The sequence below is a fragment of the Rhea pennata genome, chromosome 2 (assembly GCF_028389875.1).
Source record: "Rhea pennata isolate bPtePen1 chromosome 2, bPtePen1.pri, whole genome shotgun sequence".
In the NCBI taxonomy this organism is placed as follows: domain Eukaryota; kingdom Metazoa; phylum Chordata; class Aves; order Rheiformes; family Rheidae; genus Rhea; species Rhea pennata.
The window spans coordinates 96,148,434-96,200,192 of record NC_084664.1 but is presented as its reverse complement, the minus strand read 5'-3'; the positions used below and the strand labels follow the sequence as shown (position 1 = coordinate 96,200,192).

Here is a 51,759-nt window from a genome sequence, read left to right as displayed (position 1 = left end):
ACTGTGCATTACACTTCTTCAGCAAGGCAGGGATGCATCCTGGATTGCTTTTTAAGGGAGCACTGACATCACTTAAACACAGTATCTGTGAAACCTCAGAACATTTGCCTGATTTTCCAGTCCTATTCACTACATCTCTCCTTTTTGCCCTGGTATGAAGAAAAGCAAACTGACCCAGCAAAGCCTTTAGGCTGGCAGCTGTGAGCTCCTAAGCAAGCTCTTGGTACCTGCCCAGGCTCCACGCTGCCATGAGCAGAGACCTGGCAAGAAAGTTTCTGGGACAGTAGAGGCACAGGAAGTTTGACCTACTTGTGGGTCAGTTCTTGCTTCTCTCTGGCATGGGGAATGGTTTGGTCAATGGTAGGGCAGGCCGAAGGTTTCCCAAGTCCCAGCGAAGGGATTCGGGAAAGCAGCAGGACCAGTGGGGGGCTGAGTGCAGATATGGCTCTTGGCAGTTTCCAAGTGCGGCTTCCAGAACTGCTCTGACAGCTCTGCATTACTGAACCCTTGGGATCTGTAACTTTGATATTACTGATGCCAGCATCAGGCTTTTCTGTTTTGTGGGGGAGCCTGCAAGTTTCTAAGGTGTTTTGGTGTTAGCTTGTGACTCAAGCTGGGTACGCAGCACCACTGAATTTCAGGAGACTGAGGGGAGATCTTTGGACAGGCTTCATCACACTCAAAATTTGGGAGCCTATGATACGTTTTCAGCCGAGCTGCTTGTCTAAGCCGTCCTTAAAGACCAAAGGAGACCTGATCAGTGGAGCCTAGAGAGCGCCACTTAAGGATGACCTTGTCCTGAGGTTGATTTAATCATAGGAATTGGACTTTATGGAGTCTATTTCTCTCCTTTGAGTTTAAAGGGAGTCCCAATGACTCTCTCATGTGCAAGTGTCCACAGCTAGGTGATGAATTGCATCCAGGGTATCTTACACCGGAAGCAATGATGGGATAATCCAAACAGGGACGTTTCTGAGCACCACCAGCCTTAGGGAGAAGAAAGGAGGAAGAAAAAGAGGCTCTGTCATTTGTGTATCTCAGTGCCTTCAGCAGCTTTGCTTCTAGGCTGGAGCTGGTTCTTTGTAACACCTGTGTCTGCAGGGCATGTGGATTACAGTGATGCATTTCCAGAGGCAGTTCCACCTGCTGCTGCAGGATGAAAATCCCACCTCAGCCTCCTCCAGCACACCGTTTACGTGGGAGCATGAGTTGTCATGTGAAGTGCTGCTCTGCTCCTTTTGGTCACCATACCAGTTCCTGTGAAAGTGGTATAAATTGTCAGCTTGGTTGTGCTCGTTCTTAAGCTGAATCTGCTAGTAGAGAGCAGAAAGCAGTGTCTTGAGCAGTGAGGTTTTACAATAGCTGAAAGTCAAGTACTGCACATATGCTCATTCTCATTCATCAAAAATCAATTTCTCTTTGAAATATAGCATGAAAAAAAACCAAGTAAGTTAAATTCTCCCCTTCTGGAATGCAGATTAATTACAGGTACCAGTCTCCAGCTTAAATTGCCTCCTAAGATAAAAGCCTTTTGGCTAGGCTCCTGCTAGGAGCAAAACAAAGCAGATATGTCACAGGATGAAAAGACACTGAAAGTCCATTTCTGTTCTTCATATTTATAGCCTCTAACCCTGTGGCTTTTTCCTTTGAGTTTAACTGGGGGTAAAGCCAGGCTTGATTGACTGTGGGGAGAAGTGCCCTGGAGCCTTCCACCTGCACAGAGTTGCAGGCTGTATCTTGATTCCTTTTTGCAAGATAACCTAAAACTCAGGCTAGATTTCTGTTTTTTCCTTCCCCTCTGCACTCCTCTTTCTTTTTTTTTTTTTTTCTCCTGCTTGTCCTTCACTATAACCTTCCTTTAACCAAACCTGATCCACCCTAATATAAACAGCAGATGCTTCTGGGACATTGTTATTGCACCTTCCTGATTGGAAATGGTTTAGGTAGCCCTGGCTGCAGCACTGAGCAGGATAAAGCTAGATAAGTAGAAAGCTAAGAAAGGCCTCTCGGATTTGGTTTCCTGCAGCTTTGCATTAAGGGAAGAGCTCTGATCATTTTTCCTGTAATTAAGAAGCCGAGTGGGAGGGAAGGAGAAGGATCCTCTTGATCTGGTGGGACAATCCCCCACCCAGCAGCAGGGGTTTATTTCCTTCCCATGGCTGACAGGAGCTGATGCCACGTGTGCGCGAGCGTGCAGGAGCACGTGTGGAGCCAGGGAACCGTGATTTTGTTTGGGCTTATGGTATCTGCGACCTCCTGGGAGACCATCGTGCGCGGGGGCAGCTGCTGCTTGTGACGCACAGCGAGGCAGTATGTTGCTGATGAGATGAGCTTTATATATCTCCTGTAGACACGATACTTTGTTGTTCTTTCCTGTTCTGTTTTTGCTGTAGTCAGCCTGATATATCAAGTTGCTGTTTGTACAGAAAAAGATACCGTGTCTCTTCATGTTCTGCAGAAAAAAGAAAGCTTTGATAGGGAGATGGTGCCTATGTTGAGTTTATTATACTGCAACAACATTTCTTGTGTGTAAGTTTTCCAGGTGTTGGGCTTCAGTAATGACTCACTGAATTCGCGGAGGTGGAGACACTGGTAGAAACGATACAGACTTCTAAAAGAAGCATTAACTCAATGGATTTTGTTTTGGAGGGCTCAAGGTCGGAAATTAAAACCAGAGGGACATAAGGAAAAGCAAGCAAGCTGCAGGCCCCTTCTGGGTTGAGTCTAGCCCGAGAGTCTCCGTTGTGCTTCAGGTCTGTCTTTTCAGTCTTGTGATAGGAGATCCCTCTTGCAAATCAGACCCCGAGAGAGGCAGGAAAGCTGTGTTCTGCTCAGCGCTGTCGTTCCTCAGGAACGTTTCAGCTTTTCTTACTCTGAAACCCATGGCAACCATGGGAGGGGATCACGTCACTGCAGACACATGGGTTTGGTGGGAAGCCTGGGGAGGCACCAGCAAACAGTCAGTAGCGTGTGTCCAGCTGCGCTTGTGTTTCACTTTTGCCTGAAATTGGTTTCATCGCCTCTTTGCTTTGGGATGCACCTGACTGGTCCTAGCTGCCAAACTGGAAGCTGGTGGGACAAAAAGCACCTTGCTCTGAGCACAGCAGCTCTCTGGAGGTGCAAAGTGGTGCTGGGGGTGTAGTCTGCTCGAATAGCAGTTCACCTGCTGTCCGGCTCCAGGTATTTCATACCTTCCATAGCAAAGTAGAGCAAGATGTTCGGGACAACGTGCTTGTGTTTCCTAAGCAAGTCCGAAGGCCATTGGCATGTCCAGAATAACCGGAGATTGCTGTTGTGTAAGCCACAGTCAAAATGGAGCTCTCACTTGGTCAAAATAGATTTACCCCAGGGCAGCTCACTGGAAGGAAATTAAAAGCAATACCAGCTATTACGTAAGGAGCCCTGCACGAGCAGCTCGTGCCAGCTCCCTGTCGCTCCTGCTCCCTCTGAAGTCTGCACGTTTGCAATAAGGCTGGGCTGGGTATTCCTCCTACAGCCAGATACTACCAGTCTCCCTCCCTCCCCTCTCTCGTTCATTATATGCATATATATATATATATATATATATACACACACACACACACACATGTGCACATGCTATCCAGATACTATCAGATACTGTACTCTACACCCTCTTTGAGTCGGAAGTATTTTTGGGAGGACTTTGCATGTAGATCTAGAGGCAGAAAGGCCACAAAGCTACATCCAGGACTTTTTGGTCAGAGAAAGCTACTTTCTTGGGTGGAATTTGCGTTCAACTAGCAGAAAGAGAATACTTCAGAATATATATATATATTTTTTAATCGTATTTCCTGGATAGTCCAACTCCTTTTCTGGGTAGAAAGAGGGCCCAGCAGATTTAACAATAGTGCATATAGTTTGTTTTTGAAAGTATTAATATTACAGGCCTTAGCCTGTTGAGAAAAGAGTTGAGAACAGAGCAAATGAATGGACATGTTTGAGAATTGTGAGTAACGCTGTGCTGTCCTGTTCTGAGACCAGCAAAAACATTGCCTTTGGCCTGGAAACCTTCCTGTCTAAGGGTGGGCTAACACTGAGAATATTGTGAGAGAAGAAAGGAGGAAGAGAGGATGAAGAACTGCATCTGGAGTGAATCTTAAAAGTTTTTAAAGTCTTTGGATTGAGATTGAGACTTGTCAAGATGGAGCAGGCACCCTAGAAGCAGAGCTCAAATGGGAAAAGCTGAAAGAACAGAATTTGGAGCAGAACAGCTACAGATGCTTGGCCGACAGGCAGAGGATGATGTTGCCAGCGTAAGAACAGTTTGACGAGCTCTGGCAGTAAGTGTGGGAGGGACAGGTCTGAAACATAGCCCAAATCACATATAGGACAGTGCCTGGAGCTGTAGGATTTAGAGGTTACACGCAGGGGATGTGAGGATGTTGGGGTGTTATCTAGCAAGAAGCAATGGTGTGGGAACTTGGCTTGCTTCGCTTGTGATGCCTCTGCTGGAGTGGGCAGCCGGGTCATCAGCCAAAGCTACAGCAATCTGCAGTGACGAAAAATGTGTAAGTTTTGCAAGCCTTGGTTGCAGAGAAACGGTAGAGGCAGCGTTAGGGGGCTGTGCAGTATAGGGCAGAGCTTCCTATGGGCCCTTCTGAAATGCGAGTAACACTTAAGCGTCCGGGGTACTGACGGGACTGATAATTTCTCTGAAACCTGCCTGAATGTTTTGAGTGTCTTGTTCCTTTTCTCCCCCGTCATCATCCTGGATGGGAGGTTTCTGAAGTATTTTACTAATTAATATGGCTAAATATTTACTTCACTGTCTAGAGTAAGGAGCCAAGGGTGTTCAGCATTTTCCATTAGCATGACTTGGACACTTTTCTGTGTGTTTCACACTGGCCAAATGGCGGCAGCAGCACATAGGCCACTCACTGGGGATGCTGCGGCTCCCAGAGGGGAGAAAAAGGGAGCTGGTTTCCATTTTGAATTGTTTTGGCTGTCCAGGCCCTCCTTTATTATTAGCCAAGCTTTTTTCATTTAACAGCAGAACCAAAAGGAGCCTCTAAAGAAGCTGGTTTTAAGCGACACCTGCACGGTTGGCTGTATCAGAGATTGCTGCAGTCAGATCCCACAGATGTGGAAGGCTCTAGAGCAATGGTGCATGGAAATGAACCCTTCCTCTTGCGAGGGCAGAATGAGCCCCACCAGGTGCTTTGCCCTTGGGGCTTTTGCTGGCATTCGTGCTCTCCAGTAAGAACTCTTTTCCTGGCAGCCATGAGCTGGCGTAAGCCCAACGCCAGGCTCACACGGGTGCAGACCTCTTTGGCTTATCCTCGCACATCCCAGGTGCTTGCCAGGAGGCAGGGCAGTGCCTCACCAACAATTAAACTGGAAAGCAACTTTTGAGGGGAAAAAAAGAAACAACCTCTTGTGATCTTTAAAGCCATACAGTTGCTTCAGCCGGAATTTGGACCCAGCAGTGCCCAAGCTGGCACACATTACAACTGGGGGTGCCTGTCCTTACCACTGGGTTGGGAAGGAGTGATGGCTACACGGAGCAAAGTTGCTCTTCCAGTTCCTGTGTGGATCATGGCTTAGCCAGTAAAGGCTGGAGCAGGCCAGAATAGGTGGATAGTCCCACCTGTCCCCTGCCACCCCTCCTTGTTGTGGGATAAAGCAGAGAGGACCTGCCCCCTTTAGCCGTGTCCGTGAGCTGGTGTGCAGAGGGGGACAGGAGGCAGCACATAGAGCAGGTAGAAAGAGCCGACCTCAGGAATGAGACAGGAGCACGGGGGTGCAGACCCCAGAGGATACATTTTGGACCTGATGCCTTGTGTGAGCAGCCTGTAACTGAGCTGCATGGATGCTTCACCCCTTTCTTCTGGATGGCAGAAACTGCCCCTTCTCTTGTATACTCAAGTTCCCATTTCATGCTATGAGCACTGATCAGGGGAAAGACAGCATGTAAACTCCCCATTTTAGTACTGCTTCGGTAGTCTTAGCAAATGGCAACATCCCTTTTATGATGCTTAGAGCACTGTGAAAAATAAGATCAAATGCTGACTTTTTATTAAAAAAGCTATTTAATTTAATGATTTTATCATTTTCTCTCTACAAGATAACAAATGGTAATACAGCTTTGTGACAAAGGTTCTCCCAAAAGCACAAGCTATCAATAGAACAGCTAAGCTTCAAAACACATTTTCACTTTCTAAGAATATACACTGAAAAAAACAAACAAGGGAAACTAGAAGAATCGCAAACAACACAAGTACAAAACAGTTTCAAGTGGATTATTTTTGGCAACTGGATATTGGTTACAACAGGATAACTACCCTTTCTCTTTGTCAAACTAAGTAAAGTTTGCAATGTTACACCAGAAATGAGCCCTAGAGGCGATTCTGGGACTGCTGGGCTGTGCCAGCTCCTGCTGGTCTTCCCGGAAATGTTCTGGAGACTCCAGAAGTAACATTACGATGGCTAAGAACAGCCTTTGCTCCGAGACAATTACATTAAGACAACAAGACTGCACACGCTGCTAAAATGTTTTTGTTATCTGAGACAACAAATCGCACTGCAGTAAGGCACATCTTTAGACACAGACTGGGAAAGGAAAAGTTTAGGCAGGAATGCCTAAATCCCTAAATGTTTTCTACTTGCTACCCATCTCATGACTGTACTTGCTAGTAATCTGGACTCTCATGCAAACACTCAAAATATATCAACGTGGGACTGCCTTGACTTACCTAAGGATAGTAGTATTTCTCCTTTAAAATCACCAGAATTGCCTGGAATTCATTATCTGAACTGGACTGCTCCTACCACCCAGTCTGAAGAGTGCCTTCCAGTCTGGACCACAGACAACTGGAGTTCTGTGACTTATTTGGGGGGGAATTCACAAAAGGCAATGAAGAAATATGCTTATAGATTATTATTATTAGGGATCCAAGCTGAAAATTATTGGTTAGAACTACTACTAATGGAATTACCTATAAAAACAGGATGTAATTCCTGGCAACTGTGTAGTACAGAAGTGTAGTCGGACCAGCAGCTATAGAACAGGATTTGGAAAAAAGCCCAGTATTTGAATGAAAGTCAGAATTGCAATAGATGCAAGGAATTCCCAAGAATATATCCTAGAAAAGTAAGTGCTCTGTCTTCATTAAATTACGTATACACCTGGATAGCTGCTATCCAGGTGTTTAAATGTCACTTATTTTAAATTAGGCTGTTCTTCTTTCTGTATGAATTACACCTATACATTTATTCTTATGGAAGGAACTGTCCTTTTGAGACACTGCTCATCTACAACCTCAGAGATGAGATGGATGGATTTTGGGAGGCTCTCAGGATAACTCAACAATTAGGCTTTCAAGTCTGACTGGACATATAAGGCAAACGTGTGAAATTACATTGCTGGGAATCCCCCCAGTTTTGAAATACAGGTTGCACAGTTACTAGAAATGTCTTGTGGCATTCAAATTTTTCTATTGAATGTATACAATCTTTCATTCCTTCTTGGAAGGCTGTCTCTTATGTCACCTAAAAATGCTTTTTTCTCAAATGCTATACACCTTGATGCACCGTTTGTTACAGTTCTGCACATGTGCTTCTCCAAATGGTTGAATCCTCTATGCAAAATAGTATCAAGAAGGGAGAGCTAAAGTTTACGGAATTAATCTAGAGGAAGTAGTTTTGAAGAAGGGAATGGGGTTCTATGAGAACCATTACATTGGCTTCATGGATTGCTACAAGTAGGTTTCACAACCAGGTCCATGTGCCGTATTTAAGCTGGAATGAAACAAGAAGAGTGCAACATCCAGTTAACAAATATACTGAGAAATAGGCAGTATATACAAAGATATGCACTGCTTACCCGACGTTTACTTTTAAGGTGCTTAATGATGCCTTAGGGAATGTAGCAACATATACATATATGCAGTGTATACATTATCTAGATGTATATTAGAACCATAATATGGAACCAGCTATATTCCCAGATCCCTGATTTCATTAGATTCTCTAAGCCATTTATTTAAAATACTTTATATAAAGTATTTACAAAAAATAATGTAACCATTTACATAAAAATATTTCCAGTTTGCTGGCTTTTCTGTTTCACTGTTCATGGATAGGATTCCATTTTGTTTCATAATGATGCCATTTGGACTAATGAGAGTTTAAACAACTGTGCATGACGAGACAGCTCTGCTACTCGGTCCACCATCTCTTGCAGGGCTACCGTGTTAGGGTAATGCAAGGCAGCCATCTTGGTAGCCATAACAATACTCTTTAGCAGTTCACACAACTGGTTGCTGGAGTTCATCACTTTGTTGCGTATGTCCTGAGTTGTCACTTGCCTTGTGAGTGTGTCCCCAATGAACACAAGTTTGTGAGCACTCAAAATGACAAATTTGCTGTGTGCAACAAAGATTCGCGGAGGCTGAGAAGCATTGACACAACTGAAAAAGGCATCAATGGCGTTTAGGAGGGAGTTGAAATGAGTCTCACATTGGTCAGAATAGAATAAAAGCAGCTGTCTGTCATAAGAGGCAGCAGTGCTGTTTGCAGTTTGGAGAGCTTGAGGTGGCTTCCATTTCGAGATGTCGTTTTCTACAGGCTTTGTGATCTCTTGCTCCAGACGCTGGAATTGATTGATCTGAAACATAAAAAAAAAGGCTTTTCTCAAAGAACATCCTTGTAACACACTGTTCCAATTTACAGTTTGACCTGCCTTTGGTAGATCACAAAAACATTTCTCTGTGATCTCTTAATGACCTTTCAACTAGGTACAATGATACTTTTTTTCAATTTTTTTCTGAACAGTTGTCTAGCACGATCTGTTAGCTTTAGCACATCTGAAAGGTAGACAGTTAAGTTAAATTGTTTAGGCCCCATCTGAGTTAGCAAGAGAGCAAGTTACCTCCAATAACTTATATTTAAAACCACTATTTACCCTTCCCTGTATTAGTTATGTATCTATCATGCTTTGACTCTAAAGGGAGTAAAGGCAAGCAGAACAGACTAGACACACCTAGCTTATGGACAAACATCCGGCATGTGCCAACATGTAAATGACCCTGCAAGGACATATTACAAGTATGAATATTACATGTCTATATAATTATTACCTATTACAATTATACTGTATGCCCCACAACAACAGTGGTTATCCTAGATTCCAAAATATTAAAGAGCTTTTATGTTGGGGAGTGAGGGGTAATCAAATACTTCAATTACCATAAATTTAAATACACAGAGCTCAGGACAACTCCCCCTTCTAAAACACTTCATCTATGTTTAACATCTGGAATTTGTAGGCTATTGCTCATCTGAAGTATTCTGAAATGATAAACAAGAGATATATGTCCAAGTGACAATGCCACATTTGCAATCTTTAAAAAGCTGTGACCTCTGTAGGCTCTTGAGATGGCAAACCTTTAACTTTCAACTCCTTATTCCTTTTAAAGTGAACAAGAACACATCCGAAATTAAAGGCAGAACAGTTACATTTAAGTGATGATAAAACTAAAGTCTGATATGCTCAGAAGGCAGGAAATGCAAAACATTAGGGGTCTCTTATCACCAGTGTCCCCGCCACACTGCACAAGTGGAATGTTCTCAGCTCTTTAGCTTGTCTCGTGTAATCTTCAGCCATACAAAATGGCAACAACGTATTGATGAATTAATGTCATGGTGACAACCCTCCATCTTACACTACCTGCCTTTTTAGCATTCAAAGCAATGTGAAGGGCACAGGATTTAAGTTAATGGTACTGACATTCACTGAGTGGATGTGCAGGCAGCATGCGTGATTACTGTGGTCCTGTGATTAAGGCAGTACATTGCAGGTCAGAAAAGCCAAGTTCTCAAGCTGGCTTTCAGACTGACTAACTGTGAGATGTTATAAAAGCCTGTTTTTTTCCATCTGTGGTAAAGCTTTGGGGACAGAGACTGCTTTTTATTACCCGTATGCACTGGGCCCACAGCAATGGTGCACTGTAATAAAAAATGACTAGTCTCTTAAACTGAGATGGTTGGAAATTGTTTTCAAGGGAAAAGCTTCTTCCTGCCACAAGAGATGGCACTCCAAACAGTGAGAGCTGTGGCTCTGCTTCCACTCATTTTCTAAGTGGTAGCAAATACACAAATAATTGATTTTCAGGACAGCTCATTTGTGATGAATACTAAAGCTTTCTTTAGCCTAAGCAATGACTGACACAGATGCACAGGGCTAGGATGGTGCTATAACCTTGATGCTTGCCATTTCCAATTGGGAACATGACAGTGCATGACCCTGTCCTTTGCAGTACTAAATCCATCAATAGTGGAGTGTGGCTGGCACAAATCCCGCTTGGAAAGAAACTAGCCTGAGGCCACTGTTTAGCCAAAACCAAATACCTGCCATCTTCACTTTCCAGTTGTGTGTTCTGGCACTCCTGCACACCTCATAGCCATGTTGCTAGTAGCTACACACTGTTAAGAGAAGGGCCCTTCTTGCTACATTTGATCAGTACTCCTCATGTACAAAGCATATTGCAATTTGGTATGATCATTTTGCCCAGCTGAACATACCTGATGGTGCTCCAGCTCCATTTTGCTCTGCTTTATGATATTTTCTTTCTCCAGCAGCTCCTTCTGTTGTCTTTCAAACTCTTCTTTCCCCTGTTTTGTAGAAAATAAAAAGACACTATATTAAATCAAAACCATCCCTGACTTGCACAATGACTTGTAAACTGACTAGCAGGCTTCTTTGTATTGGCTCTTTCACTGGTAGTGCAGCCTTGAGAGCAGGGAGAAGAAAAGGATAGTGGTAGAGGAAGAAGGTTATTGCTGTTATGTATACAACAGTCCTTTTTGAAAGCAAATAATCACTCCAGTGAAATTGTTCCTGAATGTGTATTAGTGCTGAGTGTATCTGACTGCTACTTCTCTGCAAACAGCTCTTGCAGAAAGAAGCACCAACAACTCTTAACTCTGCCTTGAGCAGAACAAGGAGTCTGATTTGCCTACCTGCAGGTGAACATAATCGTAGTCATCCATCCAGCTCTTTTCTGAGCTCTCACTAGAGGTATTGTGAGAGTGCTGACCTTTACTCATGAGCGGGGAAAGGGAGCTGCAGTGGTTCTGTGCTTTCTCTCCATGCTGCTGCATATGAGGACTATTATAGATGTATTCAGGAGTGTTCATGATGTTCTCTGGTACATTCCTAAAATGTGTGCTGCTAATGACCTGTTTGAAGAGCACTTCTGCATTGACACTGATGGTGGTGGTCAGTTGCTTGGCATCATCTGGGACTGTCCTTGCCACCATAACAAATCGATCCAGGTCATCACACTTGTTCTGCAGTCTGTTGACAGCTAGGACATTCAAAGACCAGCTGTAGCTATTCAGGTCATGACTAGTTTGAGTGAGGATCTGGTGAGAGTCCTCCAGCCTCTGCACTTCCCTCCTCATTTTGTTATAAAGGCTGACCTCAGACAGACAGGAAGCATTGGCTGCTGATCCTTTCGCGAACTGAAGGTACTCCAATAGCGACTGCTCTACCTTATCCACAGCAGTACGAATTTCATTGATGTGTTTCTCCATATATCCAAAAGACCGCCAGTCGGCAGTAACAAAGGTCATGAGGTTATTGACAGCTGCCTCCATCATCTGCTGAAGGCAATACAGCCTCTCTATAGCAGTATCTGGATCAAGGATTAGTCTTTTGTCCTGTGCAATCGATGTTGAGAAAGAAGAGTCTTTTGACGTTGTTGAAGATGTGGACATGTTACTCCTCGTACTTCCTGTGCTGGAAAAAGACAATCTATTTATCCCATCAGTCACATCCTGTAATCCTTTAGTCTCTTGTAGAATTGGTGGTGGCACATCATATACACCTTCTCTTCCTTCTGAGATTAGACTTTCATTTAATCCTGCCTGTTGTCCTGGAAAGACAATCCCCCGTGGGGTATCATATACATCTTTCTGAGGTGCAATTTGCTGTCCGAGAAATTGGTTTTGATGGTTCACAGGGATGTCATACACACTCTGTTTGCGTGGCACTCCATCAGTTGATAAAAGGCCCTCAGAAGAAAATTTTTTATTAAGTTCTTTCCCAGTTGCTTTGGTGATGGGAGGAGGAATATCATATACTCCTTCTGGTCTTGCACTGTGACCCTGTGGAGATGAAAAATCCCGCAAATTTTCTCTCAGGCCTGTATCGTCTCGGCTTGCAGATGGAGGAGTAGCATAGATCTGAAACACAGAAAGCAAACCATGAAGCCTCTGACTAGAACAGTAAATTAATCTACATCTTCCATTAGGCAAACAAAATGCTGGGATAGAAGATCTGCCATTGAGTTTCATCGAGTTAGATACTTATCCTGAGTTTGACAGAAGGTCAGTTTAAATATATTTCTTATTAATGTTCATCTTGATGCAAATTATCCTAAGCAGCAAAATCTCAAAAACGCTGTATGCTGCCACAAAGATAACCTAGTTCTAACTACTAAGTAACACTCCATAAGGTTAGGAATTCTGAAACAGAGCTTTGCTTCATTCATTTTACTAAATAGCTTAAAAGTCTAAGGAAATATTTAAAGTATTGAATCTCCTTCTCCTTCAAGATCATACATAAACTCTTTGTTTAAACAAATCTTTGGTCAGACATGAAAACACAGCATGCTGGGGAAACAGCATGACACTTACTCTTTTGGCAGGTGGTATATCATAGACTCCTAATGCTTTTGCTTCTCCCATGGGAACTGGATACGCAGGCCCTTTAGCTGATGCCGGGGGAATGTCATATACCTAAAGAAAGAATAAATCTGTTATAGAAACAAGCCACCTCAGGAGAGCTCTGATCTCAGACGAGTTTTTTTGGTTTCTGTATTTCCTCTCAAACAGCAGGAAGATCACCAGGGGTGTGCAGCTTTGTTTCATATGGGAGATTTGCTTGGATTTGTCTGGTATTTTGAGTACTTAGAAAGAATTACAATTTTGTTAGGGGGAGAGATGAAGCCAGGGATGACTTCCACCTCAAGAGTTAAATCAGTGCTAGTCTATTACAGGTGCCTCTTGGGGTGAACAGGGGAGCAGTATGTTCATATGATCAGATTTGATGATACACTCACTGATAGAGATTAGACGGATGGAGGAATAAGCTTGTATTAGTAAACATTGCCAAACTAAGACCAAGGCTGCTCCTGTCAGCATCTCGTATCTGCTTTTTCAGGTGCACTGTGGGCTGTCTTACTGGCAGAGAGCACAGATGTCAGATGTTGCAAGTGTCCCACTTGGTGGCATGTCCTATATTACAGCGGGTTCTGCGTGTGGTCTAATGCAGCCAACATTAATGTCTCTTACTTCAGACTTCCTAACAGTTTCAGCCATTTGGAGTCAACATGGTGTTATGTACCACTGGACTTCAATGTTGTTTCCTAGAGGAGCTGCACTGTCAAAGAGCCATGGAGAGACACAAAGCTATTAGATAACAGGTTCTCCAAGCATCCATTCTAGATATCCATGTTTTGGGGGGCAAATTTCCAGGGGTGTTCCCCAGAACAAAGATATATTTCAATTTCAGTGACATAGTGCAGTAGGTATATGGTGAGAAGAATTGCCTGCATGGTAGCTGTTCATTTAGGAAACAATTTTTCCCTTACTGAGATAATTACTGTCAGCTAGACAACAACAATAAAGTAAAAGGAAAAAAAAAAGTTCCCAGGCAACACATTTATTCTGCTCAGATATTCTGCTTGATCAAAACACAGAAAACAAATGGGACTTTGGTGTTTGGTGTGCTGCCAGATCTTACTCAACATCAAATACAACTTTGAAGTTCTGCACTCTGTAAAAAAGCCATTGTATCTAATTAAAACATATTTTATCTCTGGAATGAGACAATTTGCTCTGTTCACAAACTTCAGGTAGAAGGTTACCATCTTTTGTGCCCTGTCAATGCTGTTGACAGTTTTATTGGTACATACCCCTTGGAGAGGACGAACAGGGGGGATATCATAGGTATCCTTCTGGTATTTGGAAGGGAACTCATAAACATAACCTTGTCCTGACCTGACTGGAGTAATGACCTGTGGGTTGAAAAAGAAGAAGGGTATGAAAACATAAGTCTTTGAAGCTCTTGATATGTTTTCTCTGTAACTGTGTAAGATTCTTGGTATAAACATTCCAGTGTTATATAACTTCTAGATTTTATGTGGCAATTTTAGTAACACAAGTCTACTTATGCTTCTGACAGATGAAAATTGTAAAATGACTGTTAGTAGCTACAAAAACACCATCTTTTCTTTCCTAAGCAGTTCTGACAAGGCTTCTTGCTGGTCCTACAAGATCTCCTATTCATCCAGCATAGATTCTGCAGCAGGGAGGAGGCCTAAGAGAGCTCTGTCACTTCTTCCCATTGCCTACCCATTAGCACACACCATGTGACATGATGGTCACATCACCCACTGACTGAGTGAGAGCAGGGCTATATATACGTCTACTAATCCTAGTGAGATATTGAGTTTCCCCATTTAATGACAAAGGCTTAAGATACTCTATAGCTTACTGGTTAGGCTCTAAGACTCCCCTTTGCTTGTGGAGGTATTTCCCATCTACCTCAGCAGGATTTCTTGTGTGACTGCCCTGCAGGACAATATCCTGGAAGGGCTATACTCAAACCTACCAAAGCAGAACATTCAACTGTGCTGTTTCCATCTGGTTTGTCTATATTAGTGGATAAGAGATGGGAAATGTTAAGCCATTCTCGAAGTACACAATGTAAGAACAGTCTCTGAAAAAAGCTTAAATTTACATTTTTGATGTTTTCTAAACCATTAACTACCATAATGACTTCAAATAAAATGTGGTCAGAAATAAATGCCTTACATCTTGGACAGCATCTGCACAGCAGAATTTCAATACAGTGTGGTACAAAAGAAATGCTGTTACCTAACCCCGTGAAAGAGCTGGGTTTACAGAGGAAATGCTGACATCCTAACCTCTGCCAGTGCAGAGCTCTATTTAGCTCTAATAAGGAAATACAAATACTGTAAACTAAAGGCATAAAATGACAAATGACATAGGCCCATATAAGACGTGGTTTCACGCTCAGCTGGGGAGAATTCTGTAACAAGATTACTTAACTATCCTTGGAAATGCATGCAAGACACAATTTATGACCACAGGCTCAGCAAAGATCCTGTAACAATTTTTGCTGTAAGAAATCTTGTATCCTGGACAAATTTCCTAGATGCTTTTGTTTAACTGAAGTCTGCAGAGAAACTCCTTGATGCTAGCCTACTACCTCCTGTCTGCTACATTAATGACATAGGCTTTTCTTTTTACTTGCTGCCCAAATACTGCTATGTAATCTTTGGTCCTGTACTCTGAAACAACCACTGGATTTTCCCCCTGAGGTGGCTGTCATATCAGTTCACAACACATCTGATTCAATGAGAGCAGCCCAATGCAATGTGCCTTGTAGCACCCGCCTTTACACTGACTGCACATGCCTTAGGAGAGTGAGGGACATTCACATGTGGCAGGTGGTGGAAGATGGCATCTTTTGCAGCTGTTTTTCCTTGAGTGACCACCAGGGGACAGGGAAGACAGGAACAGGAAGCTATATGATTTTGAGAGAATTCAGTTCACTGCCCTTGAGAGAATTCCTGCTGAATTCAGTGTGGGATTAACAGTCTTTACATATATATGAATTCTTAAAAATACATTAAAATGTTTTTTAAAATGTTAACAAAAAACATAAAAGTGTATTGAATTTCTACAGATGGTTCCCTTCCCACAGTCACCTACTACATTGTAAAAAGCCTTTATAGAGGAACTTTTAAGAAAGTTCTCCCTTAAGTTCCTGGAAGCTTCCCACAACTGATCACCCCAGACATTATCCCTCCCACACCTCTCTTTTTTACACATTTACTGAGATTATGTTGTCTGCTTGAAGAACTTCTAACTTATTATCAGTACTCTTCCATAAGCATTTTCTGTCAGTGAGGGCTAAAGATGAGGCTAGCATAGCCTGTATTTTGTTCTTGGATCCTTTTTTTCCAGGAGGGTACTACCAGTCAAATGCTTTCCACCCAATCTGGGAAAAGAAGGATTTGTTTTTAAGCAGTGTTTAGTCTCAGGCTCCCTTCAGGGGTTCTGAAATTACAACCACTGTGTTGCTTCAGTAATGAATCACTGCATTTTTTAAAATGATCCTCCAGGAGAACAGACAACGCAAAGGGAAAGCAAAGGCCTGTTTCCCAGGTAGCCCATTGCCATGAATCCTTTTGCTACTGCAAACACTGTGGCACCAGGCTGCATGCTAATGGATAGTGAAACTGCTTGACCATCAGAGAAAAACGCAGACTGCACGGGGAAGGCAGCCAGAGGCTGAAGACCGCTGCACTGCTGAAACCCAGCTCTGCTTTAACTGCTGATTGTTGCCTTGCAGGACAAGGCCAGGAGTTGGGCTGGATCAAGTTCCAAAAAGACGCCTATTGGTCCCTCAGTCTGAAATGGCAGTTTTTATAAACAAGAGTAAATAGCTCAGTTGTCCAGGAGCTGAACACTACTCTAAATCCAGATTATAGTAAAATTTGACCAGCTTGCATCCAGCCCAAGCATATGTGATGTCTCCTGCACTCCTGAAGGTGACTGTCTGTGGAAGCAAGTCCAGCACCTCTGTAGAAGCTTTACAGCCCCTCTACTCTTCAAGGTTTGCACAGCACTCAAGAGATGTGCTTCTGCACAGGTTCAACACTAATTGTTTTGCCTACCTCGTGCCTGAACTCCTTCAGGATCCAGTAACACTACTAGACTCTCCTTGCTCAGAGGATGAATTGTAATGAGCAAACAGAAAGAAAAGTCACAGGCCTCTAACATAAAAGAGGATGTGAAGTAATGCAGGTAATAAAGCTTGCACATGTAAAAACTGTTGTTGTTGTTGTTACACAGTGAATATAATGCTTTGCTTTTGGTATAAGCCCAAATGGCAAAGCAAATGATATCCTTACACCATGGAGTCTAGAATGGATGTGGAACAGAAGCTGCACTCGTGTTCAATTTTTATACGAAGATTCTCCCTTCACTCTGCCATACAGTAGTATCATACAGCTGCAGTAATTCTTGTAGCTCACCCTTAGGGACCTTTCCCATTTTTTTCAGAAAAGGCTGACATGCTAGATCCTATATGAAAGGCTTAAATAATTATAAGGCTGCTGCTTTTATTTACTGTGCTGCTGTATAATCTTAAATCACCACACTTGTACTAAACTGGTCTGAAGAAGGAAGCTAATTTCACTTAGTGCCGCAGGAACCTTTTTATCATGTATTTTGGCACAATCACTTTTTTCCAGACTTGACTAATCTGAAGTGCTCGCTACTCTGTTTCAGTGGAATAATCCTGTCCTGGATGCTTTTGTCTCTTGTCAAAGGCGGTGAGAGGTTAAAACTCTAAGTGCCTGATTTTGTGATGTGCACAGCCTGCCTGCACAGAGGACCAAGGACACAAGGTCTGAGTATTCTGCAGCGCTGTGCTTAGCTTAAAGTTTGTGCTTAAAGTGGCATTTATTTTCCAAACAAAAATGCACGGGAGACTTTTATGCCTGCTCCTTTCTAGGCCTCTGAAATAGTTACACAAAAGATAGAAAACAAGGTTTCAGAAAACCCCAGCAACACCCAGCAACAACAGCAGTTTGTTGATAACATGAAAGCCAACTATAGTCTCCCAGTGACTCAGGTGTATTTTCCTGAATGGAAGTTTTTTATCAAGCAACAACATGTTCTCAGTGATTTCATCACAAAATTCTCCATAAATGCTAAAAGACCTGCACTTCATACAAGAATATTTCCTGTTGTACCTCCAGTCCTCTTCCCTTCTACCACTGCTCCCTAGGTTAAACATGCCTTCTGCTGGAGTGCTTTCTCCTAGTCAATTCAGAACAGAGGCTGCTCATCATCAAAACATATTTTGAGCAAACATTTTGTAACAGTAATGGAACGAATACACATATTAATTGATGATGTGAAAATGTAGACTATTTCCTCCAATTCTCATGCCCTCAAGACACTAGTACCTCACATGAGAAGCTAGGACATGTTGTTGCTGCACGAGCAAGAGAGGCAGAGCTGGGTAGATGAAGTAAGAAAGGCACTGAAATCAAGATTTTCAGAAGTAGATTTTGATTTGGAGTATTCACCCATAGATACATTAAATGATCTTCCTGTTTCTGAATAGGATGCTAAGCCCTTTCAGTGTATTGTTGAACCTTTCCTTTTTTTTATAGTTTTGAATGCTTGAGGGCAGCTTAATTTTGAGGATGGACTTCAGAAGGAAGGAGATGGCTGCTAAAGAGAAATTCCCTTCTCTGACTTCTGGAACAGGGATAGCAGCCCTGTCTGGTATTTAGGAATTCATTTTCTAACAAATGTCACTGAACTTCAGACTATACAAAAGTTTTTTTTTTTTTCTTTTTACTTCTTCCGTTTTAAGAATGCTTGTGGTCATCTGGGTTTAAATAATCCTGCATTTCAAACCAGCAATTTTCCTTGTTTATGCATTAAAGGAAACAGATGGTGTTCCCACAAACTATCTAGAGCCTAACATTCTGAAAACATCGTAACAACTTAATCCATGCAGAGCAACTAACAGGGACCAGGTTTGGCTCTGGTGAAACATGTAATGAGCCTCTTCCAAACGTTCAGTACTGAAAAACAAAGACGATTGAGCAGAAAGTTTGTTCTGTTCTTTCTGAAGACCATGCTCTTGCAAAAGCAATTACGTGGGTCCTTTCCATGCCAATTGCATGTATTTGACCAAGAAAAAGAGCTGAATGTGCATGTACTTTGCAAAATATGCAGCCTTGTGGTTCATTAAATCCCTCTTCCTTAAACATAAGGAAGAAAATATCTATTTCCAGGGTTAAAATGGAAGTTAGGCTATAATAAAAGAACATTGCTAACTAAGGCAGCAAAAAGACAGTCCTCTGCTTACTGCAGACAGACAAAACTGTACTTTACCTTGTTTATCTAGGACAAAGGGGGAATAAACCTACAGAACTACTCAGGATTTACACCAATATTGCGGAGGGCAGAATTTGGTCTGTTCCCATTAATAACAATGCCTGACATGTATAATGATGGGAATGAGCTTTACTGAGTTTCACAGGTGAGAAAACTGAAGCACAGATATGTTGAACAACTTGCCCCTAATCACAGGCAGACAGCAGAGCTGAGAAAGGCAGATTGCTACTTCCCAGTCCTAATCCCAAGAACCTACTGACCCCTGCTAACTGCTTTTAAAATGAAAAATCAGCACTTTACAGAGGTGGAAAACACAAGGCATGTGAAGTAGATTTTATATATTTTTTAAATCTGGAGGAAGACTTATACTGAAATACATTTCTTCTCATGATGCTCACCTCTGGACCACATGAGTAACTCTCAGTAGTAGGCATGAGTTCACAGCAATAAATTGCTGTTAATCTCAGGTACCAACCCTGTTTCTATTAAAGTTGGCTGCATCTTGCCCTGGAAAAAGTCCTACTCCAGAGGAGGCCAAGTGGTAGTGTGTAAGTCTGGGCTGTTAAAAAAGCTCAGAGACAGGAAAGAGTAATCAAAATGTAAGTAAAGGAAAAAGAACAAGCTCTCCTTTGCTGAAAAGTATTTCTGTAGGTTTGTTTTAATACAGAACCCCAGTTGCTGAAATACTGTTCCCAAGCCTCTCATTGCAGCTACCTTGGCTCTCTTAGGTTTGTAAAGAAAATGAAACTGCCAGAGAGAATACAGGGAAGAAGAGAGGAAATAGGGGAAAAAAACTGGTCCCTGCTCTCTCAAACTCCCAGGTCTTTGAAAGGTAGTGGTGTAGTGGTTATCATATCCACTTTACATGCTGAAGGTCCTGGGTTCAAGCCCCAGTGGAACCAGCACCAGGAAATCTTTGGGAGGTTGGACTAGATGATCTCCAGAGGTCCCTTCCAACCTTACTGATCCTGTGACAGGATCACTCAGTGATGTTGCATGAGACAGTGAGCCACTCTCAGCTTTATTTTCATTTTGCTTCATGTACTTAGAAGGCAGATGTATCTATCTAAATGCCTTTTCTTGGAACTGGTCTGTGGCTAAGTTGAACAGTGAGAAGGCTGTATTAAAAAGAGTCTCTGAAGATAACTCAAGCATTTGAAAGAACCTGGCTAGCTGTCTAAAGCAGAAAGGACAGAGTGTTTCCTCTCTTATCTTTTACAAGAAGCATCAAAATTTCCAGTGATTATCTGATAATGCATTTCCTGACAATACTAGCTGTCACATCACTCAGTATATTCTGAAGTAATAAATAAGCAAAAAGTATTTTATGAAGCAGTAGTCTTGACTTAAACTGTGTGTTTGCTATTCATTAATTTGCTATATATGATGATATGCAATGTAGTTCTTTTAGCTGTCAGTGAGTAGAGATTGGGGTTATGTTTTCCTGTGTGCTAGAGACACTCTCACTTTATTATAGAGCTTGTTTTCATGAGTTGTCACAGGTCTTAAGATCATCAAATCGTAAGAGTTTATATTGGCACAAATAAACAATGAAAATCAGGTCAGTAAAAATGTTTTGTCAGAGTACTCTTTGCCAACACTGAGATGTGGATAGCCTTTTGATCAAGGCTCACACACACTCAGGGAGAGGGAAGGAAGCTAGCAGAAGCACTTCTACTACTCTACCCAGTTTGTAGCTGAATCTCTGAGTTAGTTTCTTGTGCTATGAGCCTAAGGGCTACCGCAAGACAAAAGGAAAACAACAGAAATGACTGGATTCTCTTTTTGGGACTGAGGTACCAGTTTCACTGTGTAGCAGAAAAAAAGGTGAGATATCAGCACACATAGTGACAGCTTTTGTACAGACTGCCTTTACTTGGGTGTTCCCCTGCAAGTTTCCTCAGAAATAAGATTCAGATATGCATAGATAAGGAGACGCGACAAATATTACCCTTACCCAGATCTGCTTTATTTCTTGATGTTGCTTGCATCTTCAAAATTCCTGGTTTTCTCTTGCGCTTTATCTGCATTTGTTGCCCAAGACACTTTTCTATGAAGATCTGCTTTTGTGCTTTAATTGTAAGGGCTCTCAACCTTCCTGATGTCATTGATTCACAGTGTGTTAAGTTAAAAATGCTTAACTTTGCAGGCTCAGGGCTTTAAACAGAAATTGTTTTATGTGATGATGAAATGCCCCACCTGCAGATGTCCCTTCTCAAAAAATTCCCCTATATTATTATAATGGGAAAAATAATAATAATAACAAATAATATAAATGAAAGTTGCTTTTTAATTCTTTTGAGTCTGGACTACAATTAGATTGACATGTGTTTCGGATTGTGAATTTGGAAGATGTAAAGCAGAAATTGCAAAATTGATTTAAAATAAAAAATATGAGAGGAAGAAAATTATGAGTAGCCTAGATTCAAAGCATGAACTGTTGTTTATGTGGGTATAGGTAACTGCTTTGCAATTAGCCTAATCAAGGCTTTACAGCTTCTAGTTGCAACCTTTTCTTTCTTTCTTTCTTTCCATAAACTAGAACAGAATAGCAGATCATTAAACTGTGTTTCAGGTCTACATTTTCTTCTCTATCTAAAATATAGCTTATCTCATTTCCAACTATTTTTAAAGCTATTGAATTACTTAAAGAACCTAATTTTCCATTAGCATAAGCTAACATGGCTGTACTGAGTGCAATGGAATTGCGTTCATGTGCATCAGCTGTAGCTTTGGATTATGGTGTTGAATTTTTGCTTGCTGCTGGTGTTCATGATCACAAACTAAATGCAGGAAGAGTCTTTATATAGATCTTATTGAATGAGCAGTACAAAGAGGAAAAAGCTCAACAATTTCTTCATTGATGAGATTTTACTGCTTTTTTTTTTTAATGATACTTTCATGACCCAATCCCATTCTCACTGATGTCAACTCCAGCGCTTTCTGCCAGTTGTGTTATGAGAAGCATTTCTGCTTACTTAAGTGGGAACAGGCTTGCTGCTGGCTGGCCTTGAATTACAGGACAGACTGGAAAGGAGTATTTCACAGTTTCTAATGGAGTCATTCTTGCTTACAAATATCTGACAAAAAAAAGGCAAATCAACACTTCTGAGGATGTGTCATTTTACAAGTGGATAAGGAGTGAAGAAAAGAGCAGAACATACCAGTTAGTATTATAATACCAGCAATTTTAAGGGAAGTGTGAAAGAGCATACTTGTCCAATTCGCTTTTTAAGAGTTTTAGCAGTACCATCCCCATGGCAACTATTTATTTTAGACAGTCAATGACTTCATTGTTTCTGCAAGTGTTAGCCAACAAGGGTAAGGAGCTGATGTGTTATAGTATCAGTGATACAAGAGTAATGCATTTTGGAGCACTCAAATGTCTGTGGTTGGATCTAATGGAGAAGTAAGCCCTGCCCCACCAAACCCTTTTATGAAATACTTCTTTGAGTGGGGAAATGTGTACATCTCCTAAAGAGCAAAGCATTCTCTGGGAACTGTGATAAAATGTGAGTTGAAGTTTTAATTAATGAAAAGCATGCAGGGAAACTCAGCACCTCAGCATTTTGATATCTTGTCCATGATAAATATGTGCTGGTGCTCCCAGTCTGTTTACTCTTCCCGTTTTAGAAAGGTTCTAACATGAAGAATCATTTGGCAAATAAACGCTCTTTTCTGTGCTAGTAGTACCATGACTTTCTCCTCACAAAGACAGAAGGCTAAATCGAGGGTAGGTTCAGAGGCAAAGAGGAAACAGTGCTGGGAAATGTAGGCCAGAAAGAGGTCTTAGTGTTGTGAATGACATGAAATCCTCCAAGCTCACAAACCACAAATCAGTTAGGATCAGTCCAAACAATTGTTTCAATTCTTTTGAAGAGTTTCCTCTTCATTTTCCACATATTTTCCATTTTCATACAGGTTTCTCAAGGTAAGTGTATAAATGGGTGCTCTTATTAACTGGTGTTTATGTTAGCACAGCTTCTTTTAGCAAGTTTATGAGAGTAGCTCTAAGGATACAGGTACATTTTAAACAGATATAAATCGCATCCTCAACTGGCAGTTGCATCAATGTAATCGTTATACTAGATCTCAGTAAGGATTGATTGTGCAAATTAAAAAGTTTTGATGATAAGTCCTAGTTGGAATATGCTAGGTTTGGTGTGTTGTTGGGGGTTTTTTTGACTTTTTTTTTTTAAGGATAGAGTATCTTATGAAAGGTTTTCATCTCTTGAGAACTAAATGACTTTAAATTTTACCTTTTCACCATTATAACAATCCACTTTGGCAGAAAACTTCATTTACATTTTTTGCATTGAAAAATGCATACTATATGAACTATTATTTAGAAAAGAAAAATGTAAACATTTAATTCCAGATATGTGGAAGTATGACGTTCTGAGGCTACTTAATTTTTTTTCCAAAATAAAACATGTACAAAATCATCAGGAGCCTCTAGATTTCAACCAGAATCATATTTTCCAGCAGAAAAAGGGTGAAGATGAGTCTTCGAGTATTTCCAGAAACCACACTTCCTCCTTATGATGAGATTCATTCATCATCACTGCATCATCATTTTTCCATTCAAGTTTTTGTAAAATACCCCACTGACGCTGTTTTTAGAGTCTGGTACTTTAGGGGAAACTGAAATTATATAAACTTAATGTTTGCCTAGTGTATTTTCAGATGTAAACACAGATCCACTTAAGTTTCTAACCACCAAAGAATAAGCCTATAAACTTGCATTTTTTTTAATAGTTTCGTTAAGGTTTGAGCCTGCAGTTTAATCTGTGCAGGCAGCTTTGTGTCCCTGAGGAGCTTATCTGTTGGATGAGACTGCAAGGCTGGCTTTTTTTCTGTTACTACAAGGGAAAAAATACATACCTGTGGTCTAAAAATAGAACTGATTAAAAAGAGCTCTGCACTTAGGGAGAAGCAGGAAGTAATGGTGAGATCATATGTTTATTCAGCCTAATAAAACGTAGTCTTTTTCTTAAAATACTTATCCACAAATCCCATCAGTAACTAACTAGTGCTTACTATAACTTGTGGGCAAGGCTTTCTTCACTCAGTGGTTTTCTGGAAGACCACTGAGATAGATTAATTGCAGAGGCTTCGTATCAGTAAAATGACTGTTCTCTTATTAATTTCATGTGGAAAGTTACAGGGGAAACTCTCAAGACTATGGAAAAGGCTGTGTGCTGTTTTTAGTATTCAGTTTGCATGTAATTTCAGAGAATTTCACCCTTTAAAGTACATTTCATGAAAGAGGGCACTGAGCGCTGAGGTTTATGTTTCAATTCCTGCCGCACTCAGCAAATTTGCTGTATGTTTAACATTTTAACATGAAGCAATATTTTGTTACGAAGGATACAAATCCCCAAAGTGGAATTTGTAACGTGAAAGTAGAAGAAAGGAATGATTATAAGATTACTGTTTGGGCCATTTAAATAAACCATTTCACAAGAAGCTGAGACATTTGAGACCTGAGGGTAAATGAGGACATTCTTCTTGTCTTTAGAATACAAATACATTTTGCCAACAAACTACAAATAGTACACATGTTCCCTTTCTTTTTATGAGAAAAAAAAATACCTAGCATATTAAACACAACTCTTTACTATGCTCGAAGTATGTTTCCGTGTACTCCAATAATGTGAAATTAGGTAAGTAGAAAGATGATAATGCAGGGGCAAACTGCTTTCTGGAACACACTTTATATACAACTGATGTTTTCTCCCAGCTAGGACAGTACTTGCTTAATTGGAAGGAAAAACATCAGAACACAGCTAACTGCCTTTTGCTACTAAACTCTGTGCCAAAATTGTCAGGGCAGTGCTACTTGTGGGGCAGTGTTTCTACTTTTTCATGGATTCAATCAGCAGAACTCTAAGATAAAAATAAGACCATCAGTGAACAAATCAAACCAGCGAGCCCTTAGCCATGGTTTACCCAAAAGAAAACTTCTTGCTGAAGGCAATGAACTTCTGGAGAAGGACGGGGATGCTGGGATGCAAGACTCAATCTGTCAAGGGCATGTCTATACTTGGCCAGGGATGTTCATGTGTGAATACGAGTTCCTTTCCTTTTCTGCTTTACTCATTTTAAAGAAATGGATTATCTGAGTGTTTCCTGAACCGTAACGTTCTAGTTAAAAAAAAAAAAAAAAAAAAAAAAAAAAAAAGTGTTCCAAATTGGTATTAATCCCTATTTGCCTCTGCCTGAGACACTCAATGCCTTGTGGGAGCTGTAGTTTAGGGTTGATATTCCCAGTATTCCCTGTAGCCAACTGCAGTCTCTCCCCAGGTTGAACAGCTGTGGTACATTAGCCTCACATTCTGTTCTGTGATTTCTCTTGACCAGGAGTTCTGCAAAAGCTACTGGTTCCTACAGAAAGCTTTCAGATTTTACTGAAACTGTTTTCCAACAGGAAAATGTTTCCCTTGAAAAGTTCTGGTCAATGCTGTTCTTTGGGGAATAGGGGTGTCGTTAGCACAACAGATCAGTTAGGGGAAAAAAAGGAACAACAAAGAGAAGATTTCTATCATTGTAGCATCTTCTTTAACCATTAGTTTGCACAAGAGCTTTAAACTAGGGAAAGATATATGCAATCGTAAGTGCAGAAGAGACTTTGTGCTTAGATAACATCTTTCTCAGAGGGTGTTCTCAAATTAGTCTGCATAAATGAGATCTCTTTCACAATTACTCCCACATATTTTACAGATGAGATTGATGAGGTGTAGAGATGCCACTCAAGACTACACAGAAGTCTGTGGCAAGGATAAAACTCAGGTTTTATGAATGACAGATTTGTCTCGAAATTCCTTCTCCTTGCTGTTTGTAGTGGGGGGAAAGACAAAACAAAACAAAACAAAACAAAAAAAAACCCCAAAAGCAAGGCTGAGAGTAGAGCAGAGTGGTGGAAAAAATCCTAAAACACAGCTTTCATATCTTTAGGGTCCTCAGACACCCCTCATGCTTATGGGTCTAACTGTTTTGTGACTAAACTTACAGCCCAGCTAGAAAAGCTTGCTGCTGAGCAAGGCTAATTTTAAGCTATCCCTTATTATCTATGTCAGTGGTAGAGTGAGTTTTAGAAGGTGGTAATTTAATCTGATGGAAGGAGCTGATGCAGCTCTGCTGTCAACAGCTCGCTAGGCCAGAATCAATTCATCATTATAATTACCTGCCTCAGGACTCCTTTTTGACTTGCTTTGCTCTTCCGGCTAACTGAACATGTTACCTCAGCACAGCTCTGTAACACGCCTGCTGTTGATTTAGTGTCACTCGCGGCTAGACAATTCCTGCCTGACAGCAGTTCCTAAGCTTTGCCTGCAAAACTCGTATAGAAGCCAAACCACACATTTGCACAAATGAAATCGGCAAACGTGCACAGAACTGGATAGGCTAGAAACTGCTGCTGATGCTGCTTAGAACGCTCCTGAGGACACACAGTCTTCTCTGGCTTCTGCCAAGGGAAGGGAGAAAACCGACACAAACGACAAGAATATAGTAAAACCCCTCAACTTCAGCAAACCTGCCAAAACATGCAGTAGGGCAAGTAGCTGTTTCAGCTAATGAAAGAAGGCAGAGAAGGTAGAGTGGCTTGCTTAAGCTGCTGGGGCAGGTGTTGCAAGTCTGAGAAAAGATATTCATCACTTCGGAAGTCAAAGCTAAGATTCCCAAGATCAAATGTTCGAGACTTCCAGCTTCCCTTAATACCTAAAGATTATTTTTAGCAATCCCTTGACAAGGGGGATTTTGGATGACAGACGGTTTCCTCACTCAGACAAAGGGGGCAAGTGCAAAAGTGGTTCCCCCTAATTAGGCTTTTTTTTTTATTGAGGACATCAGCAGCCAGTTGCAATAATTCTTCTTTGTAAGTGTAGCTTACATACTATTTTGCAAGGTTGGCAGGATTAAGAATGGAGTACTCTTCCTTTATTTTTTGCTCCAGATTCTTTTGTTACCAATAGTCCGACAGTCCACTCTTGTCCAACATCATCATTTCAAACCTAGTGGGATCTTTCTGGTGCAAAACAGACAGTTCTGCGGAACTAGAAATGCATCTGCATTTAATCAAAGCAGTCCACTGGAATGAAATTTCTCATGCAGCAAGTTTGCCACTAATACACAGTGAATATCAGCATTCTCAGGACTCAGAACTCTTAGGTCAAATAACTTGTAAGCCAGGATTACAGAGTCACATCCCTAAGCAACAAGATTTGGCTAGCACTAAGCACATTGGTAGCTACTTTGTTAAGTGTAAGCTGCTTTATAAATACATATACTTAAAATATTCTACAGTGGGCAGTGTAAACAGATGTTTTTATGCAGCATGGCTGACCTTTCAAAAAAAATGCAAGGATTTAAACAAACCAAGTTATAGGTCAGTCAAATATTGGTCTTCATTTTTGAAAGGCTGTGACGTATACCTAGAAAAATGCATATTCAAATTTTCTGAAACCAAATCTATGCAGAAACTTTGAGAAAGCAGGTCTAGTGTCTCTAGTTTTTGTAACTGAAAAGAAACAGAAATCTTTGTTTTAATTTTCTCAGTGTACCTAGGGTGTTTTTTTTTTTTTTTTTTTTTTTAATACACTTCTTTCAACAACCAGGTTTATACAGAATGTCCTCCTGGTTTCAGTAGAGCTGGGGGTGGAGGTAAGGGACTTTACATGGAGGAAGGGCAGAACATAGCTCAGTAAAATCATTTTTTCTTTCAGACTTAGTCTGTGGGTACTCTACAGTGTTCCAGTATGCAAGCAAACTATGCTAGTGGTCAGTTAGGCAGCTCAGTTCTAAAATTAAGGTAGCTAGTCAGCACATGGCACTTTGCCTGAGACAGTATCTTGGGCTTCCAACAGGTTTTAGTGCAGCTCTGCACTACTGTGTATCATCTGTGGCCCACGCTGAGGCATCTCTACACAACAGTGTACTGATCCATGCAGACAGATGCTAAAATACCATCTCTTCTGTGCCATTCCACCAACAAGCTATTTACTGGGTCCTCACTAGCAACCTTGGAGGATATCTAAATCGTACTGTGGAAAGGCAAATTATATTACCCCTGAAAAAGGCTTTGCTATAGTCTATGGGGAAAGGAAAAAAGGAGAGAAATGTTGCAAGATCTCCCAAGAAAACCCACATAATTGCTCCAACAAAGATCCTATCCCTACCTGTGCACAAGCTCAGATTTCTCATTTAATCTGCCTGCAGACCTTTCAGAGAATAATTGTGGAAAAGCTAAGCAAACAAATCTCTTTACAACCTGATTTGGAATGATTTCAGAGATTTTTTTGCCCTTGCTTAGAAGGAAAAGAAAATCCATTTATTCTTATCAATGAAAAGGAAATAAAGGAATAAAAAACATCAGAAGAAGTTTTCCAAAGGCCTGAGATGAAAAAGGCTGAGTAATGAAAAAAACAAAACAAATCTCCAAACTGACTCTTGCCAACATAAATTGGGAGAGGAAAGTTTAAACTAGTCAGGAACTTCCTGATAGATATAATCTGCTCATGTAAATCAGATCTAAATGCTAGGCTATAAGCTGTAAAGGTAGGGAAGCTGCTGAGCTGGGAAGGGAGGGACTGTGGGGCAATCTCTTTTTGGGCTGACAATAACAATAGATCTGGAAGGCCAGGAGAATTTCCTTCCTCTCTCAGGCACCTTCCCCAATCCCTTTCTGCCATCAGACCTTGCTGCTACCTGCACAGGGCTTCCCTGCTAAGTTAAGCAGAGGGAATGGTAGAAAATGTTTGGTGAGGGTGGTTATCAGGAGGGCTTGAGCTAGGCAATAAGAATGAAGGGGAACCAACACAATGCAGCCTTCCTTTACTGGTGGCTTAGGAGCTCTTGGCTGTTGCACCAATAGCTGCATCACATAGCAGCTCCCGCTTTCAGTCTAGAAACCTGCCGTTAGTGGAAGATAAACCTCAACTGCCCTCTTAACAGCCTTAGGTTCTGTATTAAAACAACCCTCATTATCATCACTCTGCTGCTCTCTCACTCTTCCAAATACACTCCTTGTTCCATCCAGCATCAATTTCTCTTTGTGATTTAGACCTATTGGGACTTCTCCAACAAGGTGGTACATCATTTTTAATTAAACAAAAATTACTTGATGTAACTGCTTGTTAACTTGTGGAGGAGTTAATCTCACTATGGCAGAGTGCCACAGGCCAGATGTGCTTCAGCCTCCCTGGGGAGCTTGTGAGGACACAAGATCACTAGTTTTCCTCACCTTTAGCGCCTGTGGTAGTACCACCCTAAAATGTATATCTTTATGAATGATGCAAGTCATTAAACACTAAGCCTTTCTTCTCCTCCCTCAGCAACAAATATACAAGTGGAAAGTGGATAAGTAGCTCTGCAAGTGAAAGTCTGGCATACTTTTTATCCTTCCTACATTGTTATTCTTAAGTCTAGAGACTATCGCTAGCTATTAACCATTTTACTGCTAGTTAGCACAAGTGACCCGCTTTGGAGCTATGACATGAAAATAAATGTACACACCTTGTTAGCCAGAGGTGGACCGTCAATGCTTCTCTGCATGGAGGGTGGCACTTGGTAAATGTCTTGTCCCATGAGACCATGACTAGTGGGTATCTGGTAGATTCCCTGATTCAGGTGGGAAGGTGGCACCTGATAGATGGGATCCCGTGCAGAGGCATGTGAACTTGGCACTTGATAGATTTTTTGTTGATTGAAGGATTGATGTGTCAGTCCTGAATTGGACATATCTTGACTAGGAGGACTGTCCTGTGCCACTGGGCCTATCAGAAGTTTCACACGGTTGCCTGGAACGATGCCTTGCCGGCCGTGTAAGGAGCAGAGCCACCATCCTTCAAGACCTTCGGTGTTCTGTTCTATCACTGTCAAAATGTCTCCTTTGCGGAAGGCCAACTCTTCTGCACATTCAGGGACATTATCGTACAGGGCTCTTGCCATAAGATTCTGTGGAGAAAGAGAAGGGGAAGAAATACAAATGAACAAACTAGTGAAATATTTTTTTAAACTTCAAGCACATTCTAGGTGCAGAGAGGTAAGAACTGAATTTGAAAAAGATGCATAGCTAAAGAAAATAACTGGAAAATGATACAACACAGGATTGCTTTTTTACTAAATCAGAGATGTAAGATACATTAGCGACACTGCTAATAAGACCTTTTCCTGTAATACTATGTCAAATAGAAGCTCTTTATATGGTCCATTTGCCTGAATAGATAGAAAGTCAGGAACGTTCTTCTCTTGTCTCTGAGAGGTCTCTTCTTGCTACTTGGGGCTTGTAGTTTCATCTCCTGACCTTGATTTCCCTATACCTATTCTCTACGCTCTGCATATTGCTAACATTAGCTCACTGATATCTGAAATGAAACTTGAACAATACTACTAGGGACATGATTCAGAGCAGTTGTTTCCAACCATTTTCAATTTGCAGGTTCCCAAAAGACTTTCCAGTGGAGGTGCAGATCCCATTAGTGTAATGACAGCAGACTGGCTTTTTTTAGCTGCCACCTGCAAGCTCCTTGAAAGTGGTCAGGGGTCTGTGGAACATACGCTGAGAAACAGTAGCCTAAAATACAAAATGACAGTATGCCTCTGTTTCTGAACTACGATGCTTGTGTTTGTTCTCATTTTTTTCTGCAAAATTCCTTGGTGGCAGAACACAATGTAGCTCTACCTTAAGAGGCAGAAAGTGCCCCCCTCCAATTTAAAAGAAAAGGGAGGGGCAGGCAAAAAAAGGACAAGGTTCCTCAGAGTCCTGCTCTCTGTAAAAAGCTCTTGAAGAAAACATTATTATAATAATATGGTGCCCAGTGACCCCAGCTGGAGTCAAGGCTTTGGCATAGGAGAAACTATATGAGCCTGTATGGGTCTGTCCTTATGTCAAAGAGCATAAGACTTTAGGTACCAAGTACTACTATAGCATACATCTATTGTAACTTGGGAGGGACTTAAGCGCAGCCAAGGAGTGGCTGTAGCAAGCAGGCTTAAATGATTTTGCCTGATTATTGCAAGCAGTGCAGTAACAGGCCTATTCTTGTGTATTTGCCTAGTGCTTCAGGCAGACTTTGCAGTCTGTACTGAGCTCTGCTCTGATATGGCTATGCCACCAGCAGCACCTCTGCTAGGTGGTTTTAAGCCAACTCTGAGTCTATATAAAATTGTGATCAGTGATGTACAAATGCCTTCCTAAACATGTCATCTCCTTGCAGAGACTGATTCAGCTCCCTTCCTCTTTCTCTCTGCAGGCCTCTCTGGCACATCCAGTCCTGAGTAATTGGCCAAGACAGGTATTCAGTGGAAAGTAGGCAGGCCATATGAACTGACATTCTTAAACACCTCACAAAGGCCCTGAACATTTAATTTCTTGGCTCTGGTGATGTTTCCAAACGCGTTGTCAACAACTGCTCCATGCCTGCCTGCTTTTCAGTGAAGGCAGTCAGCAGAGACAGTTATATACTAATTGTAAGCACTTGAAATAATATAAGAAGCCCTGTATCTGGAGCATCCTAAGGTATTTGGATGCAGCATTCAAACCAAAATGGTGCTAATCCACCATAAGATGGGATATGTCTTGCTGCAGCTGCCTTTCAGGTTTATCTTTCTTCTATTAAAGGGATAGTGTCAAGTACTGTCCAGTGTTTTTATGGGTTGTATTTTTTCTCCCTCTTGGACATATCAAAACATTTTTTAGGTCTTGCTTCTTTTACCTTTTCCCATAGACAAACACTGATGTTTCCCTATCATCTCTGTGCTTACCAAAAGAGTTGACTTCCATTTGGCCTTGCTCAGTTCAAAATTTAAGTGTAGCATACAGCCAGGAGGTTGTATGAAGAGCTGAATAGTGGATGGAGAAAGGGGAAGCTCAAATGTCACATAAAAGGTAGATGAACATGCTTTTCCCAAGACATGTGGGGTTAAAATGGGGTGCATAAGATCAGTTTTCTTTTCTCTGAATGAGGGGATCAGCTTTCAAATGTATGAGAAACACTGTCTTTGTTTTTCACCAACATCATTAGTGAGGTCAGTAAAAATTAAGCTTCGGTGTGGAAAAGCAGAGCTACCATTTTGAGCTCCCATGCAAACGGCAGCAATGGGCCTCATGTTTCTCTCTTCTCACATCTACTTTGTTCATCACTCAACACTGCTAAGAAATGTGAATAAAGACAGAGCAAGGCGCAGTTTTGTCCATGCCTTTACAGAATTGTAGGACTGTTCTTTAGCATAGTTAAAACCACAGCACTCGCTTCTGAGATGTTACATCTGTACTGTTGCTATGCTGACTTTGCTGCTTACTTGAACCCAAGAAGCTCAGAAAAGAAAAGCTCCTGTCTAGTCTGAATATTCAAGTTAATCTAATGTCTTTCTAATGTGGTTTTCACAGGGAAATCTACCAACATGCTTAGCTCAGGTTCTTTAACTGACTCTTCAAACAAGGCCTTTGCAGAGGGTGTTGTTTAAAGGAGGAAGAAGATTACAGGGGCCCCACAAAATGCATAGGCTATATAAATGATAAATTCTTAATTCTTCTATTCTTAGTAATTAAAGGTATTTGAAAAGCCTGATTAGATTCTACAGCAAAGGAAATCTCGGAACAAAGCCTGGAATGGTGCTTGAATTAGAACAGATAAAAGTTCCCGTGTGAATTTTTTTTTCCCAGTTGCTCATTATCTCTGTCCTAGTGACCTTCTCACCACCTGGTGTGCAGCATGTTAATACTTTCTGGACGTGCTTCAAGAGCTTTTTTGCTGAGAATAGCTTCAGACTCTTGTTGTCCATGTTAACTCGGGCACCAGCATGTGAATTATACTAATTGGTTGCCACTCATTCTACAGCAATCTCCCCAAGGCCTTTTAAATGGCTCATAGCCATGCCACCAGCATCCGTCACTGATGCAGCAGCTGCAATATTCCTCCACAGGCAAATAAGCATTGGAACCTAATATACTAATCCTATTGCTTACTTGCCAATAGCATAGGTACCGTTCATGCTGTGCAAGTCCTTTATGTTTTGACTGTTTCACTTCGTTCTTCCTTCACAGCATTTCTTAGTATGACCAGTGAAACATATGAATATGTATGAACAGTGAAACAGTTGCTTTCATTAGTTAGCATATTTGGTCTTGGGGACAAATGAAACCACATAGAAGCTCATAAGCGAATATTTTAAGAACCACAGAGCTACATTTAACCTGCTGGGGTGACCAAGATGGTAATTTCTACTTTTTCACACACAGAAAGAAGTCCTGATGCCAGACATCGCTCAACACTCGTGGACCTTATTTAGGTTGATCTGGCAGGTTTGAATATCCTTCAGCTGCTGTGGGCATCATAGTCCACATCTCACAACACTCATCTCATTGGTATCATCAGCCCAGAGACAGGGCTGGATTTTCTGAATTTAATTTTGACTTGCTCTTAGGTGTATAAATCTGTCACTCATATGTTTGTGAAATAGGCACTGAATATGCACTAACACCTGAAATGCAAAGGCAAAAAGCATAGCAGTGACCTTTTGTACAACTAAGTGCTAAAAAACATAGCTGTTTTCTAAACAAATAAGAAAACTGGCACTAGAGAAAGGGCTGATGAGAAACTTGTCTTGGAGCTGGTTTTGGCAACTGGGAAGTTGCACAGAATTCCCTTTATATTTCTAATATAATGCACAAAAGAGGAGAGTGACAGACTAGGAACTGCAAGTTCAACTTCTGAAATGGCAGGGGAGAAATTTCTGATCCTTGAGTAGGGACCAATTTTGGTTTGCCATGAAAATCAGCTGTCCTTCATAAAATGAACATGCTGGCAGTTACTCCATTCTTTTAATAAGATTAAGCATGGAGGTTTCTATCTTTCTCCTTTGGTCCAGGCTGATTATTGCATTAAATGTTTGATAAGACGAGCTGTGCTCTCCTCTAAACCTGAAAGCAGCTGTAGTCTATATATAAGTGCATTATTCTGAGCCCTCTATGTTATAGCAGTACAGCAGCCATGCTTCAACTAGTGATTGCTGCTCTAAAACTGGGTGGAAAGATTCAGTTCAGAGGTTTTTTTAAACCTCCAACCTTGCTAGTTTGCCTTGCTGGCCCCCACTGTGTTAATGCTCTCTACAGGCAAAACAGAAAGTGTTTGTTCTCAAGAAGCTTAAACTCCCCTTAACCTTGGACTTGCTGAGTGTACTAGGAAGCATTTTCCGTAAAAATCACCGAAAAACAAGTTTTTCAGTCCTATGTCTGCAGTCATCAGCAGGCCAAAGTGAAAGACAACCTGACCCCCAGCTACTGCCTGGGGATTTTAGCTGAAACATTGCAGGAAAAAGCTCAGCAGATTGTGCTGATGCTGTGTGTCAGAAGTTCTATCTAAAAACTAAATTGAAATGGATGCTCTCTAGATTAAATGAAGATTACAGCGCCTTTGCTCCCAAACGTCCATATCTGTTGAGACAAAAGTTAAGCTTTCAAGAGCTCTCTAGGTAAATGGAACCTGGGATTTGTAACTTCCATCCGATTCTTTTTATGTCAGATGATTAAGTAAATCCATTAGATAAACTCCAGAAAAGAGCAATCTCTATTCTGTGTAATCCTTAGATTTTTATCTCTTTTGAGTCTAAAATGTGTGTCCTAATAAAACCTGAGAGAAAGTTCTGCTGCCCTGAAAGCTGTCACCTGTTCTACCTGCAGATCCTTAAGTAAAAAAGGCTATTTTTCTTCTCATATACTGCAGAGATAAAGGGCCAGATTTCAGATGCATAAAAATAGAATGAAAAATAGAACAGTTGAAAGTATCTTCTCTATCCTTAGTCTACTGAAACTGATGGTTTACATGCCTACCACTGAATAAAGAAGCATGAAAATACTTTGAAGAATATGACTTGTTTCAGTTGGTCTTCCCCTAAGGGAAGAAAACTGGTAGAATGCTGTTATTGGTGGTTTGAAAGACAAAAAGGCTGCTGATGAGGCTGAGTGGCAGAAGAGAGAAGTGGCAAGAATTAAAGAAAGTGGTGGAAAGATCTGCACTTTCTGTTAGAGTAAATATACCCAGTGACGTGGGTAACAAGTGCGTGTGAGGTGCACACGGCCATGGAAGCAAACAGAGGGATAATGAATGACATGCTGTGAGATTAAATACAATGGACTCTTGAAGTGCTAAGCGCTGCAGTGCCAAACCCCTCGCACAGGGCTGTCGAGTAGAATCCTTAGCCAGCTCTGCCGTGAATGAACACTCGAGGAAAGGTTCAACCAACCATGAGCTCGAAGAATTTCAGTCACTTCCCTTGGCAGAGCAATATGAGAATGTTCCAGAGCAGCCAGGCTTCTCTATACTGAAGCCTACTCTGCATCTAGCTTGTAGGGTTTTTTTCTGTTTTCTCTTTTTTAATATGCTTCCTATGTGAGGAATTTATGTGAAAACAGTAGCAGGGAAATCATTTTTTTTTGCTAAGTGTAGAAGGGTGGAACTCTATTTCTATTATTGGACAAACTGTTTCTTCAAACACTGAACAGCTCCACTTGTATGTTTGGCCAGCTTCAGGAAAAGGAAGAAAGCACAGAACAAAGGAAGGAAAGAGGAGGGCTCCCTGTGAAGGAGCATCCATGCGCAAACCAATAGCTTCATTTTAGGCAGATGACTTTTAATTATCCAGCACATAATATTTATGCAGATTCCCTTGTCTCCTTCACTTTTCATTATCCCTTGTTTCTGCTTTAGATCTCTTCGAAACAATCACTACTGTTTTAAAGTAAGCTTCAGCATTTATGTATACTAGTTAGGTGTGGTTGCGGTAGACCTGCTGGTGACAATTTGCCTTTAATGAATGAAGAATTAATTTGAAAATCCAGTAAAGAGTGAATTTTATCCAGAGAAAAGTAGTTTGACTACAAGCCGTATTGGTGAAAAGGAGGGAAGTTCATGCTCTATTGTGCCTTCTGACAGAAGAGCTTCAGTGCAAGAGTTACTGGACTGTTTAACATCAATGCTTTTTAGCTCCCATCTCCTTTTCAATTTCATTCTGTCAGTTCCTCTGAAATAAAGAATCTATTGTGCAGTGTTTGCAAGGAAAAAAACTATTGGGGAATGGTAGGTAAAAGGTCTATCTAGGGTACGCAGCTTTTCATTCAGGCTATTTAATACAAGTTGACAGAAGTCACAGAGTAAGATATTCAGCCTTGGAAAATGTCCCCTGCTGGTCTTCGCTAACCTGGAAGCAGCAGCGTGAACAGCAAGCACAGTATTTGATACATACAAAGCTACACTGACATGTTCTTAGACACATCCCCGAGTGCACATACATGGGGAACGGACTGGAAAACAGCCCCCTGCTGCTTGACAGTAACAGCCCACCTATATGTGCAGAGCTGTAACAGCAGATTGCCAGCAACGACCTGTGTGCAAGTACTTACTTTTTTATCTTAAGTCAATAGCTATGTTGAGGAAGGAGGACAAGTTATTGAATAAGTGTGAGAGTCCACCCTGCACTGCCGGGGCAGTAGGGCTACCACAGCTTCAGCAGGGCAGGCAGAAGGGCTTTAGAAGGCCCTTAGCATGCAGTTCAACAGCAGGTCTGTCTGCTGGCTCTAGGAAATGCGAGCTTCCTTGGCTCAGAGCCAATGATAAAAGATGCAGCCTGGGTACAGATACAGTCTACTACCAGAAAAAAAAAAGTGTACCAAGAAAAGTATTATCAGCCAAACTAATTAGGAGTCCTGCTAGCTGGAAATTAAGGCACTTTTCCTTACACAGATTTGGAAGGTTGTCTTTACAGTCAATGAGAGAGCGCTGCAAGGTAATAGCTTGAGCAAAGACCTAGTAAGGGCAGGTCTTCCACTCCAAGTATCCTTGCAGTCTGGTCCTGTGCATCTCTGGAACAGAGGCTGTCAGTCATGCTAAAGTATGCCAAGCTGTCTGGAGCTTATGTGCTGTGGAAAATCTCTGGACTGCAGAGGAGAAAGGCAAGTGTATTATTTCAGTGTTCCACTGAGCTGGCCCAGCCCCTCTGCTTGGCCTGAATTTCAAAGTCTGATGTGGGCTGCTTTTTTGCAACGTGATCAGTTATGCAGAAAGCAGGATGAAAAATGGGAATGTTTCCTCCTTACTGGTTCATATTGGTGTAAGCCCAAGTAGGGCATGATGGTTGCCTGTATGTTGCCATTTTACCTCTTAACTTTTCCCATTGGCATGCTTCAGATACAGTCACTGCCAGTTTTCGCAGGCACAATACTCCACCCAGCAGGGGCCGCAGGCACTAACCTAGCAGACCAGCTAGTGCTGAGGCATTTCACACTTTTGCTCAAGATGCTGATGTGATCCATCAGGTCATGCAAGACTGGGATTCAAAGTTAATCTGAACATGTGAGCAACTAAGCATACTCGGTTCTAAGAATTTTTTTTGTTCCAGAATAGCTGTTCCATTTTAAGCAAAGAGGAGACATTCACATGTCCAGTTTTTCCCAGGCACTCGGCACTGTACGCTGCAGAACTGAGCCCCAGTAGTGAACCAGCAGCTCAGAAAGGAATCCAAATACATGAAGCCACATGCATAATAAGCACAGCTTCCTAGTGATGAAAGAGAGGGAGAAAGTAGAAAGAGAAAATGCAAAAATGAAAATTAAAATCAAAAGACGCTAATGAAAGCTTTGGCTTGGGTGAATAAAATACCTCATAGTTCTGCACTCAGTACATCAGCTTATCGCTTGTGCCTGACATTTTAAACTAGACAAATAATGAGTTGAAAACAAAGCAAAAGTTTTCCGTCTCAGAATACACTGCCAGTATGTATTAAAAGCAATAGAATGATAACTTAATATTGCCTAAGAGGACAGCAGGCTAGGGGTTTTGTTTATTGTGGATGATTTTTTTTTGCCTCTTTCTGGTTGCGCTTTGATTTTTTTTGTTTTGGGAATTATTACTTTATTTTAGCTGGAGGGGATTTGAGGTGGTTGTGGTTGGGGTACTTTGCTTTCCTGGGCATTACAAAGATAATCTTGGAAATGTAAGTTTTAGGCCAGATGATACTAAATAATGAATTGATTTACCCCTCTGATTCTTGATGCAGAAAAGGATGATTGTACTATGAATGTCATCTGAATCACATAAAACCTCTGAGGTGGTTGGTGAGCATGTAGGGGGATCCACCTAACCAAAGTGGCGACTCCCTTTTACCACATAGCAACCTTCTGTTTGGATTCTATGCAGAGAGACTCAACAGGTCATAGCTGGGCTAGAAAAGGGCATATCTGAGGTAATACTTTTTCTCTTAGCATCACGGGAATGCCTGTGAGATTAATGTGCTCTGCTTCTGAGTTGTCAGACCACCCACCCTGTTTTGGAGGTATCATAAAAGGCATATATGGTCAGTGATAGTAAAATTTACAGTGAAGCAGAGCAGTGATCTATTAATCACATAACCTGATCTTAGTCTGTTGTCCCATTGGGGGTTTTACAGGAGAGCTGAAAGACCGTTTTTCTCCTCTCTTTCTTTAAGGGCAAACCACATGCCCTGTACCTTCAAGAAGTATCAATACTTTGGGAAAATCCACCACACCTAACTTGCAAAGTTTTCTGTATATGTTACCCTCCTAACCAGTTTCCTTTCCCTCCACCCAAGGAAGGGTGTGATCTAGTTCCATGACTTAAAAAGGCCTTTTCAAATCTGCCTGAAGGCTGTGTGCTTTCTGTGACATCAACGGGGGGGGGGGGGGGGGGGGGGGCGGGGAAGGGAAAAAATAAAGCATACAAACAATAGCCCTAAAGTAAATATGATCTCATTGTGATTAAACTGCAGTACACCAAAATCAAAAAGCATGTGGAAAACATAACCTCATTCCCTTGGGCAAGCAATTAAAAATTTAATGAAAGGAGATTGGATGTTGAATGCTTAAGAATTGAAGAAGCAGAGCAGAAGGAAAAAAAATGAAAGGATGGAAGGAAAGAATCCTGGACTGTATGTTTTGAGTTCTCAATTTTCCATTTTCTGGCATGGGTGAAAAGCCTTCTCCCAGACAAACTTTCCTTAAAAGAACACCCTTCTCCCCAGATTTAACGCTTACCTATACAACTCTTCAGGGAAACAATCATAAATCAGTTGTCAAGAAACCGTGGCTGTGTAGAGATAAGACTTCTGTATCTGCCACCAATTTATTTCTGTCTGATGTTTTCAGCTTTGGAAGTGTGTGTGTGTGTGTATACATACATACATGAATACACACACACACACACACACACACACACACACACACACACACACATTTTTAAATCTAAAACTTAACTTGAACTGAGATGTGCATTTCTTCTCCTCTCTTTCCAAAAATTATCTTCTCTGAGTGGTGTCAGCTGTCTGGGACATCACCCAGCAGCTGCAACTTGGGAAAGCCTGAGAATCCAGGTTCCTGAGGTAAAAATGAGCTTGGGAATTGATGCTCCCAGCTCCTGTCAGCTCCCCAGCAGGCTGGTGGTGTGATAGGAAGCACGCTGCATAGGAACAGGACAAGCCAGATTAGGTTTGCCAGATCTGGTCAGGCTCCTCTTCATACCATTGGGCACTGGCCAATAAAATTTAACAGCCTTCCCAGAACATCTCGATTTTGACAAGCTGACATTTTCTAGGGAAGTGTTGGGGGAGGTGGGGTTTTTTGTTTGTTTGTTTGTTTTCTTAAATCAGATGTAGTTCGATGCTTGTTCTGAAATTGAAATGAAACTTCACCTATATTCTTGATTGTGTGATGGATAGTTTTGTGCAGTTTCTGGGCTGCAAGTAAGAGAAAGCAGTACAAGCAGGGAGAGGGGAAAAAAAAAAAAGATTATCTGCTCATAACCTAGGCCCTTCTAGAAATGGTAAAAAATAGCTGATTATCATAACTGTTTTATAACTGGATGTAGAGGCCCTAGGAAAAGGGCATTCACATGAATCTACCTACTGCAAACCACATGTCCAACAGGCAGCACACACTTCTAGTTGTTTTGTACTTAAGTTTTTGGATTAGAAAAAAATCCTTTACAGTATCACTGAATTTTCGTGGTCTGCATTTTCCTCCCCCTGCCCTCAAATGAGCAAGACATTCATTGGAGAACTGGAGATTTACTTCTAAGATGTTCCAGCACTTTCCAAGATTGTTGCCAAATGATTCACAGAGTCGTTCCTGATAAAATTCTCAACCTTTCTGTCAATAAGGCCTGTCAAAGAAATGGCCTCCGACGTGCTGACTGCATTCCTGTACAGTAAACCCATTCCTACTTCTCTTCCTTTTCACACAGCCTAATACAGCCTGACTGTGAATAAAGTGTCTTTAAAACAACAACAAAAAGCAACAATAGACCTCATCCCTACAGAGGAAAAAAAAAATCACTATTTTTGTCACGCTATGCGCTCGTGTTTCTAGAACAGCAAGCTATAACTTTAGCAGTCCTGTTTCTCATCAAACACAAGCTACATCCAAATCTGCTGTGGAAAAATGAACTCCTTAAAATTTCCACTACTGTAATGTCTAGACCAACAGGCAAAAGAAAAAGGTCACTTTCTAAGAGCAGCCTGTGACAGGCAGCAAAATTCAAGTTGCATTCATTGCTGCTATAGCTTACAAGCTGATCTAGCCTCACCAATGCTAAGAGTTGCAGCCATTTACAGATAGCAAGGAATGCCTCTAAATGCAGCTTTAGCTGGCAGTAGCCTGATTAAAGAATATATACAGCATTTGTTTTCCAGTACAGTTCCAGAAGACTATTCTTTGGGCAAAGGAGAGTACAGTTGTAATAGATAAATATTCACCACTTGCATAGATGCTCAAAGGGCACGCATTACATAAAGAAGTATCTTCAGAAGTGCCTTGCACATTTACGATTCCAAATCTCACTGCACGTTGGCTCTTACGGTTGTATCCGGACTTCACTCTCAAGCAGTTCAGTTGTTCTCTCCATCAAGTATAGACAGAAATGGAAACAGCAGAAGAAGATACAGGTTCTCCACCAATGTTACAGCTAAGCTAGACAGCTGCACATGCTCTTCCGAAGTGCTTACGTCACGTTAAAATGAAACTGAAATTGAACTGTAGATCTTAGAGACAGGCAGGTGCCTAACTCCTATTGGCATCAATGACACCTGAGTGTCTAAATATCTAAAATAAATGAATCTAAATAAACTAAACAAAAACTTTAGCTGGGCCCATGAGTGATCCTGGTCCACGTATTATACGTAGAATTCATTCCCATGCTCCTAACATCTTCAATAGTAAAATATGACAACGTCACGTTTTTCTACTTTGTGTATGCACAGATACACAAGGCTGTTTGCCCTCTGCAGATGCTGAGGGAATGTCCTCCTTTCTTGCACTTCTGTGCGCTACCAGGAGTGTCAGCTCCTTTGCAAAAAGAAAAATAATATTCTCATTTCCTGCTATTTCTAAAGCTCACCAAAGTGGTTAATAGATACATCTGTTCCAGTAGCAGAACGTGGAGGAGCACACAACTAAGCAAAAATTCCCTATTTGTTGAACTTTTATCTGCATAGGTCACTAGTCACACCCAGCTTTACTGCAATAGCTCTGGAATTTGTAATGTTGCAGTAGACCACGGGCAATTCAGTAATATAAACTTCTCCTGAGCCAGCACACGTAGGAGTTCAATGTTCAGTGATAAGATATCAGTACAAGGATAACCTTTTCTATTCCTGATTGTTACCATGCTTGTGGACATAACATTCCAAAGGTGATCTACTGATTTCCCCCACATGCATGTATGTGTATCTCTAACTGTGTGTGTGTGTGTGTGTGTGTGTATAAAATGTATACATTTATGTCACATGCATTTCATTATCTACAAGTACCAAAAAGGGAGAGAATAGAAACAATAAGGGAACATTCAGCCACTTTTGTACATGGTCTTAAGAACTGTGGTCCAACAGATGTTAATCATTCCACAATAGCAATCCATGAGGGATCCAAAGGGCTAGCCTGCCTTCTGCAAAATGGTGGTCATTGGCTTAAAAGGGCTGCAGAAGTCTGTCCTCCTGCACTTGAATATTTCCTTTTCAGAACGTGTTTCCATAGAACTGTTGTCTATGAAGCAGTTCTGCTGCACTCTGATCTAATAGTTTGCCTCTGATCATTCTTTGATAACATGGCACTGTTCGGAATGATTAACAGTGGGCCAAGGTGCTTCAAGGCAAAATAGTCTAACGTGACCGCAATCTTTGGCAGGATCTCAAAAGTGCAAGTAAAACCCACAGATTATAATCATCTGATGTCTCTAGTACTTCCTAGGATCAAACCAAAAAGGAAGTATCAAAAATATAAGGAAGACTGTTCATGTGCCAGTTCTGCTTCCCCATCTTATACTAGGTACTTCTGGACAGAGATATCTGTTACTTGTGAGCAGCTATTAGCATAAAAAACCCAGAGGTTTAAAAATCATGCAAAAAGCTGCATGCTGATAGCTACAGTGCTTTGGCATGGCTCCTCTCCTTCCTCTGAGGCAAGTCCTGTAGCATCTGTAAGCCTTAGCACCTCCATTTGTAAAAACAGAACTAACAGCACTATGCTATCTTGCAAAGTCTTTAGGAAGGCAAATAAATTCTATCATGACAATTGCTCAAAGACCCTGAGGTGCTGAGGGAAATATCTCTATTAGGGATATAAATATCCACTTTATGCAAAACTGAAGGTGGATGAGTGGTACGTGCATCTTCTAGGGGACACACAGAGGCTACAGCAGGGAACAGCAAGAGTCTGAAAATGACAGTGGGCCTCCAAGCTTGGGGAAGGAGCCAGTCCTTCCTACCTTTACATCTCACAAATACTGCCCCTGATAATTGTCATTAGGCCTGACTCTGCTAGATTCCTGCCATCTCCCCCCATAGCACAGAAGAGAGAAAAATCATAAAACTTGCATTGTAAATTGATACCTATTAACAAAGACAACACAAACTAGGGCAGTTTTCACTTTGTTGGTTTGTTCTTCTAATGCTATCTTTTACAAGGTTTTACAATCCTTTTAGGCTTGTTTTCCTTTTTAGTATCTCAATGATCACAGGGTGACAAAGAGGAGTGTGAGGAATAAACAAAACAGAAAGGATTTGGTTAGTAAAGTACAGGCAGTTCTTTTCCCATTACATGGCCTAATACTTAAAAGACTTTCATTGCCAGGGTTACAAGCAGCTTTTCACAAGCATTTCTGCTCGGGAATATAGTATTTCTTCCCAGTGACACTATTTTGTTTGTCTTGGCATGCAGGCATTGTAATCAAGTCTATATATTACAGCACTGTGCTTTAGCACAAATGGCAGGCATTTCAAACCCTATTTACTTAGGCTTCTTCCTTGCCCAACAAATTATCTAAAAATAGATCATCAAGACCTCATATTTTACATCTACATCATTCCTTTTGGCTTACATGAGGTAAGGAATGCAGTTCTTTCTTCTCTTTCATCAACTGTTTGGATCTTTTAGTGAAAGGGTAAGTCCCCCTTTCTCCTTTCCCTTTCTTTTTCATCTTGCTTGTGAACAGCCAACAAACCACAAAAGCCTTGCTATGATAGTGCCCCTTCCCCTTTTTTGTCATTTCACACTTTTGTTGTCTGAGAGGGAAGGGGACGGGAATCATTGACCAGAGAGATCCTCTCCTATCCATGTTCTTGTCTGATCATGGTAATCTCACTGACATTTCTGTTCCTACTGTGGTATATTTCAGCTGTAGCTCCTTCATCCTCAGAATCTTTGTCTGGGTTTGTTTTCAGAGATGGTTGACTTTATCTTCTGAAATACAGAATACCAGAATGGCATCCTATGAGGACACGATGGGAACTGGAGTATTGCTGTAATACCACTGCACCCTACAGGAATTAGTTTCTGAAAGTAGCTTTCAGACAAGTAGGACTAATACTGACAGCCAACATCTACCTATTTTTTATGCTTAACATTTCCCAGCTTCCTATGGCTCAGTTAGGCTGTTTTTTGTATTCTCCAGTATCCAATTAGAGCATGAATAGTAGAATAGGATTTAACCTGGGGTCAAATTTGTTCCTAAACAGTCACATCATCACTGAATCAGGCACTGTGAACAAAAGATAGAGACATAAAAGTGTAGAGACAGATACAAGGTAAAATTCTGAACTTGCTGAAATCTACACGGATTGCCCCACTGGCTTTCACATGACTAGGGCTTGATTCTTTTCTTATAAGAATGTTTGAAAAATAGGACAGAGAATGAAAGAAATTCTGATCAAAAAGAGTAAGGAGAGGGGACAAATTTTCAAAGGGTTTATGAGTGAAAATAGGGAGAAAATACTGACTGGGTAGTAGAAATGAACTCCAGACCAGCAATGACCTCGTGTTCAGTCACACTGAAAGTAAAGTCAGAAGGGATGGAGACACACACTCAGGGCCTCACTCAGGAGTCAGTTCCTGTTATATCCAACTGTTAATACTCTCCTTGGACTATAATGAGCATCTCAATCATTTCATTAAACGAGGCCTTATCTTATGGACTATCACAGTAAAGTAAAGAATGAAAGCCCCCAAAACAATACCACCTGGAGAATACCAGTAATAGTCAAGCAGACCCAACTCCACACTTGGAAGCCAAGCCACCTCTGAAGTGATAGTATTTTGCCAGGTAAGACACTAGTACACCCTGTTCTTTCATTTTCTGCATAGAATAAAGGGTATAAGAGTTTGTACTCCTAACAGAAAGAAAATAGCAAAAGCTAAATGAGCAGGTATTTTCATTATATAGATATTTTCATTATAACCTCCAGGGATAAGAACTAGATCTAAGGATGTTTGTCCTAGTTAAACAGTATAAGCAAATACTTCACATTTCCCAGGGAAAGTAAACACCCTAGTCTGACAAGAAGGTTTTTGAGGCCAAAAAAAACTGTCTTCATTTTTATGGCTTGCTCTTTCTTTGTCTAGCTCACGCCGTCTAGCATTACGTAATCACCTCCCTGAACCAAAGTGCTCATTCCAGGCAGACAGGGCAAAAGAAACACTACAGAGCAGGCAACACTTCCCCTGTAGGGGCTAGCTACCTTATCAGTTCCTACACTTGCAGTGCCTTGTAGCTACATATGAAACATGATGCCCTCACAGCACAAGAAGGATGAATGGTGACAAAAAAAAAAAGAGTCAGGGAGTTGTATAACTGGGCAGGACCATTATTTTGCCACTGAGACACAAGTGTTGCTTAGTCACAGGCAGCTGGAAAGTATTTCATAAACCCTGAACTAACAATGACACTTTCTGCTCTTTTATTCTCAATTGCCAGATATTTTCTGGTAAGAAATACAGCTCTCCTAAACTAATGTCAAGTCTGCCTGAACCAATCTGAGGGGGGAGTAAAAAGGGATAGATGATGAATTTGACCACAGACTTCTAATCAGGCAGTTATTTAAAAAGAAAAAACAAGAAAAAAAAGGGAAAAAAAGCCAGCAGATCCAGATCAAAATTTCCAAGGTCACTGAGTATCTTTATCTGTATCTTACACAATTTCCCTTTTCTTGGTCACTTTCAATAATCATGAGATAGTGAAACTGATAGCAGCCTTGAAAGCTGATTCCAAGCTTTCCCAAAGTTTGAGCAAGCGAGTTACTGAAAGCTTGGGCCAAGCTCAGAAATACAGAGAAAAATTATATATTTGTCTCAGTAGCACTCAGATATCCCATTCTACACAAGTTTGTAAGCCTTGCTCAACACACAGTATCAGGGCTCTTTTACATTACATGCTGCCTAAATTCAATAAAAAGATAGACTTTGCTTCCAAAGCAAGTTAGTCCCTAAGTAAGTGTATGTAATGTATGTGACGTTTCTAAATCACCTTTTTATTGATGCTGAAGTTATTTTTGGCAGAGAAAGTAAAGTTTTCCTTCTCTCCCCCTTTTTTCCAATCACATCAGATTACGGTATGTCTATACAGTAATCTAATGCCCTGTAGGCAATCCAGTGCCTTGCCCAGATGTTTTTAAGTAGAGTAATATTATGATGGAAATCTCCACATTGTGTCTTCTGAAACAAAGTCTGGTACAAGGTTAAGCTAAATCACTGCTTCCATTTAAGACAGGAGAGGGGTGGCATTTTAAAATATACAACTGGTTTTTGGCTCTCAGCTTATCAAAACAGGGCACTCTGAAAAACTGTAATTTAATAATAAAATATATTCATAAAGAGATCTGGAAAAGGGGATGATACACCAAAGGGAGAAGCAGCAATAACTGTTCCAAATTAATGTTGGATATGACAAGTAAAAATGCATTTTCACACAAGCAGATGTTTATACCTTTACCAGCACTGGTGTAAATAAGAGGGGAACCTAGTCATCATGGGGATACCTACAGGGATAGCTGCAGAAGACCCTTCCCCTTCCAACACAAAACGCGGTGCAAACATCTGAAATTTCTCTTCCAGTTTATCTCCATTTATTGCCTCATTATTTTTCCACTTAAAGCCTCCCGTACTCCCTCACTTACGCCGTCATGCCGCTAGGCAGCTCCTCTGGGATCCGACGTCCTAAGAGCTGACGCCGGAGGAGGCACCTCCCGGCCGGCCTCCCCCCTACCCCCGGCTAACGGCTGCCCAACGGCTGCACCCGCTGAGGGAAGCCCCCATTCCCCTTCCCCCCCCCGCCAGGCTCCTGTCAGGGCTGCGGCTGCCCCGGAGCCCCGTCACGGCTCCGCCCGAGCGCGCCGGGCCCCTCGGGCGGGGCGGCCCTCGGCGGAGCGGACAGCGGCCCCACCTTACCTTGTACTTCATGGCCGCGGTGGGTGCGCGGGGCGGCGCGCGCGAGGCGGGAGGTGGGGGGGAGCTAGGCGGCGCGCGGCGGCACCCGGCGCATCGCCCCAACGGCGGCGGCACACAGCTCGACACAGCCCCGCTCGCCGCCTCTGAGCGCCGCGCCGCCCGCCCCGCCGCCAGACTACGCCGCTCATTTGCATAGCGCTGCTCCCATTGGCCGGCGCCCCTGAGAAGCGGCCCCCTCCCTTCGCCCCTTCGCCCCGCCTCCGGCTCGCGCCGCGGCGGCGGCGGCAGCCGTTACCTCGGCGGAGCTGCCGTTGGCGGTGGGGGGCGGGAGGGGCGAGGCGCGCTCGGATGAGCTGCTTCCCCCCTCTCTTAAAGCAGAAAAGAAACCCGCCCACAAAGCGAGGGCTGACAGTCCTGCTTCCTGTGACCCAGCGGCTCCCTCACAATCCCGTGTCGTTTCAAAGCGGTTCACCTCAGATTCTCCACATGAAATGGGCACCGAACAAAACGTTTTCTGTCTGCTGCCCCTTCCACCTCTCCACCCCTGCTGGTGTGTCTCTTTTGCTGAGAGATTTATGTTCTTTTCAAGGTTCAAAGTGGCCTGGCCATCAGTGAAAGGAGCCCTGGGAATAGCTGCTCTGAAGTGACAAAGTGTTGAGGCACCAAAGCGCCGCTCAGGGCCTCGCCTGGTCTGTCAGGGGCCTGTGAGGCTGAGGGGAGCCGGGCTGAGGCTGGGAGCTGTCCCTGTGCTGTGCCAAACTTGGTCTACCCGCCTCTGTCCATCGCATCTCCCCCTTCCATAACTGCCTTTGGTGCTGGCTGGGGAATTTGGTGAGCTTGTGAAGGGTGAGGCCTGCAGGTGAAAGAGCTCACTTTGAGCTGTTTCCTTCCTGTCTTTGGGATCAGTTTTTGTTCTTGATCGCCCCTAAAGATGGTCTTCTAGCCATTATCTTGGATCAAAATGCCGAGTGTTCGTTCTGCATGGGAAGGGCCTGGTATTTAAACATTGGTTAGGCACCTGAGGCGAGGACAGCTTTAGTGATTTAGAGATGGCTGTTACAAACTGACTATGGCAAAATCAGGATTATTTGGAAGACAGTAACAGTGACATACTTCAGCTTGTTAAGATGGACAGGACATAAAATCTCTCCTTTTAGCCTAAGTTGTATTTTACCCAGCATTTCTAGGTCACAGATGGACTCAAGACTCTTTCTTGTGGCCTAAGGGAAAACAGTAAAGAATAATCTTGTATTACCAAATGATAAACATAACTTCATTCTATAGATCAGTGGCATCCTTGAATGCTCATGTAACTAACCTACTAGAGAAGGATCTTATTGCTAAAATGACTTCCTGGCTTCTAAAGAATCTAATACCCTTAACTGTTACCTCCTCCTCCATTCTCTACTTCCAGGATAAAATACGAAGTTGCATTACACATATTTACTAAATGCTGGCAAAATTATTTTTCTTCTCGACTTCATGTGCCCTAATAATATGGATCCCTGTCAATACAAGAGATGTGTCAGTTATTAGAAAAGTGAACATCTGCTCTCTGCACTGTAGAGCAATGCCATTGTGACTATGCTCTCTATGCATTGCTATAATGTCACTAGCTGCTTGGCCTCTTGTTTTTTTCTGGGGAAAAAACTCAGAGGAGTTACATGAAGCAGGCAGTATTTTATATGTGCTGAGCTTTGGGCAACATCGTTTTGAATGTAACATCAAATTTCAGTAGTTTCAGGAGAACAGAGCTTTCTTAGTTGCTGTAACATTAGATACTTTATTTAAGAATATAATTATTTCAGTGATTATACACAGCCAGCTTCCTGTTAGGAGAATGCAAAACTTTTTGGAATGTTTCTTTGATACTTTTTGAAGTGTCAAACTGTAGAGTTTGACCTTTGTTTTGTTTGTTTTGTTTTGTTTTGTTTTTTGCATGTTTTCCCTTTCACTCTCTGAGGATAAGATTTTCTCCTGGGGTACATTTCCTAAGGACAGAGGATGCAATGGCTAAGGTGTTAGCACGGTAGTTGACTGGCATCCAAATTCCTGTTCCCTGAGAAAACCCTGTATAATCACTTCACACTCCATTCTTCCTATACGTGAAAGCCTCCCTTTCTGGCATCATTGTCATGACAATAAATGCATTAAAAATTCTAAAGAGTTTGGTTACAATGTTAGTAAAGACTAGATAAATACCAGAGAATCATATTTTTGATTTCACCTATATTTAAATCCCGAGTGTATTTGTTTTCCTGTCATCCCAGCAATATAGGACTTTTCAGGTAATTGGTGTTCTTCTTCTTCAGAATGCTTTACAATCAAATTATGAAACCTGAGCACTTTCTAGAAGCTGTACCTTCTTGTTTGTTTTAGCCTACATTGCTTCTGATATTTTAATAATGTCCCTGACTGATCTTAATATGCAGTAACAGATGTGTTAATGTGAAATTCTGATTGTGTTTTCCCTCGTATATATTGTTTTCCTTTATCATCCTCCATAATGCGTATTAAAAATGTTTAAGTAGATGTCACTGGAATGAAATGTTGGGGCACTGATAAACCAAAGTTTATCAGTGCTGATAGCTATACTTTACAATTGTAAAGGAACAGATAAAACAGTATTATACAAGGAAGAAGAAAGATTGCTGTCTCATAACCACTGCCTGAGTAAAGTCCCACTGCTCATTTTATTCAAGTCCTCCCCTCTACTCTGTCTCACCTACTCCGTTTACCATTTTAGGTTTTCTATAAGCTTTGAGGGGGCTTTTAATTTCCCCAAGGGTGAAATACTCTCACTTAGTACAACACTTCTGGCAGAGCTAGCAGCATGACTGAGTTCCCTGATGCATCATGAATATCAGGAATTAGATACACCTTGAAAGAGGCATTTGTAAATGTGATCCGGCAACCTTGACACATTACTAAAAGAAGTGAGGATTGTGGAAAGTATACATTCGTGGTTAGTGCAAGCACTTCGCTTTTCTTAATAACCTTGTCAACTGCAATGCCTTAACTATGTAATAATTGTGTTTCAGGTGTAATCTTGGAAAGTTTTGAATGGTTGCCTTGGGCAATCAGCTAAATTATACAATGGAACATGCTGATGAAGAAGCCAAGACCTGGCTTTACCAGCGTCTGTGTTGTAGAGGCAACTTGAGCTATATTGCCAGGATTTATAACTGCAGGGTCCTATTGAAGTTCTCAGGAGGGTGATTCGTGTAATGGGCCTTTTTGCTTCGCAGAATAGCAATGACTTGATTCGCTGTCTCATATTTTATGCCACTGCAATTGTAGTGAAGTAGTAAATGAGTTCTGTGACTTTGTCTTGTGCCTGCATCAATGGCTTTTGTTTGTTTGCTTTTGCTGAGGGCAAATTAATACTACTCTGCACTCATTTGGGCAACCTAGTGCTTGTCTGTTTCTCTTATACACTACTTCAGTGAGCTTATTGCTTCTTTTATTTATCACTGTGCTACTGGGCCTTGTTTTCCCTATGTCCTTCCAATGGCCAAATAAGGTTCTGAGGTACATGGGGGAGGGCAGCAGGTGAAATGGTCCTGCAACCAAAGGAGCTGCTTTTCAGCCAAGCTCTACGCTCACCTCCCACACCCCTCAGCAAACAACATGAAACAGAGCTGTCAGCCAGGCTGGGAAGGGAGTACCCAGTGAAGCAGATCAGCCAACTAGTGCCCTGTGAGCACTGATAGGAGAAGAGCACGAGGCAGATATCCTGCCCTAAAAGGTTACTAAAACAAAAAATCCCTTGTTCCCGTTTCCCCATGACACAACCTGAGAAGAGAGAGACGCAGCAGAGTGTCTCTCTCACAGTTGAGAGAGCCTTTTCAGAACGGGTCTGTGAGCTCTGGATTTTGAAAGCACTAAGCTATCTTTTTTTCCTGCACAAAGCCCTAACTATGCTTTGGGTAACGTTATGCAGCATCTGCATCACTTCTTGCTGTGATACTTGGCCAAAAGATTGGGCCAAGATTTAGTTATAATACTACTGCACTTTTTGAGCAAAGGAAAGTCCTAATAATTAGCCTCGATCCTACAGCCTACATCATGCTATCTAAACTAGTTCAGCTGCTGTGCCTTGGATGGAATTTATTCAGTGTAGAATAGTTTTATACACAGACAGAATTTGGAATTTGCTTGCTTGGAGAAATGTGAAAAAAAAGATGAAATGCTGCTGTTTTCTGGAAAGAATGTAACAAAAATTCACCACTGGTATGGGCAGGCTTTATATTTATCTGGGCAGAAAGGCCCTGATCTCACCTCAATAAGAAATAGTAAGAAAAAGATTTCATTTTCATCCAAAGAAGGGAAAATTTTGCATTTCAGCAAACCAAAACAAATTCTGTTCTCTTTTTCTTTGACCAGTGATGGAAATCTTTTCAAGGCAAGTAGTTTATTGCATGTAACACTAACAAAAACCTGTCTTGGCAGAAGGAGGAGTGGACAGTGATCTTCTATAGTGGTCAGGTTTATATACGAGGTTATATTGTAAGAAAAAAAAAATTTAATGGAAGTGTCTTTTTAAATTTGACTATTCTTTATCATTTAATTCATTCTAGAATTCTGCATTTCCTTTAATATATGTGAACTAATCTTAAAGGCATCCCACATCCTTTGATAATAAAACACAAAAGCTGTTCACATTCTCAAGAAGGGCATTTCGTGCTGTGCTTCTTCAGGAATCGCTCATTTAACTTGTAAGTCAACCATCAAGGCCCTGTTTAGTGACCCTCCTTCACATAAAGGGAATAAATGCAGCTCCCTCTCTCCTCTCTGTTTTCCTTCAAATGCCAGCCAGAAAGAAACATACTGATGTCCTCCCACCCAACAGGCTTTTGAAAGTGAATCCAGCCTTTGTTAGCTTGAGAAATTATGGAAGGCAATTGGAGTTTAGATATTCTGGCACTGGGTAATCACTAAGCCACAAGCCTGGTCCAGTGAACGACTGAAAAGTCAATTCAGATTTTAAGGAAAGGAAGAATATACATACCATTACAATTTTTATTAGAACCAGACAGTCACCTTCTCAGGAGGAAATA

General features: G+C 41.5%; 1 protein-coding gene across 1 annotated transcript; it reads right to left on the bottom strand.

Annotated features, from left to right (window-relative positions):
* Window positions 1–6,031: 6,031 nt before the first annotated feature.
* Window positions 6,032–46,830, bottom strand: NEDD9 (neural precursor cell expressed, developmentally down-regulated 9). The gene is made up of 7 exons (XM_062569977.1): window positions 46,700–46,830; window positions 29,494–29,934; window positions 13,941–14,042; window positions 12,661–12,762; window positions 10,981–12,207; window positions 10,543–10,632; window positions 6,032–8,626 (listed from the first exon to the last, which is right to left on the bottom strand). The coding sequence occupies exons 1-7, from the start codon at window positions 46,709–46,711 to the stop codon at window positions 8,117–8,119; spliced, it is 2,484 nt and encodes an 827-aa protein (XP_062425961.1). The 5' UTR covers window positions 46,712–46,830; the 3' UTR covers window positions 6,032–8,116.
* Window positions 46,831–51,759: the final 4,929 nt, after the last annotated feature.

Excerpts from the sequence above, each read along its gene's own strand:
- NEDD9 (XM_062569977.1), bottom strand. Across the intron at positions 14,043-29,493 it reads GTCCACCTCTGGCTAACAAG|GTCATTACTCCAGTCAGGTC; the intron begins GTGTGTACATTT and ends TTCAACCCACAG. Across the intron at positions 12,763-13,940 it reads CTGTTCGTCCTCTCCAAGGG|GTATATGACATTCCCCCGGC; the intron begins GTATGTACCAAT and ends TTCTTTCTTTAG.